A 72,089-nucleotide genomic window follows, 5' to 3' on the forward strand; every position below is an offset into this window, starting at 1 on the left:
ACTGATTTCATGATGCAGGCTAGGCTTGTTCGAGCAGGAGATACACATTTCAGGCATGCCTAGCACAAGAAAGAAATTTCAGCAAAGATTTAGCAGGCCATGTCCTTATATCATATTACTATGCCTCTCTAAATCTTTATAGTTCTTACCCCTCTGATCCCCATGAAAACTACAGTCCATAAAAATAAGAACGATTATCAAGAAAGATATCAAGAAAGGCTTTGGACGTTTTGTGATGCACAATGTCACGAATGTCAGTCCACATCCAACCCCAGAGATTCTGTTTTACATGGTCTGGGTCAGTCCTCCCACACGGTAGAGCCTGGCAAGGTACCCGTGGTGTATTCGATATGCCCAAAACAGTAACAAGTCTCACAATGGAGATGTTACTGGTGCCCACTCGAGCAAATCGATGAACAATGGGACAGTGCTACAGTGTGTGAGTCCTGGGATTTGTATTTTTCACCAGTTTTCCTCCAGATGAGTCTGATGTCTCAACTAGTGAGAAAGCCAGTAACTGAGAGCGACAGATTAAAATGTGAAAAAAATGCAACCAGGTACCCAATATGTTGACAGCTGAGCAGGCCATTTTATCTTTATATGAATCTAACCTCTATTACCAACACTTAAAAAATTCAGATTACATAAATTCTTATAGCAGATGGAGAAAAAGATGTCTCTATGTGCCTATGTCCTAAATACTAACCAGACCTTAAAATACAAACTAAGGAAATATCTGTAAGGGCTCCTTTTTAAGATAACAAAAACATGCTTGATGATAGGGAAATGTAGTTCTTTTCATAAAGGTTTCCAGCTATGGGAACAAAGGGTAAGAAAAATCCTTCCCACACAACTTTAATTCTAGGTACCCCGTGCCTTAGACAGAGAATTTAAAAATAGCCCTTGCCCCTAATTCTGTTGATTACTATTCTTTTGAACCTTCCTCTCTGCATAGGTTCCCACAGGAGATCATTAAGGGTAGTAGGGGGTGATGTACTTCTACTAGTAGAAATGAAGATGATGGTGGAATGACCTGGAAAAAAAAAGCTTCCACAAAATTCTAATTGAGACAAACTTGAATCCAAAATTGTATCTGTGCTGTGATTACAAGTGTAAAAATTCTGTCTGCATATGGACAGGGACTGAGAGAGCATGGGAAAAATGTAAACAATTTGGTTTGTAGGATGGCAGAACTTTGGGTGGCTTTGCCTTTCTTTTCTTTTGAATATTGTCAATGTTTTTGCAATGTTTTGCAATAAACAACAATGCCATAAGAGAAGCAGCGGAACCTGCTAACTAATTATTGCTAGAAAGAACTAGTGAAGGGATATAAACAAAATGCAAACATGAAAGTTCATAAGTTTGTAACTGTAACTCATGGTGATTCACTAATAAAAAAAATTAAAAAAAAAAAAGAGCAGGTGAATGTCAACTCCATCAGAACTCAAATCGCTGCTTTTAGCAGATGCTCTTCCACAGTTAGGTTAATGATAACAGATAACCTTAAACCAGAGGTCAATGCCTTCTGGTCCTTAGAAACATTCTCCTCCCCCCAGTCCCGACCCTCTAGCCCCTCTGCCCTGAAGCGATTTGTTAATTTAGCTGGAACAATAAGACGATTGTTTTATTTTAATTTAAAAACAGTTGAAGTGGTTGATTGGTCCCATTTGCCCTAAGAAAGGTCTTGGGACCCTGTGCTTTTTTTGGTAATATAGTAAAAAGTTCAAAGTTCTCAAATTCCAACTCCATTTTGAAAGAAATCCTGGTGTCACCTGCAGGGCCCCCTGTGGCTTATCTTTGTGCAGAAATGGAATGGCAAGAATTCTTGTCAGGTTCTTAAAATTTTGACAACAGAATGTCAACCTCACTTCCTGCACATCTGGCATTTTAAAGTATAAATCAGCAGCATAGACTATCAGCACTTCAGGCACTTGTCAGCAAATTCGATCGTGAAGTGACTGTACACTTGCCAAAGGCTCACCTAAGGCCTGTAATGTTGGAATAGGACAATTTAATGGATGGACTGGCTCGCCACTAATCTCTGTTCCTGCGACTAGTATTATCAGGTACCTGGGTTACCTCTGTTCCTGACACCAAATTAAAAATTTATAGTGTTTAGCTCTGAGCTTTTCTGAGAATCAATATAAGAATTTTTGCATAGTTTTAACTTTTCAAATTTGGGAGGAGAGAAGTATTATTGCTGAGAATGTTGTGCCTTATGTAGTCTAGAAATCTATTATTGAAAAAAATTACATGATATATTTCTTCTAGGTTTAAGACATTAGCTTTTCTTTGCTGGTAATAAAAGTTAGAAACTTTCTCTTTGTGCTTTAGCTACTGGGAAATTCATATTTTATCCCTGCACTCCTGTCACTGAAAGTCTTTTGTGTATCAGAGGACCTGATAAATTCATATTGCAAAGTTGATTCTAACAAGGAATATACATATATATGTATATATACATACATATATTTATATATTGGTATTCATTTAGTTGTTGGGCTTGGAATAGCTTTGGTAGATATAGTGCTTCCAACTTCAATGATCTTATTAGAAAATTTTTCTCTAAGAATTTTGTTGTTCCCAATGAGATATCATCTCATACCACAGAGACTGGCACACATTCAAAAGAACAAAAGCAACCAATGCTGGTGTGGATGTGGGGAAAAAGGGACGCTCCTTCACTGTTGGTGGGAATGCCGACTTGTCCAGCCTTTCTGGAAAACAATATGGACAGTCCTTCAAAAACTAAAAATTGAGCTTCCATATGACTCTGCAATACCACTTCTGGGAATATATCCCGAGGATGCAAAAGAGTACAGTAGAAATGACATCTGTACTTCTATATTCATTGCAGCACTGTTCACAATAACCAGAATCTGGAAACAACCCGAGTGCACTAAAACAGATGACTGGTTAGAGAAACTTTGGTACATCTACACAATGGAATGCTATGCAGTTATTAGGAGAGATGATCTCATGAAATTTGCTTATAAATGGATAAACATGGAGAGTATCATGCTAAGTGAAATGAGTCAGAAAGAGAGGGACAGACATAGAGGGACTGCACTCATTTGTGGAGTGTAGGGTAGCATCACATGAGGCTGACACCTGAGGACGGTAGATACAAGGGCCAGGGGGATTGCCCCATAGCTGGAAGCCTGCTTCATGAGCAGAGGGGAGAAGGCAGATGGAATAGAGAAGGGATCACTAAGAAAATGATGGCTGGAGGAACCAGTTGGGATGGGAGATGCATGCAGAAAGTAGATGATGGACCAAACGTGATGACTTCTCAGTGTCTGTGTTGCAAGCTATAATGCCCAAAAGTTGAGAGAGAGTTTGGGGAATATTGTCTGCCTTAGAGGCAGGGGGAGGGTGGGGAAGGGGGGTGTATACCTGGTATATTGGTGGTGGGGAATGTGCACTGATGGAGGGATGGGTGTTTGATCATTGTGAGATTGTAACTATGAACATGAAAGCTTGTAACTATCTCATGGTGATTCAATAAAATTAAAAAAATTAAAAAAGAAAATAAATGCTAAATATACATTATATTATTTTCCATGCTATTAAATAAATATAAATAAATATATATATAAAGAATTTTGTTGTTCCTGAAGCTCTAGGTTTCATAAAGGAAGAATGTGCTTCATTTCTATAAATACAAAATTAATTGCTCATCATGATAGCTGCATTAAAATTCAAAATTAGATGAGAATGTTTTTCATAGATTTTTTTAAGCTCCGAAGATATCGAATTTATTATAACATCTACAGGTCTACTATTTAAAGAAATTATGAACATATGGTTTATAATTGAATTTGAGCTAGTACCTTTACCAAATCCTAAGAATAAGTTAGTAAAGGATAGTGTATAAAGTGATGGTGATTTATTAGGGCAACAGTAGGCAGTTGAATAGAACTGTTTTTGTAGATCTTACCCAAAGCGAAATCTAGTTTGGAACATATCAATTTACTTGCACTTTCCTTCTTCAGTTATTTACCAAGTAGTATGACATCTTCCAGGGACTATTTTAAATGTTGAGAATAATTATCATCATTATAAATATAAAAAATAGAATCGCCAGAGTTCCCTACCTCACATTCTAGCAAGAGCAAGGATTCAATAATGTACAAGAGAAAAATATGTGTTGTGCTGGTTGGTGTGTTAAGTGCTATGGAGAAAAGTCGCTATGGGGAATGCAGAGTGCACTAACTTTGGGGGTGAACTTTGTATTTTTGTTTTGGGGTAACATCTAGCTTTGCTGAGGGACTGCTCTCTACTTAGTGCTCAGGGGTTGCTCTTAGAAGTGCTCAAAGGTAACCATGCAGTATTGGGGATGGAGCCTCCACCTCCTACATGTAAAACATGTGCTATAGAGCCTGTTGAGCTATTTCTCCAGCCTGAATTTCACTATTTTAAATAGTGTGATCAGGTGGCCTCTGAGTGGCGGTTAGAAGGGAGTGATGTGAGTCTCTCTGCAGAAAGTTTCAACTCGGAAGGAATCTTTGGTGCAAAATATCCAAAGCAGGTCTGTTCTTGGTGTGTCTGAAGAGAGCAAGGAGACACACAGTAAGATTGGAGAAATGCGGGGGAGGATGGGGGAGGAAACTGGGAACCAGATCACATAGGTCATTTTATTTTAAATGGTTTAATCTTTAAAAAAAATAGTATTAATATTTATGCTGTTGGTGTTCAAAGTTACTGCCAACCTGGGATGTGGGCTGTAGGTGAAGGTGGGGAGGAGCAGTTAGATTCTGGCTTGATCTTGACTGCTAGAAATTATGAACTGAGCTAAGACTTGGGCCTGATAACCAGGACCCATGGCTGACATCTCCAAGCCTACTCTGATCAGGACTGGGCCTCCTCCACCAAGCTTCCCATTACTCCAGTAGCTTGGCAGTCACACCCACAAACTGCCCCTGGTTCCATGTAATCTCATCAACCGCCAAGATCCAGAAGACTATAAAATAAAGCTCCCGGAAGAGTATTTCCTGATATACCTAAAGTATCACACATTTGTTTGGTTGTGACATGCTTGCTTGTATTCTCTAATCACTGTCATCCCATTGTTCGTCGATTTACTCGAGTGGGCACCAGTAACGTCTCTATTCCTCCCAACCCTGAGATTTTAGCAGCCTCTCCTGATACTCGCCTTCCCAAATATTGGACGCTCTTTCAAGGTCAGGGGAATGCGACCTATCATTACTATCATTCTTCTCTTACATACGGGCTTAAATGGCTCCAGAATGAAATGCAACAAACTTCACACACTTCCGTCTTATTGTGGTGGGAAGATGCTTGCTGGTGGGGTGGGTGTTTGAATATTATCTGTAATGAACTATTGTGAACTATTATGAAAATAAAATGTACAAAAATAGCACCCCTCCAAAATAAAAAGACTTGGACCTGAGTAAGTGCTTCAAGGAATGTGAGCATGGAGTTGCTGCATACAGGATACAGAAGACCTAGAGTTTGGTTTTGCACAGGTTAAGTATGAGATGTCCATGTGATAACATGCAGTAGTTTGGTAATGGAAGCATTGACTCATGTTTACTATTGATAAGAAAATAAATACATTTATAATATAATTAAATATTAATATATCCATGGCACTATGTTTAAAGAGGGACACTGTTAAGTTAAATGTATTTGAGCAATTGAGGAAAATAAAGTTTAGTATGGAAAAAAGAAATCTGAGGGTTATGTCTGAAGGTAGATGTGTTTCTGTTCATGCTGGAAGGATCTCAGAACAGGGAAAGCAAGTGACTCTTACCTATGCTTATCTGGGATGGAGAGAATTTTTTTTTTGGTTTTTGGGTCACACCCAGCGATGCACAGGGGTTACTCCTGGCTCTTCACTCAGGAATTACCCCTGGCGGTGCTCAGGGGGCCATATGGGATGCTGGGATTAGAACCTGGGTCGGCCGCATGCAAGGCAAACGCCCTACCCGCTGTGCTATCGCTCCAGCCCCTGGAGAGAATTTTTAAGAAGCCATGCTTCAGGTTACTTTAGATTACACACACACACACACACACACACACACACACACACACACACACACACACTTTTTATGGGTAGGGTTTTGTAAATTGTTTTGCTTGAGGCCCATACTTTGCAATGTTCAGGATTTATTCCTTGCTCTGTGCTTAGAGATCACTCCTGGTGGTGCATAGGGAACCGTATGCGGTGTTGGATCAAACCCAGGTTGGCTATCTCTCTGGCCTTGAGAATTTTCATTTTGGTCTGCACAGCAGACTCTCCTCTGAAGAAGGGAGTTCCTTATTAATGGGAGCATTTAATTCTTAGAGAAGATATTGTAGAGAAAACTGTATGGGTGGTTAGACTAGGTGACTTATAGGGTTTGTTGCTTTTTTTTTTTCTTTTTGGGTCACACCTGGCGCTGCACAGGGATTACTCCTGGCTTTGCACTTAGGAGTTACTCCTGGCGGTGCTCAGGGAGGCCATATGGGATGCTGGGAATCGAACCTGGGTTGGCCGCATGCAAGGCAAATGCCCTACCCGCTGTGCTATTGCTCCAGCCCCGGGTTTGTTGTTTTTTACTCTGAGTATTTTTTTCTAGGGACCAAAGCACTTCGTATACCAATACACTATCCTGAGTATTTTTTGTTTTGTTTTGTCTTTTAAGATTTAATGGGTCTCTGATTTTCTAATAAACTTTTGAGGACTGGTACACATTCTAGCCTCTTCATATTCCTTGAAGCACTGGGCACATGATTTTATATGTAGCAAGTACTCAAAAACATACTTATTGGTGGAATAGTTTAGCATCCAAGTATCCTCATCCAAATGTAAACAGTACTGGGAAGAGAAACTCAGAACCAACTTAATACCCTGGTGAGGCTGAATTGACAGTACCAGGTTCATCTTTGAAATTCTGTGGGCTACAAGTGAGAAAAGTTATTAAATGATGAAAAGAAAATGTACCTACATCACACCTTTGCCTAGGACCTATTCTGCTTATGTATTAAAGTCTACCTGAAGTCACAAATATTGAGGCACTGAAGTCTGATGAACACATATTAGAGTACCCAGTGGCTATAAAGAATTAAACAATATCCAAAATGGTTGCTTCTGCTTTCCAGACAGTTCTTCCAAATGAGAGAATCTTATTAGTTCATTAATTCAGGTTTAAATGAATTACTTATTTCAGAAAGTATTGTCAGAGGACTAATAACTAGTTTCTTTCTCTTTCTCTCCTCACAATCACATATCCATGAACTAAACACTGAATTCAATGGAGGAATATACCCTCAAGAAGATGACAGTTCAGTAAGAAACTTTGACAGTATAACAGATTGTACTAAATACAATATGTTGTTAAAACAAAGTTCTAGGAGACCAGGGAGGAAGAAACAGTTAACTTCCAAAGGAAGTAGGGAAGAGTTACTGGTAAGGTGACATTTTAACTCTAAAAGGGTTTTTAAATTTTTTGCTGTGAACTCTATCTTGCATTGCCATCCTCCTCTACTGGGATTTTATTTCTATTTCCCAATGGCACGTATTTCCTGCCTATGAATACAGAGTATTCGTTCATTGTGCTGATCTGTGAACTGTCCTGTCAATGGCAGAGATTATGTCTTACGCATCATTGTCCCTGTCTAGTATTCAGTTCAACTCAAAGGGTGTTTGTTAACAGACTCAAAATGAACAAATATTGAAGAATAAGTTGAGATTTTTGAGGGCAAGGATAAGGGAGAAGAATAAGACAGCCATAAGCTTCTCAGAATTTATGGAAGTTCTGAATTTGTTAAGAAAATGGTGGGTAGGTTTGCATGTCTGACATAGAGGGAATATTTTGGGTTGGACAGGTGTCAACTGAGGAATAAAACAGAACTTTTTTTGTGGGGCTAAGAAGGGGCATCAAGAAATGCTCAAGGACAACTCCTGGTTCTGTGCCTTGGGTTCACTCTTAGTGCTCAAAGGAACTCTATGACGCTGGGGATGACCCCAGACCTCCTACATACCATGCATGAACTCAGTCTACTGAGCCCTCTCTCCAGGCCAAATGAAGTTATTGTCATGATTCCTCTGGAAGTGAAGTGACTCAGTCACAGTGGAAAAGCATTTAAAGAAATTACTGAGTCATTTGTGCTATAGCTATCTCTGACCCTCCTGGTTTCATTATACTCACTTCTTGGAGCCTCATTCACCCTGTTTGGGTCATGTTTATTCTTTTTATATACTTTTATAAAGCAAAACTGGAATTTTTGCTGGTAGGTTTAACTGTCACTGTCACTGTCATCCCATTGCTCATTGATTTGCTCAAGCAGGCACCAGTAGCATCTCCATTGTGAGACTTGTTGTTACTGTTTTTGGCATATCAACTATGTCATGGGTAGCTTGCCAGGCTCTGCCATGTGGGCAAGATACTCTCGGTAGCTTGCCGGGCTCTCCAAGAGGGATGGAGGAATTGAACCTGGGTCGGTCACATGCAAGGTGAATGCCCTACCTGTTGCACTATTGCTCCAGCCCAGGTTTAACTAGGTTCTATTTATATAATTTGAAAAAAGTATGCAACAACAGAGAACTATCCTTTGTTCCCTATTGAGGTGGCCTCTTTTTCATCTACTCCAAATCATTTCATGAGAAATTAAGTACCTTTTAAATTAGTTCCTAATGACTGGCATCATCGTCATCCAAGTGGTTTCCTGAACCAGAGTTACATTTTCACCTCTGATTTTCTCACAGGATTTACTTCCAGTCAACACTTGGTTTTCAAATATTGCTAATCAAACAAATCTTGGTTTTTGTTCTCTTTTCTTTATCCACACAGACTAAGTCCTTTATTTCTCTTTTCTCACTGGACTTTTGCAGTAGCTCCTAATTGATCTCCCTGCTGCTACTTTTCTTCTTCCTCCTCTCCAACTGTCTCTTTGTACATATGTATGTAGTTCTCTCCCCACAGGTATGTAAATATGGACACATAGATGTATGGCTATATATACATAAGAGATACACACTCACATGTACCTATCTACTTGATTCTGTATCTATGTATGTGACAATTACCACTGTGTTGTGCAGTGCTGGATTATGTATATTATATATGAATCTAATTTTTAAGGTCCATATATAATGAGCCTATATTATATATAAGATATGTTTTGTTATATCATGTTTTAATAATACATTATATAAGTTTTTTGCAAATTATTCCACTTGTAAATATTATATATAAGCTATATATTATATAAATCTATATTTTAATTCAGTCATTGATATGACAGTTTTTGTTTGTTTTCATTTGTTTTCGGTACACTTGTGGTGCTCAGGGTGTACTCTGGGCTCTGTGCTCAGGAATTACTTCTGACAATATTCAGGGGACCACTTGTGGTGCTGGTGAAGGAACCCAGGTCGATAGCGTGCAAGGCAAGCTCCCTACCTGCTGTATTATCTCTCTGGTGCTGTAGCTTTTTATACATTCAAATGCATGAGCGACCATTACCATTACCCATTGCCATAATGATTTTCATTATCCTTGTCTGAGACTCTATCATTAAACCAGCACCACCATCTGCTTCCTGTTCTTCTTTTTTTTAAAAGACAATCCCCATTCTTCTCGATGCTCCAGGTAGTCGGGCCCTTCTTTGAGGAAACCATTGATCCTATCATGTCTGACTTCTCTGAGCATACCTTTGAGTTCCTTCTGTGTTGTAGCACAGGTCAGCATTTCCTTTTTCTAAGACTGGACAATATTCCTTTATGTGTCTGTACACCATTTTGTGTGTCCATTGCAGCATCAGTGGAACCTCGGTGATCTTTCTTGAATATCGTCACTTTCAAAACTTCACAATAGATTGTACCCATCACTTTCAGGATGAAATTTGAAGGCCTGGGCCAAGAATATGGCCCTGGTGATAGAATTTTGCTTGTGTGAGGTTCTGGGTTTGATCCACTGCTGAATGTGACCCGCAAACCAATGAAAAATGAGACAGAGAACAAAACTACTACCAGAAAGAATGTTGTTTATAGAGCTCCTGGCTAACCCAGTGGCCTTCTTTCTCTTTTTTTCTCCACTTGAGTCAGTCTCCCTAAATTTATCGAGCAACCTTTTCTGCAGTGGAATCTCTGACCAAGCTATAGGGATACTGCTGAAGATACTGTGCCCTCCTGGATGCTGTCTCTTTCTTGTCCAGGCTGACTTAGGGGCCACTCGTATAGTGATGCTAGAAGCCTCTGGACTTTTCTCTGCCAAACATGACTGCAGCCTCTAGAGCAATGATGATGGTGTGTGCCCTTCCCTTCCTGGCGTCTGGTACAGTGGCATCTGCAATACTTCGTGGTGAACAAGTGAAATATGGAGTGGACAAAGATGTGGGAGTTGTGTAGGAGGTGACATTGGGACAGTCGTAGTGTGGCTTCTAGGAGTGGTGCAGGAGTGAGTCCTGAGCGCCGTCATGTCACTGTAAGGGTGCTGTGGTTTGCTGCCTGCTAAGTGCTGACTCCCTCATGCCTGGGAAATTCTGCAGGAAGCCCCGGGTGCGCACAGCAACTGCTGGGACGGGCAGAGGCCTTGTCTTTGGTGCTTTTGGTCCACGATGCTTACTTACACCCTTCCTGCCTCTGTTCTCAACCCATTCTGCCACCCCACACTCCGCCCCCTTACTCTGAACTTAGAAGTAATTTCCCAATGTTTAGATCACTTGAAAAAATGAGGCTTCATTCTGTGAAGTAAGTGTTCAGTTTGTAAAAGGATCAATGGGCTATTTTGGATCAAATAACTGTGTTTTCTTTAGCCATTTAAAATGGTCTATTTTATTCCTTTTTCTTTTCTTTCTTTCTTTCCTCTTTTTTTTTAAAAAGCCATTGCCTTGTGAAAGGACCTAAGAATATCCCTAACTTAGTGTTAGATCCCGTAATTACATTTTCCCATTTTGAAAGCAGTTATGCAGTCCTTACAATAGAGTCAACAGAGCTAAAAATAAACTCCAGGCAGTTCATATTAACTGGGTAATAATAACAGGCAACAAGGAGGCTCGGTGTCCAAATATGATGAAAACAGGAAGTTCATTACACAAGCTGTTCTTTCCTGATAGATCTGAATTCTTAAAGCCTTAACTCAAAAATAATTCCTTCAGGTTATAAATAAAAGCAGAGGATTGTCTCTTACTTGTGGTTTTGTGGAGATGATAACATTGTAGCTAAATAAATCCCTGGTTATGGATTGAATGCAAGAGCAGAAGGTCTGTTTGGGAGGAGGACGGGGAAGTTTGGTGGTCCCTTTGCCTCCCAGGCAGCCCCTGGCTCCTCTGTCAGGGGTGGCAGGAAAACGGAGTCTTCAGGTATGGACATGCTTCTTATTTTTGAGGAGAAAATGGATGAAGAGCACAGCGCGGACTTCAAGGTCTGCCAAGGACTGTCAGTTTTAGTCCTGGGTTTTCAGGAAGGAGTGGGAAGGAGGCCCAAAGAAAGGTTTAAATCTTTTTCGTATTGAATGTTTTATTTTTTTTTCTAGGAAAGGCGTTACTGATGATAAAGATTCAAATTTGTTTGATTCAAGCAAAGTGAATATGGGGAAATATGTTAACTAACTCAGATGAACCCTTCTTGCTGCCTTTTTAAAACCAAAGGCCAACTCCCCGGGGTGTGGGTGGGTGGGTGCTGGGAGGAAGGGCCCTGCCAGTCAGGGCCTCTTTGGGGATCCCCAGGTACTGTGACCATGGTCACCAGCTGTGTCAGCTTGGCCCAAACAAACAGGCTTCACATCTCTCCTTAATTTCCTGTAGCAGAGCAGACTGAAAGGCCAAATCCAAACGGGACTACCTCACAAAGTAAAAGATAAACACCAGATGATCTTGCCCCTACGCAGAGTGTAAAGAAACAAAGTTGGGATTAGACCATCCCAAATGCAAATAAACCCTGAGACTTGATCCATGGAACCGGGAACTGAGTGGGCGGGGGGCGGGGGCAGGGACAGAGGTGGAGGGATCTGGAAACACGGGTGAAGCGCTGTGTGACTGCAAGACGACGTCAATGCAGGATGGGCTGCAGGAGTGTGATGGGGCAGAGTCCGCGGTGATCAGGAGGCTTCCATCAGACTGAGTGACAGGAGTACACAGCATGTGGCTGGGACTCAGGTTTTGTTCCCCAGCCAGTCTGGGTCTTGTGACAGAGTTTGCCGGAGCCCAGAGATGCACCTGGGGAGTTTGCTCTCTCCAGGTCCCTGCCATCCCAGCTCTGCTCATTCTGCTTCCATGTTGGGTACAGTTCCCCAGTCAGGACTGTGGTCTCTGTTCCCTTCATGACACAGAAAACCGGGAACACATCTGGGGAACATAGTTCTTGCTACTGCATGAGCTTCATATAGTTATGGCCTCAATATTAACAAAAAGCTCAATTGTTGCACCTATGCCTTCTGAGTGGTGCTCGGGAAAGGGTGCTCAGGGCATTTCTTGCAATGCATTTCTCAGCCCAGCAGCGTGGGCCTGATGGTTCAGTGCTTCAGTGCTCAGGCCCAACCCTGCAATGCTGTGACCACCAGGACCCACCTGGTGATGATCAGGAGGCCATATGGTGCCATGATGGAACTTGGGGCCCTGAGCAGGCAAGGCATGTTTGTATTCTACGTCTTTGAACTATTGCCCGGGGCCCTCAAATGTAGACTTTGGTGATTTGAAATGGGGTTAAACATGTGGTCAGAGACAGAAATTGATTTAATCAGAATGAAGAAACTCACACATGACTTTATATTTGTGCTCGAAGACCAGATCATATTCTTAATTTGGTGTCTTACTAACCTGTGAATGCATTATTACATTGCTATATGTGTTTCTTCCGTGAAATTTTTAGACTCTCTCACATATTTTATAACTGTGCTTTTGACATTTCTTCCTTTTCTAGGCTACTGTCATTCTCAGAAATTGGAAATCCAACCTTTCAGCAGCACTCGACCTTTGCCAGACTAACGCTGACCTTAGCGAATGAAGGATACGGAGGAGGCCAGAGGGGTGCCAGAGGTGAATGAATGCAGGGGGTCTCGAACTCATGCTACAAAATGTTCTAGGAAGCTTGATGGAGAGAGGCTTGTGGCCAGACTCAAGACTGTCACTCAGTGGTTCTAAAAGCACCCTCTAAAAGGCCCTGAGACAGAACATAGGGATTTACTGGAGTAGAGGGGATTTACAGACTAGAAGATCACCATTCCTTTATTTTATAGAGACAGAGAGAAGTTCTCATCTCCCTCCACCCCCAGAATTAATAAAGAAACAGAGACAAGGGACATGAGGGCCGAGAACAGAGGGCAATGGGACAGTCTGGGGCCCTGGTTTCACAGGCCACACTGGGGATTGTCTGATGGTACACACTGAGAATAAGCAGAAGACAGGAAAAGGGGCCGTTTCTGGGGTACCTTCTTGGAGGGGAATGCTGAGAGGACCTGAGATTTGAGTGAGCGGGTCCCAGGGGGGCGAGAGAGCTGAGCATAATGCGGAAGATGAGAGCCTGTGTGCGGCTGTATGTAAGGAGAAGTCTGGAGCCAGCCCTTTTAATAACTACAGACAAGTGAGCATATTCCCGGTAAGGCTTAGCTCGTATGTGTCCTGGTAAAGAGTGACTTGTTATTGGTCATTAATTCATGCGTGGTTAACTCGTCTTGTTTAAAAACAAGAGGGGCCAGAGTGATAGTATAGTGGGGAAGGCATTTGCCTTGCACACTGCCAACCTGGGTTGGATCCCCAGTACACCATCTGGTCCCCCAAGCCCTGACAGGAGCAATTTCTGAGTACAGAGCCAGGAGAAAACCCCTGAGCACTGCTGGGTGTGGAGCCAAAATCAAGAAAAAAAAAAGAGATTATTTATGAGTATGTGGGATGAGGAAAGGAGAGGGCTTCAGATATGGGGGGAAAAGCATGTTCCCAGATTTTTGAGCTGTGGTTTGGAGGCAGCAAAGCATGGCATTTCTTCATAGATCAACCTGTGCCCCCATACCGTAAGTGCTTCTCCCAGGCCAATTTTATACACTAAAACAACCTGAAGTTTTATTCTTAAAGTGAAATAAAGTAGTTTTATTTAGAAAAATGCAAGGAGTCAGTCAAAAGAGACCAAAAAAAAAAAGAAAAAGAAAAACACATCACAGATTTTGATGCGGGCAGCAGAGATATGCTAAAAGATAAACTTTTAATACACCAGTTTCATTTCTATGCTCCACTTGCATCTCAAAATGGCACAAATCCAAAATTCTTCTCTGTTCCTTTTTCTCCATTCCACCAACCTACCTACAAGAAGCGTTCCAACAAGTTAATAAGGGAAATATATCGACTCCTTATAGAATTAGTAAATTACTGAAATTTCTTTTGGTTTTAAGCATTCAAGATTTCTGTTAAAAAGTCTTCTTTTATTTGAAATTGTACTCCCTTAACTTTCACTAATGAGCAAATACGCTCCCTACTTTGGAGTGATCAGTCCTAGGAACTTGATTGTGAGCCATTTGAGATAACAGTACTATTCCCAAGTATTTTGGATTACAAAGTTCTATTGTTTCTTGACTTCCATGTATTATCCATTTTTCCTAGTGGGATGCTAGTACACTACAGCAGAAAAAAAAAGCCTTAGCAACTTCTATTTTGCTTCTGTTGTGGCCATCACAGGCAAGAATTGTTCCCAAGCTTCAAAAAAATTCAAGCACCTACTGTTAAAAGGACTTTGAAATCAAAGAGAGTTGTTGGCTATGTGTGAGAGCATAGGAGCATACTTTTTGGATTGAAAATTTAAAAAACAGTCTATGTGAACAATTCAACAAATTTATTTAATGCCTAATATGTGCCAGACATGGTTTGGATGCTACAGAGATAAGAATGTAATACCCTCTTCTCAGGGAATTTACATTTTTTAAATTAAGGGAGTGTGGCAGGAAAGGGGAACATATATGCTGTTTTATAGTAGGATAGTCAGAGAAAGTGATTAGTGGCATTTGAACAGAGACTTGGAAGAAATGAACAAATCTAGTCCTTCCTTGGGGAAGGACTTTCCTGGTGGAGGGAATTCAGGCACAAAGATTTAAGACAGGAAATTGTAAGGTATGTTGAGGAATACCACGGAATATCAAGGAGATCAGTGAAAATTGAATTGAAAAGATGAGAGGGAGAGAAAGAGGAGAAAAGTTGTAAAGTTACCTGGAGAAAGTCACATAGTATTTTTAGGCCATGGCAAACACCCTGGATTCCCGCCCCCCTCCCACCTTGGTGAATTGATAAATAAATGGAAGGTTTTGCTCAAAGAAATGATGCATAGATTCTAACAGGATTCTTTTGCTGCTGTAATGGGGATGTGTTAGGCTGAATTCCCTAGAAGTAGATCTGAGATAAGGATAATCTGAGATAAGCATGGAGTTTATGGTGAAACTGTTGGAGAATAAAGAAGTAGGGCAGGAAAGGAGGGGAATGGCAACACTGTGATTTGGAGTCATGTGTTGCTTCAACCTGAAACATAGTTTCTACTGTAAAGATTTTCCCATGTTAAGATGAGAAAGGGGCGATTATTACCATTAATCTAGTCATTCACTGAATGCTGAAGGCAAAGAGATGGGCATTTAAAATCCCAGGCACCTACATGGAGATGGTGATGTCCATTGCCTGAACACAGTCCTCACTAATGTGCTCACAGAGGCTGGGAGGGAGTCTCTGAATCAAACTGATAAAAGAGTCCCAACCCCCTGAGTGAACCAATAGCATCTTCATGGACTAGAGTGGGACTAGAGAAGCAATTAAGGGTTAAATGCAGTCGTTCAGAAGTTGCTATAGTCTATAGTGAGGCAGTAGAAGTGTTGAGAAGTGGCTGGATTCTAGAAAATACAATTGTAGAAAGAGCCTAGAAGACTAGAACACAGTGTTTGCTAATGGACTGCTTAGAGGATTTAAGAGGAGGAGAATGAAGGGTAAGTCAGTGATAGAGCACCTGTCTTGCATATGTTAAGTCCAGTGTTCCATTAATTTTTACAGAAATTTGGCACTGAACGAGAAAGAAAGAAAGGAAAGGAAGATAGGAAGGAGGATGAAAGGAGAAAGGAATGAAGGAAGAAAGGCAAAAGGAAGGAAGGACGGAAGGAATATGATAAAAGGCTGGAACACATGCCTGGCACTGCATGGTAATCCAAGCCAAACTGGGGCACCCTGGTGGTCCCCAGCACCTTCTAGCTATCCAAATTAAGATGTCAAGAAGTCAATGAGATATTTCCGTCAGAAGCTGACAATCTAGTTCCCAGTTTCAAATGCCCATGTTACCTAAAGCTTGTGCAATTATGTTTGAAGTAACACTGTTGGAATCTTTGAGCATGGTTCTGAGAATGGATGTGGAGTGAGAAACCCATAATTAATTTCCAACAATCTCGAAGAGGTCAAAAGGTAAATGTTGTAATTGTACTGCAGTAAGTTTGATGACAACTTCAGGCACTGTTTCTAAAATGGGTAATTAAATACACGATTTTTTTGAGTAAATTATCAAAAGTTTTAATGGTTTAGAGGCAACACAGATTCTTAGAACAAATTAGACCAGACTCGTTTCATTTTCATCTTGGAAATGTATTTGGGCCTGAAATTCTACAATCTTAGTATATCCTGCTTTTCATACAGTGTGTGTTAAGTTTCTTTATCACGTCGTACTGAAAAATGAACTGTGAGTCAGAAACTAAAATAGCTATGTAGTGTACTTTCTTCTTTTTTAGTGGTGGTGATGGTGGGGGCTCCCAAGCAGTGCTCTGGAGGTTGGGGGGATACTTGTAATTCTTGGACAACAGGCCCGGTGGCTTAGGGCTAAAGATGATGCTTAGGCCCTGCCATGCTGGGGGTCTCAGACCACACCTCCTGGCTGCATTCAGTGATACTCCAGGGACCAGGTGGTTCTGGGAATGAGCCTGTATTGCAGCGTGAGCCCTAACAGCTGTACTATCTCCTAGACCCACTTCTTCTTTACTTTCTTTTATTTCTTTCTTGAGTGGGTGGAGGGGTACTCCTGGCAGTGCTCAAGGGAACATTTGGCTTCCAGGAAACTCCAACCCTTTTTTTTTTCTACTGCGGTGGTCCAAAATAGTTATATAGCTTTGTTTTGTTGTTTTATTTTGGGCGGAACACACCCAGTGGCACTTGGGGGAACCTATGAGGTGCCAGAGCTCGAACCTGGATTGGCTGTGTGTAAGGCAAACACCCTACCCACTGTACTATCTCTCCAACTTCAGTTAATAGGCTGAGCCATAAGACCATAGGATAATGCATAAATTATTTTTTGCTGATAATCACTAGGCTCCTTGCTAGAATTTTTATCAACAACAGATGAAAAGCTAGAAAAATTTAGGAAATTTGAATATGAAATGACATGGAGGAAATAGAAGAGAAATCATATTGTTGAAGGCTTAGAATTATTGAATGAATGAAGTTGCTGAAATAATTAAGGAGAAATCCAAATTGATTATTGGAGACTTAATAGGAATAGATGGTAAATAAAGCAAAACACCTACTTTCAAGAGTTGTGAGATATCTCTCTTTCTGGAATAAAGAGTTGAGGATGTTTTATAAGAAGCTTACTTTGTTATTAAGTCATTTGTGGCATTAAGTTAAGGGTGCAGTCTTTGGAGCCATCTGCTTGGGTTAGGATTCTGGCTTAGTCACAGGCTTGTTGTATGATTTAGGGTATGTTTCTTAAAATCTGTGTGCTATTTTCCATACCTGGAAGATAAGGATGGTTGTGTCATTTCCAACTAATATTGCTGGCAATTCTTTGAAGTATTATAAAATAACTACATTTTAAAGGAGAGAGAACAATGCCTGGAATATAGGAAATGCTGAACAGACAATGGTGTAAATAGATTCTACAGACTGATCTAATTGCTTAAAAATGGTATAGCAATCTTTGGGTAGAATTGTAGAGATAAAGTCTAGATCAGGGGAAACTCATGGCCGATTATAATCTTGACTATTGAGGTTTTGTACTTAGAATAGGATGTCCCTATTTTTTAAATGAAAATACCTACAATATGGGTGATTGCACGCTGAAAGAGGAAAAGGTATGGAATTATACTAGGTGAGAAGAAATGGAAAGGACTGGGGTAAAGAACATAACTTCTTCTTTTGGAAAAAATCAGAAACTGACATAAATCTTTCTTGAAAAATTGAAGAGCTGACATGTGGAAAAGTAATTAGAGTCTGCTTCACTGGAGACAGGACAAGAAATAAACAGTAGACACAGAAGGGGGTAGAGTGAGGGGTAGAAATGTTTCAGCTTTTTGTTATGGACTGAGAGAGGACAGAAATCAAGTCTAGTGCTACCTCTAGATAACTATCTGACTTCCTGTTTTTCCTTCTCCAAGTCTTGGTTTTATGATATGTAAAATCAGGATTTGGATTGTGCTCTTGATTGCAAAGCATTGTTGGCGTATCAACAGACTGGTTTTATAAGTAGTGGATTTCTCATTGCTGGATATGTTTAAGCAGAGGCCATGTGACCTGATAAGGTAGACATTTTTACAGTAGACTGGATTTCAATCTAAATAATGTTGAAGGTCTTTTTTAATTCCAAAATTCTAGAAATATTTTTGGATGGGGCTATATTGAGATAAATTAGTTTTTCCTTTATGCCCACTTCATGGACTGGAGCGATAGCACAGCGGGTAGGGCGTTTGCCTTGCATGGGGCCGACCTGAATTCTATTCCTCCATCCTCTAAGAGAACCTGGCAAGCTACCAAGAGTATCCTGCCCACACATCAGAGCCTGGCAAGCTATGTGTGGTGTATTCGATATGTCAAAGATAGTAACAACAAGTCTCACAACTGAGATGTTACTGGTGCCCACTCGAGCAAAATGATGTACAACGGGACGACAGTGCTATAGTGCTACAGTGCTCACTTCATAGAGATTTCAACTTTTTTTTTTTTTTTTTGCTTTTGGGTCTCACCTGGCAATGCACAGGCATTACTCCTGGCTCATGCACTCAGGAATTACTCCTGGCAGTGCTGGGGGACCATATGGGATACTGGGAATTGAACCGGGGTTGGCTGTGTGCAAGGCAAATGCCCTGCCCACTGTACTATCGCTCCAGCCCCCAATATTTCAACTTTTAACTGAATGATTTAACAGTTGGTGTAGAGTCCCTTCATTTCCTATTCTGTAGAGTGACGTGTGAATTCAACTGAGTTCACTTTTCCTCTTGCAATAAACTCACTGAGAGGGACTGGAGAGATAGTTCAGCAGGTAGAACACTTGTTTTGCATGCAGTTGGCTCAAGTTCAATTTCTGGTACTCCATAAGGCCTCCGGAGAACTGCAAGGAGTTATCCCTGAATGCAGAGCAAAAACTAAGCACCAAGCACTACTGGGTGTGCGACCCCCAAAGAAAAAACAACCTTCCTCCTACCTCCCCACCCCCAAAATTCCACAAAACTAAATAACTCAAAGAGAATAGAATGACTTCATGAAATAAATCTCTGGGGACTGAAGAGATAGTAGTACTGCTTGTAAGGCACTGCCTTGAATATATCAGACCCTGGTTTGATATCTACCCCACACAAGGTCTCCCAAACATTGCCAGGAATTATCCCTGAGCAGAAAGTAAGACAGGTATGTCCCAAAGACAAAGACCACAACACAAAAGAAATCTCTGTATAAATTCCTATGATGCTTATAGTGTCACTGAAAATTTTTTAGTGCTAACCTGTGGTTAGTCCAGCTCTTCCTCCTGAAAGTGGGGAAAAAAAGAGACAAGAATATCCCCAAGTCAGTGATTCCCTATTACACGTCTCTGAGATTCTAGGCATTGAGAATTGAAAATCTGGTGCTGGTGGAGGCTGTGCAGGCTGGGGTGGGGACCGTAAAAGCGGGAGAGCCAGGACCTCACAATGGCAGACTGAATGGCAGTCGAGAAGAACAGAGATGTGTGGCTCTATCATCTGTTGCCTGCAGCTGCCATGTTGACTTTATTCTTTAAATAACAAGTATTTGCTGACCACTTATCACGTGGAGCATACGCTGCTAGGCACGCTGAGGGGCACACCGGGGTGTGACACCCTGCCCCTTTCTGACAAGAAATTCCTAATCTGGTTGGGAGACAAGTAGCAGCTCATACTTGAGAGAGTAATTGGTTATTTGCAAAGTGCCTTTAGGCAGATCCTTTTCCTCCTTAGTAGCCTGTGGAGTTACATCCTTTGAGTACTCTCTCATTAACCATCCTGTAATCTCATTTTTTTTTTCAGACAGGAAACTGCTCTGAAAGTTAAGCCACTTCCTAGAGATTATTTATTAGTGCTATCTGAAGCGTCTAGCTGTGGTTGAAGTAGACCTAGGCAGGTCTGATCCAATTTCAGTGCTTTTCCCACTATACCACACTAATAGAAATATTTAGAAATCAATACATAGGGACTGGAGAAAGAGTAGAGTGAACAGGGTGCTGCCAACCTGGATTTGATCCCCAGAACCACATAGGGTCTCAGTTCAGCCATGACTGTTCCCTGTGCACAGAACTAGGAGTAAGTTTGAGTGCCACTGGGTATGTCACAAAAAAATTACATAGACTCTAAGGTATTTCAAAGGAGTTATTCAGAGAGATTGTCTCCAGGAATTCATGGGTGCAGATTATAGTGGCTGGGTGCTGAAAGGATGTAGTACTACTGAAATAATGAGAATTTAATAGTTGGAGTCCCAGTATGACTTAACAAAAAAACCCAGTAATTTAAGAAAGTGGTCATGATGCTGCCATGTTTGATTGCTTCTATCATTTATGCCCTGTGTAACTCCAAGGGTGTCAATCATGTAGATTGATATAAATGGTTGTTCAATGTAGTGTTCAGTTGCACAATGCACTCTCTCTCTCTCTCTTTCTCTCTCTGTGTGTCTTGGACTTATTTGGAGAGTTTAGAGATGGAGATTAGACCTGGAATGTTGGGGCAGGAACTAATCATAAAGTAATGGTATGGTTAGGATAAAAATTTTCTTTCTAAAATCTAGGAATTGAAAACAATCTTCCCCACCTCCCCACCCCCAAAAGAGAATCTCAATTAAATCAATGCTTTGGAAGATTGTTCTGAGACGCACAGATTAAATTTTAGAGGGGTGGGTTGGAGTGATAGAACAGTGAGAGGGTGTTTGCCTTGAATACAACTGACCTGGGTCTATCCCCAGCATCCCATATGGTACCCTGAGTTGCACCAGGAGTAATTCATGAGTGCAGATCCAAAAGTAACCACTGAGCTCTACTGGGGTGGTCCCCTAACCAAAAGTAAATAAATAAATTTTATAAGGGGGAGAAATGGAGGTGGGGGACTAGATAGTATTTTGATTAGCTAAATATAGTACAAAAATATTCTGAACATGGTAATGTCAATAATAAGACATAGAAAAGGATAAACATGGAAGATCTTCTTTTACTAATTATACACATGGTTTTAAGCTTTCAGTAAGTGAAAGGCATGTGCCATATGCTAGTGACTTAATAGAAATCCAAGTAGGCATTAGTGTTGTCATTCTATAATTTATGGACAGTAAGGGGGACTCAGGTAATTATTAAATAATCATATAACTATTAATTATAAATCAGTATGAAAATGCTGTGAAGAAAAAAACCCAAAATGATATGAGAGTGTGTAATAGTATTAACATTGACAGTTTGAACACACACACACACACACACACAGAGAGAGAGAGAGAGAGAGAGAGAGAGAGAGAGAGAGAGAGAGAGAGAGAGAGAGAGAGCAGAGACTTACTAACTGCAAAACATTTTGAACTGAGGTTGGGTTGGAGTGAATTATACAACAGGAGGTCAGGAGAAGGAGAAAAACATCCTGAACAAAGGAAAATGCATATGCAAAGGCCCAGTGGTGTCAGGGTGTCTGTACTAGTCGGTGCAAAGTGGTAGGATAAGTCTATGGAAACAAGGTTAGAGAGTAGTTGTCCTGACACTGGAAAGAAATGATGACCCAGATAATTGTGGATTGTTGACTGTTGGGAAGGAATCTCCTAAATGGTGCTCAAGAAGGCTCAGGGACAACTTCTGGTGATACTCAGCTGACCAGGTGAGATGATGCCAGAGGATCAAGTACTGGGGGACTCATGCAATGCCAGAAATGACCAGCATCACCCCGGAACTATATGTGTGCTTCTAGGACTATACTTGATATTTGGAGGCCTATGATGCTCAGAGTCCAAGTAGGGTCCCACACATGCACAGCTTACATCCCTAACCTCTGTGCTATCGCCCCAGTCTTTACTTCTGTATTTCAAGAGCATGGTTTTGCTATTATGTGGGGGAAAGAAAAAAGATGAATACTGAGAGAAACTGGTAAGAACCAGCTGTAGTAGTTTAAGAAAAGATGGATCTTAGATATTCATGGAGTAAACAGTGAAGAGAGAATAGCATGATAATATTCATATAGACTTTATGGTGGTAGAACACAGATAAAGGAAGGAGAAAATGCACCCCCACTCAAGGCTTTGGATGTGGAAGTCTTACAGCCTGAAGGTACTATTTAGGTACGTTATTGAAAGAGGGAGGGGGATGTTTCTAATTATGTGTAGAGTTAAGGGACACAGTAGCTTATTCAAGTGAAAACATGTCACATGAGCAGTAGAATCCAATGTTTTTTAAAGACAGGAGGATTGTCATTGTGAGATTGATTATTGTCAATCACTGTCACTGTCATCTTGTTGCTCATCGATTTGTTCGAGTGGGCACCAGTAATGTCTCTCATTGTGAGACTTATTGTTACTGTTTTTGGCATATCCAATAAGCCACGGGTAGCTTGCCAGGCTCTGCTGTGCGGGCGAGATACTCTCGGTAGCTTGCCAGGCTGTCCGAGAGGGGCGGTGGAATCGAACATGGGTCGGCCACATGAAAGGCGAACACCCTACCACTGTGCACTGAACACTCCAGCCCATTATTGTCCATTATTGTCAATAAATTTGAATAAATAAATAAAGTTGAACTGTGTGATTAGCACCACTGGATAAGATGAACTGAAAAGTAGGGTAGGCCTACAAATAAGTGGTTACAGAAATAGAAGGGCATGTTTGTACATAAAAAACAGAAGTCTAAGCATTAAACCTAGCCAGTTTTTCTTGCAACCTTATACATACTTCTCTGAATAAAATACCAATTACGCATCTAATAGGAAGAAATTGTTCTGTGTACCATAGGGCTGTTGTTTTCATAGTGTGGCTGCTTTCAGAATATGTTACAAATTTAGGGATGGATAAAAATCAGACTCAATGCTAGACTAGTCCGGCAGAGAAATAACATTTTGGTGTAGCTTTTGCTAGTGAAGACTGTGGTCCAAAAATTAGATTTAGCAATAATCTGATTCTTCTCCATATGCACTCAAATAAATAGACTAGAGACCTAAGATCAATAAGATGCATTTTTCCCCGAACAATCAGTTAGTAGTCTGTTTCAATATTTGAGAAGTCACAGTGTGTTCCTGGGACCAAAGTACACCAAACTTTCATCTTAATTCCAAATGTCTCTAAAATCCAGTAACACTTGTCTCAGAAATAAATAAGGACATTAAAAATAAAGTTATCAGCTTTCTCTGCTGCACTCTTTTCATACACTTCCAGGTATGCCCAAAGATATAGGATAGTCGCACGCTCAATTTGTGCCAACTATTGTCAGGAATTATGGGCCAAATTGGTTATTTTTGGATGTAAAACCATCTGAGACTTAATGCATTTGCAAGACAAAACATTTCAGTGAAAGTGTTCTCTTCTTTGAAAGTCTTTTATGAGAGCAAAACTCAGGAGATTTCATCCCACCATTATATTCAAAACTGTGGGATTAAAGACAAAAATGGAAGTGATGAAGTTAATGAATTAATTTGATCAGTTGATGTTTAGTTGGAAACAGAACTGCTCCCTGCTGCTCTGCATTTATGTTCAGAGGCACGGGCATGAAGGATCACCCACAGACAATCACCTTAGCAAGTTTTGCACCTGGAGAGTTAGCCCTGGAACAGTGTCCCATAGTAGGTAGTGAAATGCATGCATGCTCATCTTGCAATGTCGCTCATATGTGTCCCTCCCTATTTCTAGAATTTCTCCTAAAAGAAAAGCACCCCTCTCTCATGCATATATACCTTCTCAGTCTACTATGATTTGAGGTCAACATTTCATATTGGGTAGAGGAAGGCCACTTCTGATGGCCACTGACAGATGGAATTTTTTAAAAAAAATTTATTGATTCACTGTGAGATATAGTTACAAGCTTTCACGTCTGAGTTATAATCACACAATGATCAAACACCCATCCCTCCACCAGTGCACATTCCCCATCATCAATATCCTCAGTATACCCCCACCTTTCCCACTCTCCTACTGCCTCCATGGCAGACAATATTCCCCATATTCTTTCTCTACTTTGGAGCATTATGGTTTGTAATGCAGAAACTGAGAGGTTATCATGTTTGGTCCTTTATCTACTTTTGGCACAGATCTCCCATCCCAATGGATTCTTCCAGCATATATTCTTCTGGGAGCTTTATTTCTGAGTCTCTGGATCCAGGCTGTTCATGAGGTGATAAAAAGCCAGGGACAGTTCGTGGGTGTGACTGGCAAGCTATTGATAAACTTGGGAGATGCAGGAAGGAGGCCCATTCCTGCTCCCAGCAGGCTTGGAGCTTTCTATCAGGGGTCCCGCACACCTGGCTTCTCCGCAGATTCACTCATGGGTAAACCTATGGAGAGCTGCCATGAGTATGGCGGCAATTGAGTTCTGGAGGATTTTGGCTGCCAGGGCTCTGTTGAAATGAAGAGGAAAACTCACCGGCCCCCTCCAATTTGCCCTGGTGAAGACAGCCTGCTATGGGGTCTGGACTGAACAAAAGTTTTGATGAACGTTCCTTCCCCTATGGTTAGACAATTGACTTTGTTTTCAATTTGTCTTATAACTTTATGAATAAGCTATTGTGAACATTTTTTATAGGAAACTTTATGTGAATATGCATTTTTTACATCCCTCGGGAAGTTATGAGTAGACTTTTTAGGTCATAGGGTAGATTATTTTGTGGTTATTTCTGGAAATGCTTGGAGGATACTCCTGCTTCTGAATTGGGGAATTACTCCTGGAGATGCTTTGGGACCCATGCTGTCCAAGGATTAAAACTGGGCTGCCACCATGCAGGGTAAGCGCTTTAGCCCCTGCACTATCTGGCATTGCTGTATGTTTAACTTTTAAAGAAACTGCCAGTAAGTTTGCCAGTTGTTGTAATATTTTACATTCCCACCAGAATAAATGAAAATTTGGGCTGCTCTACATGCTTAACAATATTTGGTGCTGTTAATTTTTATTTTATTTCATTTTTTTTCAATATCAGGGTTGAACTCAGGACCTTAAATTTTAGAAACATGTGCTCTATGACTGAGCCAAGGGGCAGGCAATACTTTAAAAAAGTTTTAGCTATGTGTGTTGTGTATAGTGTTATATCACTATATTCTACTCTGCATTAACCTGGTGGTAAATTATGCTGTTGGATACTTTAATATGTGCTTATTGCCATTTTTATATCTTCTTTTGTAAGTTTTCTGTTCAAGTCTTATGTCTACTTAAGAAATTGAACTCTTTGTCTTTTAATTATTGATAAAAATTTCTGTATATGCTATTGATTATTATATGTATTATGCACACGTTTCCCAGACTGAAATTTGTCCACTTGTTTTCTTGATGGTATATTTTGGTGAAGCAGATGTTTTATGATTTGTATAACTTTTCAGTGTTTTTCATTTACAGTTCATATTTCCTCTCCTTTTAAAAAAGTTTTTGCTTCTAGTAAGAATGTAAAGATTTTATTATATATGTGTATATTTAAATGTATTTATAATTGGTTCTAACTTCATTTGTTTTACCTTTTTTAAATTTAATTTTTATAGAGTTGTTCACAATAATTTATTACACTCAATATTCCATCACCAATCCCACCACCATTTCCCACCACATTTACACCTTTGCACCACTATTATTTCAAATTTTCCTAAACACCACCCAATAGCAGGCTCTAAATATTTTATTTTGTATTTCTTGTTATGAGTAATTCACGAAAAATAATCAAATAAACTTTCTTAGGTGGAGGAGTGTGAAGATTCTTGTATCTCAACCTGGAACCATATGGGATGTCTTGCAGTCATGAGTATAACCATATCTCCAGGAATTCTAAACTTTTAAATTGGGTGATACAGCTGGAGTTAAATTTTTAATTGGATGACAACTACGAGGTTGGGAGGCATTTCTGCAACTTTTGATCTCTCCTGAGATTTCTTTGTGAGTCTCTGGATCATGGCCTGTTAATGAGCTTATACGGTGCCAGTTATTGGCATGACTGCCAGGTTCTCGGAAGAACAGGGAGATTGGGGGAGGTCACCCAACCTGACTCCGTGAGAGTCTGGAGGTTTTGGTTACAAAACCTACGTTCTTGAGTTTTTCAATAGATTCACTCATACCTGAGGCTTGTCCCAAACCTGTGGAGATAGGCCTTGAGCACGGTGGGGATTGGGTTCTGGATGATTTTGGCTGCTGGGGCTCTGGGTAGGTGGTAGGCATACCCGCCCCTCCCAGGTACTCCAATATGAGATTCAAACTGGCATGAGGTCTGGAGGTATCTCTGCTGCTTGTTGATCTCTTCTAAAATTATTTTTTTACCTTTATATTTAAGTCTATAACCAGCCTCAAATTATAATTTTTGAATAGTGGGGGGGCATGGGTCAAGATTTTTCTATTTTTTTCATATCAAATTATTATTGTACATTTGTTAAATTTATTTCTCCTTTTGAGAGACAGACATAGAAAGATTGCACTCATCTGTGGTATATAGAATAACAGAGTGGGAGACTAACACCCAAGAATTGTAGAAATAAGTACCAGGAGGTTGACTCCATGGTTTGGAGGCTGGCCTCACATTCTGGGTAAAGGGCAACTCAGAGAAGGGATCACCAACTATAATGTAGTCGAAGGCCATGCGGGGGGAAGGGTGTTGCGGGCTGAATGAGGGCTAGAGACTGAGCACAGTGGCCACTCAACACCTTAATTGCAAACCACAACAGCTAATTAGAGAGAGAGAACAGAAGGGAATGCCCTGCCACAGTGGCAGGGTAGGGTGGAGGGAGATGGGATTGGGGAGGGTGGGAGGGATGCTGGGTTTACTGGTGGTGGAGAATGGGCACTGGTGAAGGGATGGGTTCCCAAACTTTGTATGAGGGAAGCATGAGCACAAAAGTGTATAAATCTGTAACTGTACCCTCACAGTGTTTCACTAATTAAAAATAAATAAATTTTAAAAATAAATAAAAAATAAAAAATAAAAAAAATTATTTCTCCTTTTCACTATTTTGGTTTTATGCCTTTGTAATTAAATAATTTTGAAGGAATCTAGTTCTGGGACTTGTTCTGCTTCTTGCCTTGTTTTTCAACTGTTGGTAATAATTTGAAGAATAGATTTAGATTCTAAAGTATCCAGATATTTCTCAATTAATGGAGTCCCACAGTGAACATCTTTTATCTTAAAGGTGTGTGTTCATTGTTGTGTGTGTGTTCTTGTATGTGTGTATGTATGTGTGTGTTTAGAAAGAACAAGAGCACTTATTTGATTCTCATGTGAGTATTCTAGTGGAAGTGGCTACAAAGAGCCAGAGTATTTATATTTTTGTTTTTGCTTGCTGATTATATCAATATATTTCAACAATGAGATTAACTCAGGTAGTAATTAACTGGTTTCAGAGCAGAAACAGGGAAGAGAGAAAGACTAGAAATGTCAGTAGGATCTGATAGGTTTGGCAAAATAGATTATTTTTTCCGGTCTAAATTTTTTTATTATACTTTAGGTAGCACGGTTATAGTGGTATTAATGTTTATGGTATTGATGTACAAATTTACTGCATTTCCCAGCACCAAACTGCCCATAACCCACCACCACTTTCCCTCTGTCACCTTTAGTCTGATCTTCATTCCATTTCTTCCTGATCTTTACATGCTCCCCAAGAGCCAATTCCTTGGCATGTGGCCACAGCACAGCCTGATGGTCAGAATGACAGAAAATACCAAGGAAGCAAGACAAAAAAGATGCTACTTGTTCCTCATTACCTCAGCATCACTTGAAAAGATCATACCAACATGCCTGTTTACAAAAAACATGGATGCTATGGCCAAAAGTGCCATGTAATGGGCAGGTACCATACTCAATAATCAGATCAAAACCAGGAATAATGAACTCAATACTGGCCCAGCAATAATGAACTCGATACTAGGGAATGGATGAAGAGTGAAGGCAGCCACTGATTCCAGTCTAATCTGAATACTAGGTTCTTCCCAAGTTCAAAAGAACTTGCTATTAGGGGTGGGGGAGGGGGCAAGGAATCCACCCACCTGATTGGTGGTAGCTTGTGAAGGGACCAGGCAAGAAACTGCTGAATAAACTGGCAAATGGACATGGTGGAGAGGTTATAGAGGGAAATGGAAGCGCCATTCCAGAAGTTTCTGGTGGAAGAGGCTGATGGATGTAGGAGAGAAGGGTGAAAGGGAGCTTGGTCACCACCCTGCCGTCAAATATGAAATTGAACATTACCCTTAAAAGTCAGAAAAACAAAGTCAGTAAAACAAAATCCAATTGTTAACATGGATTTCATGGGAGCCTTCAAGAGATCCTTGAAGAGATTCTTCAGCTTCTCTTCTTGTCTCTCGACTTGCTTCTTCTGTTGCCGACCAGTTGATTCTGTAATGGGTTTCTTCCTCCACAGCTTTTTACTCTGCTTCTCCACTTCTGCCTTCAGCCTCTTGCATTGTCTGTCCTGAAGACCCAAGCTATGGCCTCAGTGAGCAGCGCAGTGCACACCGAGATGAACACCATGAGCAGCGTGTCCTCAAACAGGGTGCTCGTTTCACACTGCCATCTGCCAGGAGTTTCGCGTTTGAAAGCAGAGGAAAAAATAATCCCCCTCTAAAGAAGCCCCCCCCCCCACTCCACACACACACACCCAAACCTCTCTTTTTTTATTTTTCAATCTTCCAAAACTAGATAAAATGTGTGACATGCATAATTATGGTTCAGTTTATTGAATAGGTGTGTAAAAATACATAAGATACATATAAACATCTATTGTCTTGTAAACCAACATCACCTCAACGAAACAGAAAATAAAAACAACGCAATCATGATACTTAAAAATGGGTTTCTGAATGAACTGTTGAATGTCTTTGTTGACATACAAAGTGGGTTTACATTTTCACCATTTTTAGTTACATGATTAGTAGCTTAAAGGCATGCACTTGTGATTATATGTGTGTATGCCGGATCTCTGAATGATTATATATGCTGGATCTCTGAATGACGTAGGTGTAGAAAGGTTGAAAACCACTGAACTGCCGGCCTTGGCTGTAACTGCTCCCAGTCTGGTCTGCGGGGCAGGTGCAGTCTGCGGGATTAGAAGATTGAAAAACACCGATGTAAATAATTGCAGAATTTGCTTAGGGCAAAGATGGTAACCATGTAGCACTTCTGCCACCATTTTTTTCCCTTGTGTGTTCAAGGCAGAAATACAAAAGAATTCTTTTTCCTACTGACCCTCACAGAAGCTTACCTCAAAACCTCAAGTGACAATTCTCCCAAATTGTTCAGACTTGGCACCTGGAAAAGAGATGATTTTCTCTTCCGAATTTAAGGGATACTTGGAAAGACCCTTGTTCCCCTGGCTGGATGGTACTGAGAGGAAAGATTCTAATAAGCTGCAGACAATTCCACAGATTCCTGTCTCTCAGAACTTAATCGCATTTGCATTTGGCTATGATCAGATGGTGGAAACACAAACTCCAAACTGTCAATCAAATTGGTCTTCTTTTCCAACTTTTTCTAAATCGATTTCTTTAAAAAAAAAAACACAACCCTTGGAACATCAGAATTATTCGACTAGTTTTGAAACAATTGTGGTGTTTTATACCTATATGTTACCTTGTACTTAGTAATCTAAAATTCTTTATTGCTGAAAAGTTAGTTTAGGAAGCATGCATATGAATATGTGTGTGAGTGCATGTATATATATGTGTGAACTGAGGTGTTCATAAGATTTGGAGGAGAAAAGATATTTGCTGAAATATATTCTTGATGTTGTCCAGTTTTTGCCTTTAAATATCTGTAGAAAAATTTCCGAAGCAGATAGATTTCTGGCATGTAATTTATCTTCAAAACAGAAATTAAACCTAACCAGTTATAAATCTGAGTTTCTTTCTGAATTAACCATATTGGCATTACCCCAGCTACCTCCTTATGTTCACATGGTTGCTTCCAGACTCTATGTGGAATTTTATGCCTCTGTAGTATCAAATTTGTTAAATGGCATATTTTTATATCAGTAATTTTTATAGCATATTGTTATTCCAGACTTTTACATGCCTCTAATTTATTCTTAACTTCAATATAGCAGTATTGATTTTTTTCTTCTAAGTTTGATGGTATGAACACTTCAGTTGTGATTTAAAGTCATTTCAACACTATCTCTAATTTGTTCTTCGTTTACTTTATGTTCTTTCACAAACTAGATACACGGGTGAGTACAATATTAAGCATTAATGATCTTCTGATCCTCAACTTGTTTTAAATGTCTTTTTGAGAAACATTTAGATTATTTCTTAAAACGATTTAGATAAAATGTTTCTGATGACCTTGTATTTTCAATGACCCTTAAATACAGAATAGAAACAATTTTTTGGCTGTAAATTGAATAGAATCTATGTAAGTTGTCTTAAATCATATTTTTATCTTTTTGGTCCTTTAGTAACAAGGAGTAACTTGGTCATAAACTTTTTCTTCTGTAGTATGGGTCACAGGGTTGGATTTAGGAAAGATTTTGGGCAGTACTTTGTCTAGGTACACATTTCCATGACTGTCAGGATTATGGTCAAAGGTAACATGGATAATGAAGATTGATGAGGTATGTTTTGGTTACTATGTAAATCAAGGCTCACAAGTACAGAAATCAAGAGACTAGTTATCTAGTCTTTGGTCCAAATAGTTTTCATAGAAGATCTGGGCATAAATATTCTGTTCCTTATCTTTTTATTATTGGCATAAAATTATATTAACATGAAAGGAAATTAAAAGGAAGGAGAAAAGTTAAACTAAAAGTCAAATGCTGTTTTCTTTCTTGCTTATATGTAGTTTGTATCCATTTACAGTTATAACGTGTGGTTGTGGTAGAATCATAGTTTTTGATATTTTTATTCTAATGCTAAAGAGCTCATAAAAGCATATTGGTGTTGACACAAAGTACAAATTGTAATAATGTAAAATGTGCATTTTTGTATACCAGTAGAAATTCTTTTGGACTGCTAAATATTGTGTATAAAAGTTTATAAATTATATATAAGCTATAAATAATCAACATATAATCAACTCCTATTCGCCTATCATTCAGTTTTAGATAGGCAGTATTGCCATTAATGTTGAAGGTACCTGAGTGTTTTCCTTCACATACTCTTTGTTGGCTCTCAGTAGTCACATGACAACTACCCTAAATATTATTCTTATTGTACTTTTGATTTTATTTAAAATTTTATCACAAATTTGGTGGAATTCTTAAATACTCTGTAGTGGTGATATTTTTTCATTCAATATTAAGAACCAATAAATTTTTCTCTCAAGTCATATTTATGCTCTATTCATTTGCATGACTATAAAATATTCTATTGTATGAATTAAGCACAATCTGTCATCTTTGGTGAATATGTTAGGTAGTTCTAGTTTTTTCCCATTATAAATAGTAAAGAACATTATAACATACATTCCTATTATACTTATTCAACAGTTTTTGTTTTTTGTTTAAGTCTAGAGTTGACTTTGGTTAGTTATAGATCATGTGCCTCTTCAAATGAATAGTTAATTCCAAATTGCCTTCCAAAGTGGTTGTAATTATGCTTCAATCAGCAATGTATCAAAATTCCTGTTGTTTTACATATTTGTCAATGCTTGATATTAGACAGTATTTTTATTGATTTTTTATATTAGATAGTATTTTTTTGCTATGCTTTTAAATATGTGATGCGTTCTCATTTGATTAAAATATGCAATTTCTCAATTAACAGTGAAGTAGAGTATCCCATGGTTTGTCTTCTAGTGAAGTGATTGATCAAACCTGTTGCGCATATTTCTCTCGGATTTTCGTTTTCCTTATTGGCTTGTAGGAGTGCTTTCTTTTCTTCCTTTTTCTCCACCCTCCCTCTTTCCCTTCCTTTCTTCCTCCTTTCCTCTCCTTTTCTTCTTCTTTCCCTCCCTCCCTTCCATCCTTTCTATCCCTTCCCTCTCTCCCTCCCTGTCTTCCTACCTTCTTCTTCAACTCAAACTGAGGAATTCATACATGCAAGGAGGCTAAGGCTGTACTGCTGAGCTTGAGCCATGCCTACCTCCCCCATAGGACTTTGAATATATCCCAAAGATTAGTGCTTGGGCTTTATGTGTTCAGGTATCTTCTTCCATTCTTTTCCCACTATATTGATATGTTTACTAACAAAGTAAACGTTAATTTTAACGTATTCAAATTAAGAATTTCTCTTTAAAATTCCTGTTCTTTGGTTTTTGTTAAGAAAAGTTTCCCTCTCCAGGTTAAGGATATTCTTTTTATTATTTTTCAAAAATGCCGTAAATCAATCTTTAACAGTTAGGTTTTTAACACACTTGGAATTGACTGTGTTTGACAAGAAATAATTGTATGTTTTCTTTCTTTTTTTAAATAAGGATAACCTGTGAATTCACTTCTTTCCCACTAATTTGCAATGTCAGGTTTATCATAAACCAAGTTTCCATGCATGTGAATATCAGCTTCTGGGCTCTGTAACTTGTACCTTTGGATAATTTGTAATTCTGTAAATATCACATTTTCTTAATTATGTCAATATTTGATATTTGGTAAATCTTGTTTTTCTTCAGAAACATATTGCCTAATATTGGTCCTTTGTTATTCCTTATACATTTTGGAAGCATCTTTTTAAAAATTAATTAAATTTAATTACAGTTTAGAAACATCTTGACAAATTTACTGAAAAAATCTAATGTATTTTATTTAGAATGTTTTTTATTTATTTATTTTTTGCTTTTTGGGTCACACCCAGCAATGCACAGGGGTTACTCCTGGCTCACTCAGGAATTACTCCCTGGTGATGCTCAGAGGACCATATGGGATGCTGGGAATCAAACCCGGGTCGGCTGCATGCAAGGCAAATGCCGTACCCACTGTGTTATCGCTCCAGCCCCTAGAATGTTTTTAATTTGTAGGTTAATTTGAAGAAAATGAACTTTTTTGAATATTGAGTCCTCTAGTCCCATGAATTTGACAAATATTCTTGTTTATTTCTCTCTCCTTTAATGATTTTTATAGTTTTTAAAGAAGTTCTTCAATACTAAATTAGTGCAACTTTTATTAAATTTCCTTGCAATGCTACTGAAAACGGCATTTAAAAATGCACACTCTAGTTATTTATTTCTTCTGTAATAAACATGGGATTAATTTTTATAAATTGACCTTTAGTCCAGAAGAAAAACAATGAAAATTTTCTAATTGTTCATAAATTATTTTGGGTTCTGTCATGTTCAAGAAGCCTTATTTTCAGTCATTGCATTACTGTTTCTTTTCTTTATTAGACAAGTTTGGATTCCCATTTTATTTATCAAAGCAGGGAAGGTGGATGTTTTTCCCTACAGCATAGGCAAAGCTTTCAGTGTTTATCTATGAGTTGTGATGGTTCCCCAGGTTTACAGTGATTATTTCTTATAGCCTTTCTCAAGTTACATTACTGTCACTGTCATCCCGTTGCTCATCGGTTTGCTGGAGCGGGCACCAATAATGTCTCCATTGTGAGACTTGTTGTTACTGTTTTTGGCATATCGAATACGCCATGGGTAGCTTGCCAGGCTCTGCTGTATGGGCGAGATACTCTTGGTAGCTTGCTGGGCTCTCCAAGAGGGGCAGAGGAATCGAAGCCACATGCAAGGTGAACGACCTTCCCACTTCGCTATCGCTCCAGCCCTCAAGTTAACAAGCTTATTTATATTTTTAGATTACTGAAAGATTTTTTCTTTTTTTCTTTTTTTGGGGGGGGGAAAGTTCAGGGGGTATTTAGGGCCTCAGCAGTGCTCAGTACCCCAACTATACTCAGAGCTTACTCCTGGCTCTGTGCTCAGAAATCACACCTGGTGGGGTTAGGGTAAACATATGGGGTGCCAGAGATTGAACCTGGGTAGGCCTCGTGTAAGGCAAGAACCTTAGCCACTATACTATATCTTCGACCTCTATGTTACTGGTTATAAGAAAATTTATTAATGGATGTTAAATTTTTCAATTGTTTTCTTTATAAGATAACCATGTTATTTTCTTCTTTATTAACAAAGAACGATAGGTCTCATTCCCCTGACCCTGGAAGAGCCTCCAATAGTTGGAAAGAAGAGTAAGAAGAGGCTGCTAAAATCTCAGAGTTGAGTGTAATAGAGATGGTACTGGTGCCCACTCGAGTAAATCGATGAACAACAGGATGATAGTGATACAGTGATTAACAAAGAAAATAATATCAATTTTCTAGTATTTAATAACTAACATTTCCCTGGAATAAATGATCTTTTTCACATACTGATAATTATTGCATATTGTTTATTTGTTAGTATGTTTAGGATTATTGCACCCATGTTCTTGATTGAGATTGCTTTGTATTTTTTGACCTCCTGTGTTTTTTGATTTATTGAATCAATGTGAAATATGCAGTTACAAAGTTGCTCATGATTGAGTTTCAGTCATACAGTATTCCAACACCCATCCCATCACCAATGCATGTTTCTCGCCACCAATGTCCCCAGTTTTCCACTTCCTTCCCCTGCCCCATCCCTATAACCTACCTCTATAGCTTGCCTCCATGGCAGATACTTTTTTTCTTTCCCTCTCCCCCTCCCTCTCCCCCCTTTCTTATTTTCCTTTCAGCCACCTGTGGTTTACAATATTGTAACTGAAAGGGTATTGTGCATATTACTCTACTTCCTTTTAGCACCCAGTTTTTGTTCAGAGTGTCATAACTATGTGTTTTTAATTTGTCATTTGTCTTTGTCAGGTTTTAGGATGAAAGTTAAAAGTGAGAAAATATATTGCACACATATTTACTTATTTTTATTCTCTGGAAGTGTATTCATAAGCTTGGAATTTTATTTTTCTTCAATATGTGATGAACTCTCTAGTGAAACTCTCTTGACTGGAGTTTTTTAATGTGTAAACTATATATGATTCAATTTCTTTAATGATCATAAGATTATGCATCTTAAAAAAGGTTAAAAACAATTTTGGAACTCAAAAAAGACTTTTTTACACCAGTCTATATATTTTTTTAAAAAGCTAATGACAATATTCTACTTTTTAAAAAATTTGAGCACAGTTATTTACAAAATTATTCATAGTTGAGTTTTAGGCACTGGTCTAAACTCAACTATTGAGGTTAGTTCCACCACCAGTGTTAACTTCTCTCCACTGGTGATCCCAAGTTCCCTCAAATATCCCTCCACTAACCCCCAACCCCCACCCGCACCTGCCCTCTTGACAGGTACCTTTCTAAGTTCAGTTGTTTAAATTTTGGGTCTCTTGATTTCAATATTGTTGAATCTGTAGTTTGGATATTTGGTTCTATCATTCTTTAATACGACCTTTGTATCTGAATCCCCTGACCTGGCCCTTGTTGTTTTGCATCTGTTTTTTTTTCTCCCCATCTCTCCTACACTATTTCTTTCCTTTTCTTCCCTATATTCTGGGGTCAAGGTTGATCTGGGTATCCCCCTTTAATCATTACATTCCCTCATCCAGTTATCTAAATACCACATATAAGTGATACCATCCTGTGTTTATCCTTCCGTGGCTTCATGTAACATGATGTATTCCAGTTCAACCCATGCTGCTGAGAATTGCATGATTTCATCAGTCCTTACAATTGTGTAGTAGTATTTCCCGCACATATTTCCTTTTCCCTCTGCACTGAATTTTGAATAATTTCTTCAGATTTACATGGAAGTTTATCGATTCTCTTTTCCACTGTGTTTAAACAGTTGTTAAACCCTTCCAATGAGGTTTTTAACTTAAAATAATTTGGGTTGTGGCCCACCCATTAGTGCTCAGGAGCTAGTTCCACCTTAGTATTCTAGAGTTGTTCCTGGTGGTACTTAAGGAACCATATGGTACTGAGAATAAATGGTGCATGCAGCCCATTGGATTAGATCTTCAGCCCTAAAAGACTATAGTTTTGATTCCAGATGTTCTTTTTTGGTCTTTATACCCAAATATAATTTTTGATGACTTATATTTTCAAATCTATTTGTTATAGATCCCAACAGTACTAAATGTTCTTAGCTTTTGTATTTGTTAATTCCAATATTTAAAATCTGATGTTTCAATTCTACTGCAAATTACTTTCCTATGCATTTTGTGAATTTTAACTGTGAATTTTGCCTTGGAGTTTGTCTGTGTAAACTGTCTAAGACTGTGATGAAGATTATTTCTTTTATAAAGAATTTTCAATTGTTTCTGTTGAGAACCTGAGCCATTAACATGTACACAATGCATTTTCTATTTTCAGTTTGAGGTTTAAAAAAATTTATTCCTTTGAAACATATCAAATGATATAATTTGGTGGCTCAAACTCATACAAATGCTGGTTGTCATGATCAGCTTCTTAGGGAGTATTTAAATTTTTTTAAACCTTCTCATAGTAAAGGTTTCACACAAGAAAATATCTTTTTGCTTTTTGTTTGGTTTTTCATTTTTTTTTTGCCTCTCAACCCTCATATGACAAAGAACATTTTATAAAGAAATGGCTAGCCTGTATCTAAGAGAATAAAAATTGATATATCTGTCCATAGACTATTGTGAGTCTTGTGAGTCTTGTTATTGTTTTTGGGATATTGAATGTGCCACGGGTAGCTTGCTAGGCTCTGCCATGAGGACGAGATCCTCTCAAAAGCTTGCCGGGATCTCCGAGAGGGATGGAGGAATCGAACCCATGTTGACCGAGTGCAAGGCAAACGTCCTACCCGCTGTACTATCGCTCCAGCCCCACAATGGAGACGTTACCGGTGCCCACTCGAGCAAATCAATGAGCAACGGGATAACAGTGATACAGTGATACAGTCCACAGACTATCTAAGCTAAGAGTCCCAAGCCTTGTCACTCCAATGTCTATTTTCCTTGAAAAAAATCGCATTCTTCAAATTAAAAATTATTTATTAATTCTAATGAAATCACAGTTAAATACACAGTTTCAAAGCTGTTCATGATTGGGTTTCAGTCATATAATGTTCTTTGAAAGTCTGAGTCCATTTATTTCTGGTTCATACTCATTGTGGGAGATAGACTTTTAAGATGCCAATTTTGAGTTACCCTCTAGATTTCCCACTTCAAACGCTTCTCATGGAAGCTTAAGCTCAGACTGATTTGGCCAAGATTCTCATGGTGAAATCCAGCCTTGAGTTTACTTTTCTTCTATTTCTGTGTGTGTGTTAATTGGAAGCACCATGATTTATAATGATGTTTGTTTCATGCATACAACATTCCAACATTGTGATGTTTATTTTGTGATATTCGTGATATATATATAAACACATATATATCATGATATTTGTGATATTTCTTTCATGCATCCAACATTCCAATATCACACCCTCCACCAGAATATCTCCCTCCCCTCCATCCTCCTCAGGTGGATAACACAGTTCTCAGGTTCTGTTGCCTTTGGTCGTTGTTATTCTTTTACCATACTTTGTGATAACCTACTCTGAGACTCTGATGTGATACAACGGAAAATTACTATAAGAAAAAAATATATAAGAAAAATAAAATCATGCAATTTTCTAGTATATGGATGAAACTAGACGGTGTCATACTGAGTGAATTTAGTCAAAAGCAGAGGGACATATTCAGAATTACATCTGTGAGATTTTACCATCACTTTTTCTGGTTGTTATTTGTTTGTTGGGGGCCATACCTGGTGATGTTCAAAGAATACTCCATCTCAGCACTCAGGGATGACTCCTGATGGTGTGTTGGGGGACCATATGGAACGCCAGGGATGGAGCCTGGGTCAGCCTTGTGCAAGGCAAACACACTATCTGCTGTACTATCTGTCCAATCCTTACTTACACTTAATTTTAAATTTTATCATTATATAACAAATTAATTTCATATGAAATTAATTATAAAATTTATATAGACAATTTTACTTTTAAGTTTTAGTATTTTTGTTTCTTTTAAACTGCTGATCAATTTTGATAACATCAATTCCCATTACAGAAAATAGAGGTTTCAGTAAGTGATTTTAAAATTTTATTTATTTATTTATTTATTTTGCTTTTTGGGTCACACCCAGCGGTGCTCAGGGGTTACTCCTGGCTTTGCACTCAGGAATTGCTCCTGGCGGTGCTTGGAGGACCATATGGGATGCCGAGGATCGAACTCAGGTCGGCCGCGTGCAAGGCAAATGCCCTACCCGCTGTGCTATTGCTCCGGCCCCGAGTAATTTTAAAATTTTAAAATGTCTATTAAGTTGTTTTGGTTTGGGGCCATATTCAGCTGTGCTCAGTGCTCACTCCAGGTTCTGTGCTCAGGAATTACTCCTGGCAGTGCTCAGAAAAATTATATGTGGTGCTAGAAATCAGACCTGGGTACAGGCCTTAACCCCTGTACTGTCTCCCCAGAAACCTCCTAAATCTTTATTCAATTTTTGGGGGTGCATAACTGGCTAGTGAGTTTCTTTCTTTTGTCTGATTTTAGAATACGGACATGTGGCTCAGTGATAGAATGTTTGTTCCTGGCACTACCCCATACTACACAATATAGTCACCAACAAGTGTGATCTTTGGCACAGCACAACAAGGTGGGTGCCCAAATTGTGGGTGCCCTGCAACTAAGTAAATAAACCCTACCAAGACCCCCATCAACTGTGTGACCATGGGCTTTGTAACAGTAGCAACAACAAAAAGAAGGAAAGAAAATCTGATTTAATATGACTGCATAGTATAATAAAGCACCGTGCGTATATGTCCCTATTTATTTTGAAGTTAATATTTTCACATTTATTTGTTTATCTATTTATGTATGTTTAGTTTTAGGGCTACACACAGAAGTCCTGAGGACATGCTTCTGATACTATATTCAGGGATCACTCCTGGCATATTTGGGTGACCATATTCACCCAAATATGTGATGCTGGGATTCAAACCTGGGTCAGCCACATGAGGGAAGGCCCCTTACCCACTGTACTGTATCTCCAACCAAATATTTTCAGTGTTTCAAGTGTTTCTCTACTATAAAAATAGGATAAAAGGTAACAAGTACTAAAGTAAATAATAAAAGAATTTTAAAAAGAAAAGAGAAAAATGAAAAAATAATGGAAATAAAGAAAGAAGAAAAATATAAAAAATACTAAGGTAAGATAAAAGGTACTAAGGCTGGAAAGATAGTTCAATGGGTAGGATGCTTTTCTTGCAAATAACTGACCCATGTTCAATTTCCAGGACCATATATGGCCCCCTGACTCCTCCAGTAATGATCCCTGAGCACAGACCCAGGAGCAATGAGCACTACTGGGTGTGGTATCCCTAATAATATTACCAGAAAAAAATTACTTGTATATCCATGCGTTTTATAGACCTAAGTGGATGTTCATTTAATTCTGTACATTTGGATGACACATTTACCTATTGTGAGAAAGGGAGTGACATAGGCAGGTTTGCATTATAGAAAATATAAAAGAACTGCAGGTAATTGATGCCAAGAACAGTTAATGAGGAAGTCCAGTGAATAATCTACATAAGCTTCCTAAGTATATGAACCAGCTGGAAGCAGAGGAGATTAGAAGACCCGTGCTGAAAGACACTGAAGACTGAGATTTTATAGAAGTTAGTGATGATGGAATGAAAGGGATGGAGAGAACTAGCAAGGGGACTCCAGTATTTCTGAGTTCAGCACATTCATGTTAGGTAACGTCTTTTTCCAAAATAGGAAACGCAGTGTAGCAGTGGATTATGAGTTGATGTGGATTTATGAATTTTGAATTTTTGTCTAGAAATTTCACTGAACTTTCGATATTTGTATCTGGGTGATCTGGGTTAGAGTTAAAGATTTGGGAGCCATGCAGGACCATATGGCAGATGAAATTTGGATCTGGAGTGAGTGTGTCCCAGGAGAGTGTCATGAAAAGACGTAGGGAATCACTACTATTGAAGAAGGCAGATGAATATATAGGATTCAGTTCAAGAGGCAGGAAAATGGTTCCATTCAATTCATCTTTAGACCTTTTATCTTTCTTCTGTGGTCTCTCTCTTGATATTATTGTGGCACTGATAATTTTTTTGTCATTCCAATAGAGAAAAATTGAAACTTTAAGTTATTTGCATGAGTTTTATAATTTATCTTTATATTATAGCATGCCGGGTTTTTAAACATTGTTGAAAAATAATTTGTATATTATAAAATGAGGCCCCCATATAGCCATGCCACCGGACTCCGCACCAGGCTGTTTTACACTTAGGGCACCCCAGAGGGGAGGTGGGTGAGAACCCTCCTTGCCCCAAGGGACCCAGTTCTGGTAACCCACCTCCACTACCCAACCACCACCATGCTCCAGGCCGCTTTCTGGCTTATGACACATTATAAGACACTTCCTACCCATTTTCGATAATTACCACACCATATTTGATGGAGTTCAGACAGTAGGCAACAAATCATAGAGAGTAATATATATATATATATGTGCATATATATATATTTACATACATACCTCTCGGAGAGCTTGGCAAGCTACCGAGAGTATCCTACCCACATGAATAGAGCCTGGCAAGCTACCTGTGTCATATTAGATATGTCAAAAACAACAACAATAGCAGTCCATCGCCTTGTTGGAGAGGATGTGGGGAGAAAGGGACCCTTCTACACTGCTGGTGGGAATGCTGACTGGTTCAGCCCTTTTGGAAAACAATATGGACGATTTTCAAAAAATTAGACATTGAGCTCCCATCTGTCCCAGCAATACCACTGCTGGGAATATATCCCAGAGCAGTTAAAAAGTATAGTCGAAATGACATCTGCACTTATATGTTCATTGCAGCACTGTTTACAATAGCCAGAATCTGGAAAAAACCCGAGTGCCCTAGAACAGATGACTGGTTGAAGAAACTTTGGTACATCTATACAATGGAATACTATGCAGCTGTTAGAAAAAAGGAGGTCATGAAATTTGCGTATAAGTGGATCGGCATGGAAAGTATCATGCTAAGTGAAATGAGTCAGAAAGAGAGAGACAGACATAGAAAGATTGCACTCATCTGTGGAATATAGAATAACAGAGTAGGAGACTAACACCCAAGAATAGAAGAATAGTAGAAATAAGTACCAGGAGGTTGACTCCATGGCTTGGAAGCTGGCCTCATATTCTGGGGAGAGGGCAACTCAGAGAAGGGATCACCAAGTATAATGCGGTTGGAGGCCATGCGGGGGAAGGGTGATGCGGGCTGAATGTGGTCTAGACTGAACACAATGGCCACTCAACACCTCTATTGCGAACCACAACACCTAATGAGAGAGAGAACAAAAGGAAATGCCCTGCCACAGTGGCAGGGTGGGGTGCGGGGAGATGGGATTGGGGAGGGTAAGAGGGATGTTGGGTGTACCGGTGGTGGAGAATGGGCACTGGTGAAGGGATGGGTTCTCAAACTTTGTATGGGGGAAACATGAGCACAAAAATGTATAAATCTGTAACTGTACCCTCATGGTGATTCACTAATTAATTAAAAAGAAATAAATTTAAAAAAAAACCAGTAACAATAGGTCTCATTCCCCTGACCGTGAAAGAGCCTCCAATCATTGGGAAAAACGAGTAAGGAGAGGCTGCTAAAATCTCAGGACTGGGAGGAATAGAGACGTTACTGGTGCCTGCTCAAGTAAATTGTTGAGCAATGGGATGACAGTGATGACAGTGACAGTGATACAGTGAAATTCACCTATTTAAAGTATTTGGTTCTGCATATTTTAGTACATTCACAGAATTATGCAACAATCACCATAATCTAACTTTACAATATTTTCATCATATAGAAGAGAAATCCCCTGCACCCATTAGCAGTTTCAATTACTCCCTTTCTAGCCCTAAATTACCAATAATCTATGTTCTACCTTGTTTTGCCTATTCTAGACATTTTATATAAATGAATCCAGACATAATCTATTGTGACTGACTTATTTAAAAAATCATGATTTTAAACGCATATATCAGAGCATTTAACTTTTAAGTTGGGATTACCAAAATATAGTTTTTGAAAAATTCATGACCCACTTCTTGAGGGTGTCTTTAACAGTCATAGTATACTTACTCAAGACAAACTCAGAAATATTGAAAGAAAGAGGAGGTAGAATCCCCCTTATCCCACTCTCTTATAGGTTGTCTAAAGGATTCTTCTGGCAGTGGGAGGCTTTGAGGACAAAGTCCTTAGTGAAAGGAGATGGGTCACACTGGTGATCAATGTGTGTTAGAATTATGTGTATGAGAACCCATTATTAATAGTATTATAGACCATGGAATCTCAAAAATGAAAAATAAATAAAGGCAGGAGAGATAGTATAGTGCTAAGGCACTTACCTTGTATTCAGCCAACCTGGTTTGATCCCCATGACTGAATATGACCCCCAAGCACTGGCAGAAGCCACCCCGAGGTTCAGATCCAGGAGTAACCCTTAGTATTTGTGGGGTATGATTCAAAAATCATAAATAAAATACATGGTCATCTCTAGTTCCATTTAAGCTGTAGAAAAGGACAGTGTTTCATCTTTTCTTGTAACTGAGCAGTATTTCATTTTGTCTCTATGTGTGTGTGCTCTCCAGTAATAGAATTTTCATGGTGATCATAAGTAATATATTATCACTGTCACTGTCATCCCGTTGCTCATCGATTTGTTCGAGCGGGCACCAGTAACATCTCTCCTTGAGAGACTTATTACTGTTTTTGGCATATCCAATAAGCGACGGGTAGCTTGCCAGGCTCTGCTGTGCGGGCTCGATACTCTCAGTAGCTTCTGGGCTCTCCAAGAGGGACAGAAGAATCGAACACGGGTCAGCCGCATGAAAGGCAAACGCCCTTCCGCTGTGCTATCGCTCCAGCCCAAGTAATATATATATAGATAACAAAATATAAAGATATATAGCAAAATGATGCAATGTTATAAATCAACACTACTTCCAATGTTTAGCAATCATTATGTATAAAAAGAACGATACGCAAAATAGCTTATCAGATGGAAAGCTCAACAGCTGTATGCTGTGCTTTTCTACTCGCATGCTTAAAAATGAACAACTTTGTGATGCAACTAGAATGAGGCACTCTCTATGCTGCAGGAACCCCAAACTCTTGACCACCTACCTATAAGTGACAGTGATTTTTGAGTTGTACTCCAAAGGGGGAATTGACCAGGCCTAGCTTCACGCCTTCACTTCTTCGTGGTTGACAATGTACTTTATTGTGTTCCAATTGGCTTTGGAATGGTCAGCTCGCTGATCATCGCTATGATAAACTGTAGAAATGAAATATATTTAAAGTGTTTGCCTCTTTTTTATTTATTTATTTATTTATTTATTTATTTATTTATTTATTTATTTTTGCTTTTTGGGTCACACCCAGCGATGCTCAGGGGTTACTCCTGGCTTTGCACTCAGGAATTACTCCTGGCGGTGATTGGGGGACCATATGGGATGCCGGGGATCGAACCCGGGTCGGCCGCGTGCAAGGCGAACGCCCTACCCGCTGTGCTATCGCTCCGGCCCCCATAAAATTTTTTTTTCTTTTTGGGTCACACCCAGCGATGCTCAGGGGTTACTCCTGGCTTTGCACTCAGTAATTACTCCTGGCGGTGCTTGGGGGACCATATGGGATGCCGGGGATTGAACCCAGGTCGGCCGCGTGCAAGGCGAACGCCCTACCCGCTGTGCTATCGCTCCGGCCCCTGCCTCTTTTTAAAAAAAAATACAATGCAGCTTTCTGATAGACATTTGCCCTAGAGAAGTGAACAAAAAATGGCAGCTTAGGAAGCTTGCAAAGTATGTGATCTTACCATTGGATAATTGTCCAGGCAGACGTTTCCTTATAGCAGCTGATATTTGAGTTTCCCATTTCCCATCTTACCTGGAGTTCAGTCTGGCTTGAGGAACATGGCCTCAGGGTGATTATGGTTCCTCCAGAATTGAAAGTAGGCCCTCATGAAGGCTGCCACATAACTTGCATTCCAAGTAGATGAATATTTGGTAGGTGGCTTTCTCGAAGGAGGAAGAAGCCAGACATGGCATTCCTCTTCACTATCTGAGGGTGAGAAATTGCCATTGTACTTAGTCTGCAGGGGTGTAATTTCTCTCATAACCAGGCCTCTGAAAACACATTGAAAAAAGTTTAGGGTGTTTTTTGCTGTTGTTATTATTCTGAAATATCACTTGAAGCTTTGTGAAATTATTTCTAATAAAAAGTGGGAAAATACAATTCTGTCATGACTAATATTGCCTAAATATGGTGGTCATTAAAGACTAGAATTCACTTCCACATATCTCTGATTTTCTGAACGAGGTGTGATGACTGTGTCAAGGGTCTGGGCCTGGGACCCCTTCTGTGGATTGAGGTAATTCCAGATCTATTCATAGACAGGAGAATGGATGGAAAATTACCTTCAAATAACATCAACTTAGCTTGAGACCTATCTTAGGTTACTTGGCTTTGGCAAATACCAGTTGTCATATTTTAGCATCTCTTAAATGACAGACTGCATTCTGTATTCAATACAGCCTCCTGTATTAAGGGCATTTATTCAAAAGAAATTGCTTATGAAATCAAAAGAAAAGTGTGATGTTGATTTTGAGAGACATATATTTAAATTGCAGTTATTTTGACAAGTGGATTTATGGGTGATGATCTTTTCTATGTCTCTAATTTTCCCCCAGTTAGTGAGCATTGCTTGGATATTTAAAGTTAAAAACATTTGATAATTCACAGGCATTTAGTTCTCTATTTAATTTGTGTTTTTAATTAATAGCAAGTTGAAAGGATTTTTCATGTTTATTAGTTACTTAATAAACTGTAGATAAATTAAGGTCCCGCATTTTCAGAGGATATGTTACAGTTGGAAGGAAACTCAGCTCCTTTGATTTCAAGGTCCGTCTTCTGAATAGGATCACTAACTTCAGGGACACCATATGACTTTACCAAATTTGAGGCTTATTTATGACTTAGTCTCATAAGAAATATCTCACTTCTTTTTTTTAAAAATCGAGATAAACCTTTGTTTATACGGTGAGATAGACCCTTTAAAGCTAGGTTTCCAACACCCATCCCTCCACCAGTGCACATTTCTCAGCACCAGTGTACCTAGGTTTCCTCCTATTACCCTCCACTGCCCCCCACCCAGCCTGCTTCTATTTTATCTCACCTCTTAAACAAATGAATTTTCTATTCTAGTTTTTTCTCTTTGGTTAAGGTCTTGGTACCTCTTATATGCTTTCTGGCAATATCAAATGTTATATTGTCTCCTCTCAAAGGTTTGTAAATTAAACTTTTAATTAATTTTGAAGGTGGTTTACAAGAGTTGTGTGTGTGAGAGAGAGAGAGAAAGAGAGAGAGAGAATGAGTTTAATCATTGCATAATTAAGCCTATAGAATGAAAGAAGAATTTGGGGTTTGGATCAGACGATCTGGGAGTAATCATACCCTAACTGTGGGTCACTGGGCAAGTTACTTAAAAATTTTAGAACTTTGCACATAAATGGTCAAGAATAGCTACTTCTTAATATCATAAACAAAATTAAATGAGTTGTAAAGAAAACTAACGTATGAGAAATACAAGACTGCCAAATTGAATTTTATATATCTTTTTAGACTCATTTTCTTCTCTAGATCTCAGTATATTTTTAAGTATGTTTATACTAAATTTTTAAAAATCCAGACACCATTTTTTACAGTGCAATTAATAGTGGAATTTCCGACAATGTTTCAACTCTAAACCCACCTTCAGTATCAGTGTCCCTCCATTAATACCTCAGCTTCCCTCTGTCTCCCTTCCCTGCCTCTTTAGCAAACATTGTTTTGATCTAATTATTATAGCTCAGGTCACATGTTTATAATAGTACTGACTCTTATGATTTTGTTATAGACAGTTACCTCACTGCTAGATGGCCAAATGTGTCCACCTCTTCTCCACCTCCACACCCCCGTTTTTCTCCTTTCTTGGCGTTTTCATTTCTGTAATCTAGGGTCAAGGGTTTACCCATCTCCTGTTCCTTTGTCTTGTATACTACAGATAAGTGAGAATATCCAATATTTGTCCTCCTCCTTCTGAATGACTTTGTTTAATATGCTAGCCTCCAGTTCCATCCAACTTACAGTGAACTGCATGCTTTTATCATTCCTTGTGGCTGTGTAGTATCCTATTGTGTTGGATATCACAACTTCATTATCTGCTCACCTGTTGTTTGAAATTTGAGTTGTTCCCATGTCCTAGCTGTGGTACCAAGTTCTGCAATTCATATGCCTTTTAGAAGTAGCATTTTTGTGTTTGGGAACTAGATGTCAGGAAGTGAAATTATTGGGTCATAAGAGTAGAACTCAATATCTTTAAAGGGGCTTAAAAAGGCAGATGTATATCATTGTTGTCTTCATGTTTTCTGTAAAATGCCAACGACATGGGATGGTCACTGATTAGGAAGAACTGGCAGAGCAGGGGAGTATAAATGCAGCCTTCTTTAGAGAACCAGATTAACTTCAATGGATAGGAATGTTCAACCAGTCTCTTGGGATTAGGGAATAGGTCTGTCATGATGTGCCAGGATGGCATATCTTGGACGAGTTTATGATTTACAAACAGTCAAACATATTTTGTCTGGAAGAGAAAAGTATCATTTAATGGAGAGTTTTTGGAGGATGTGTAATGAGAGCTAATTAATTATTGACCTATAAGTTTCCGAAGTCAGAAATTATGTCTATTCTGATTTTGCCTAGACCAGCCCAATAAATATGTTATTTTAAATGTTTTTTTAACATTTGGGTGGTAATTTGTGAATTGTATTGAGCCTTGTATCTATTTTCCTTAATGCTAAGAAATCTTATTTCTCTTGATGCTAAGAAATTTTATTTCCCTTAGTGCTAAGAAATTTCCTGTCTTATTTATTAGATAATTATCTTTTCTGCTATCTCCTTTTTTTCTCTTTAGAATTCCAGCTAGTTAAATGTTAGATCTTCTTTGTTTATATTCTACTTATACCTTCACCCCAATAATTGTTCCTTCTTTCTCATGACTTCTATAACTTTATCTTCTACTTTTTCATATTTATTTTTTTCTTACTTGCAGATTGCATGAATTTTCTCATTTTAATGGCATCCTATTCTTTAGTGAATCTAACAGATATTAAATATTGCTCTGTAGATAATAATTATAGTTTTTGGTGGTATCTTTTAACATTCCTTATATTATTTCTTATTCTTTGAGCTTTTAAAATGTTTATCATCAGATGTCTGAATAAAGAAACTGCGGTATTTATATATTTTAGAATACTACTTGACTCTAAGAAAAGATGAGATCATGCAATTTGCAGCTATGTGAATGGATCTGGAGAGTATCATGCTAAGTGAAGTCAGTTAGAAGGAGAGGATAGGCACAGAATTATCTCATTCAAATATGGGATATTAAAAATAGTAAGGGATGGGGCTGGAAGGATAGCACAGCAGGTAGGGCATTTGCCTTGCACGCGGCCAACCGGGGTTCAATTCCCAGCATCCAATATGGTTCCCTGAACACCACCAGAAGTAATTCCTGAGTGCAAAACCAGGAGTAACACTCGTGCATCGCCGGGTGTGACCCAAAAAGCAAAAAAAAAAAAAAAAAAAAAAAAAAGTAAAGGAGTTATTCTGTTTATTTATCACGGTCATCCCTTGCTCATTGATTTGTTTGAGCGGGCACTAGTAATGTCTCTCATTGAGAGACTTATTGTTACTGTTTTTGGCATATCCAATATGCATGGCTAGCTTGCCAGGCTCTGCTGCGCGGGCTTGATACTCTGGGTAGCTTGCCGGGCTCTCCAAGAGGGGCGGAGGAGGAATCGAACTCGGGTCCGCGGCGTGAAAGGTGAACGCCCAACTGCTGTGCTTATTTATAAATGGCCCAAAGCAACAGAAACCTGAGAACTGGCCTACAGAACCGAGACTACCAGAGCAGTGGGGTGAGGGCCTATGGGAGAGGTGTGGGACCCTAAGACGGTGGTGGAGAAAAGTAAACATTCTGGTGGAAGATGTGGCGTAGGAATGTTGTGTGCATGAAAACCTTGTCATCCACACTATTGAGAATCATGATGCCTAAAATTAAGAATAAATACTTATCTGATCTCTGACTTAAATATAAATTGAGAACTTTTCTGAAATTTCTGGTGACCATTGACTGTCTGTTCACATTTTAAAATGAAGCACCAAAAACCAATATATTCATTGGCAGAACTTGACAATTACTGGCATGGGTTTTACTGCCCTCTCAGGAAGAATGGATTCTCAAACACCAGTGTCTATTTTTTTCTTTTTCTTTTTTTTTTTTGCCTCAAGGCCCATCATTTCCCTAAAATGCACTGCTTTAATCTCTTGCCCAGTGGGTGCTAGGAAACCAAAGTCCCCCTCATAGAATTTTGAGAGCTGATTAGTGAAAAGGAAGCTGTAAGTTTGCATTGCTTAGAATGCTGACTTTCACTAACTATCCTCATTTTAGTAAGGCAATTTATCCTTACTCTCAGGAATCAGAATTTCTAATTGACCTCAAAAGTAATATAAGCAAATAAAGGCATTCAGTGAACAATGTTAAATGAAAATGTTATTAAAATCACATGGCAGGTGAAAAATGAATTGTAGTCTTACTACTACAGGTGAGCATTTTGAGACACCATAATTGACTTACCACACCCTATTTATATATCTAATAACCTTTCTGTGCTCCATGTTGGTCTTGCCAGCTTTAGAGCGAAATGTTTCCCTTTCAATGACATGCACTAACAAGGACATCAACAAACTAAAAGAGGATGGTAAGGATAGTGAAGCACATAGTCGATGGTTGGCATGTTCTGTCTCTGGGTCAAGTGCACCCTACCATCTGTTTTGATACGTCAAGTTTTATTGGAACACAACCATACCTATTTGTTTACATATTGTCTCTGGCTGCTTTCATGATAAAGATCTCTCAGAGTTGAGCGATTGTGTCAGAGATATATGGGTTATAAAACCTAAAATATCGACTGCTTAGCTCTTTACAGGAAAGATCCACAGGCCACTTTATGTACTTTGTGCCGGAAAGAAGTGAGATTTAGTCTGAACACAAGATGAGAAAGCTATATAATAGTTATTAAGAGCAGTTTCTAATATTTATTGAGTGTTTACATGTGTCTGGCACTCGCAGGCATGCATTATCATATTTAATAGTGATTAAGGATCATCTCCTTGACTAGATTATGTATTTCTCACAGTCAAATTTAGAGTTCCAAGTTTTAAAACACCAGAATCTAGCAAGTATGGGCTCTGAGTGAGTGAATGTTTATTCAGCTAAATGAGCAGTATGATAATGTAGGAGCAATGATCCTTCCTGGAGAGTAGAGTCCTAGTTTCAGAGAACAAACTTCAGGTCGTCAAGGAGAGCTTCCTTGACTAGTATTAGCCTCCCCCCAGATAGAGAAATGATATCCGACCCTAAGAGGGGGTCATCAGAACCTACTACTTCATGCTCCTGGATGCTATGTGAAGAATTATTTTTGCTTTCATTTGCAAGCAGAATTAAATGAATTCTTGACTTCTAGGATCCTATCATTTGAATCTGGAGACAAAGGACTAGAGATCGGGGACTAGAACTTGGAGTATAGTTTATTTTCCCCTATAATGCTTTTCCTCGCCACATTTCCAGAAGAGGATTCCTGAAGAAATAGGTATTGAAGTGGAAACATCACAAGGGTACCAGGAGGTTTGGGGGGTAAAATTCCACATCTGCAAGTGATTTACTGGGTTAGTCCAGCCAGCTTTTTTTTTTTAATCTCTCAGGAACTATGTATCCTCAAGGGAGGTGAATGAACTAGGTCATCTCTAGATTCTTGTTTAGCACTAAAATAATTTTATCTGAGAATTAGCAGCACCTCTCCTACTGACAAGACAGGATAGACGTGTTCAAATTAGAAGGTTCCCTGGTATGTGTTGCCAGAGCACTGAGGTTCTGCAACAAAGCATGTTGTATACTTCTTCTGTTTCCATCTGCATCTCAGCTATACACCTGCAATCCCTATGCTTGCCTGGTTTTAGGGAACTTCATCTGTGGGGAATTAGATTTAAGCAGACTGGAGGGCTAGACCCCACAGTTATGTGCATTCTGCTCATTTGACTGGTGAAGAACTTGGAGCTGTTCTACTCTTGGAAGATTGGGGGTATTAACATTGAGCTCAGAAAGAGCTCAGAAAGGTGACGAGGCTTCCTTTATTTAGGGCATTAGACATGGAGAGCTCATATTTCTCATGGGGGAACATTTTATTCTGGGTGCAAACAGTTTCAACTCCCAGAATGAACCTTCTGTAGGTTTCCTTAATTAAGCTTTTTAACCAAAGATCTTAAGCTAAATTATTTTCAAAAATGATGATGAAGTCTACCTTCAGTAGACCCTCCACTCCCACTTAGCTATATTTTCTTCACATCCCATTCCACTAGGCATTCAATAATACCTGTGGTTCTTGGTGACCTCTAGGCACACTGGCTTGAATTATCCTATTTTTAAAACGTTCTTTTGACTTAAGTGAGAGTCTCAACTAGTCTCCCAGGTTATATATCGTGTTTGCCAATATATCTCGTATTAATTCTGAATAGCCTTAGAAACTGCTGTGTCATGTTAAGAGCTCATTTTGGTCCAAGGCATGTCCATACATATGTGTTGCCAATTTACTCTCATCCAGAAGATTAACAAGACTCCACATGGTGTTCTTTTTTTTTAATGAGACATTATTGCCTGCATTATAGCTTGGACTTCATGCAGTAACGTTAATCCCAAATCTGCACCCTGGTACTCTTAATTCTGCTTTGGTGAAGAGCAATTGAGTTCTCGGCATAAGCCTTTTATTTTGAGAATAGCATACTTTATCTCCCCTTCTATAAGAAATATGAATTGTTCGGAATTGTACCTCTTATACTCTTCCCCCAAATAATATTTCCTATCTTTTCACATCAAGACACCCAGATTTCACATCGTGAGTGAATAATCTCAGGCATCGATTTAGTGGCTTAGTTGCTGAATATCCTCCCCAGACATGCTTTAATTATTCATTAAGAAGCTATAGGAGTTCCAGCTAAAAATGAAGCCTGGCTAGAAGCCCCTGGTGAGGCCTTTCCCAACTTTCCTATTAAAATGCCTGTAAAGATCAAGAGAAAATATAATGATCTAAACATGAATAAAAACAATGGGTGCATATTTTTAATACTGGAGATGAATCTATACTACCGATAAATTTGGAAAGTAGCACAGATTATTTTACATTATCATCTCCCAATAAGAAACCTTTTTTCTTGTTCGGCAGTGTCTGGACTTGAACTCAGGGCTTCATACTTGCAAGCATGTTCTCTATCCCTACCTCATCCCCTGTTCCTGACATGGAAACACTTTGGACTGAGGAAGAAAGGTACGGTGTCCTCTCCCCTCTCTGCTTTTCCACTGAAACAAAGAAGGTGGGCTTTTGCTATGTGGGTTTATCGGAAAGGTTGAAAGTATTGTCATTCTGTATCTGAGAATTAAAATTTCAGAAGCCAACTTAGATTCTAAAAACCTTTCTTTCTTTTCTTTCTTTCTTTCTTTCTTTCTTTCTTTCTTTCTTTCTTTCTTTCTTTCTTTCTTTCTTTCTTTCTTTCTTTCTTTCTTTCTTTCTTTCTTTCTTTCTTTCTTTCTTTCTTTCTTTCTTTCTCTCTCTCTTTCTCTCTTTCTCTCTCTTTCTTTCTTTCTCTTTCTCTCTCTCTTTCTCTCTCTCTTTCTTTCTTTCTTTCTTTCTTTCTTTCTTTCTTTCTTTCTTTCTTTCTTTCTTTCTTTCTTTCTTTCTTTCTTTCTTTCTTTCTTTCTTTCTTTCTTTCTTTCTTTCTTCTTTCTTTCTTCTTTCCTTCTCCCTCCCTCCCTCCCTCCCTCCCTCCCTCCTTCCTTCCTTCCTTCCTTCCTTCCTTCCTTCCTTCCTTCCTTCCTTCCTTCCTTCCTTCCTTCCTTCCTTCCTTCCTTCCTTCCTTCCTTCCTTCCTTCCTTCCTTCCTTCCTTCCCCCACCCTATATCCTCATTTCTCCTCCCCTCCCCTCCCTTTTTCTTTTCTTTGCTTTTCTTTGTTTTTCTTGATTCCCCACACCAGGGTTACTCCTGGCTCTGTACTAGGGGCTCCCTCTTGGTGGGGCTTTGGGAACCACATGTGCTGCTGGGGGTAGACCCCCTTTTGCTGCACACAAGGCAAGCACCTTACCTGCTGTGCTATCTCTCTGGCCAGGGACTATTAGCAATTTAGGTTGGGTCTGAAGTCAATGAGAAAAATAACATGCTGGGAATTACAGGCTTCTATGCATAGTGCATATTCGCTGTATTAGGAAATCTGACAGTGCTGGTGAAACAAGATAACACACCAATAGAAGAGAAGTTCAATACAGGAAGTTGTACTGGAAAGTAGGTTTTGGGCCCGATGCTGCACAGACTTAATAGGAGGGAGCCCAGGGTACTTCACCTTCCTTATTTTTCATAAACACCAAATATGAATATAGTTTCACTTGTCCAAAGTTAAAATAGGTGAGAAAAATACTGTGTTTGTGAAAAATACGGACTTAGAAATTTACCAATTTCTACTACCTTTTTACTGTATTGTATTGTGTAATATTGTCTAAAACAGAAAATCATCTACACACAAAAATTTTTAACTTTGTTGGATACTAAGATATTTTGTATCACATCTTAATAATAATTTAAAGCTAGATTTTAACCCTATGTTGGGTTAAAATAATTTAAAGCTAGATTTTAACCCTATGTTGGACTACCAGGACAAATAACTCACCCCAGGTGACAATTGAATAAGCAAAGTTTACATGAATGCCTAAAATTATGTATGTTCAAACAATGTATACTATGATAATATTTAAAATATTAAAAATTAAATATAATGAATTATTTTCTCAGAAAAATATATTGTTGACATTACCGCAAATAGAGCTATATAATACTTGAACATTCAATAACTGTTAAGCAAACTTATAAAAATTATCAAAGAATTAACTCCTAGAAATGCTAAAGACTAAATGAATTTACAATTCTTCGACAACTTTCAGTGAATGGTTAATACCTATGTATAAAGTGCTCTATAATAAGCAGATGGCAAACTTTCCAATTAATTTAAAAAATCTAACAGAGCAATTATATAAAAGCCATAGAAATACTATAATGAATATGAGCTATTTTTATTAAAAGACTTAAAGAAAATTAAAAATAAAGGTGTTAGAGGAAAGCACACACCTTTAAAAATGTTCTACTTAGATTAGCAATTTGATTAATTGAACAAATAAAAAATTGAATACATAGTGGACTGGTTGGAGGTAGAACTGGGCTTAGACCTTAAATTTTTTCTTAACTTTTTTTTTTTTTTTGAGGTGGGTTTGGAGTTGAGTTACACCTGTCGGGATTCAGGGCTCACAGTTTCCTTATATTAAAGTAATATATCAAGAAGATCATATAGACTGTATCATCTATCATTTATTGTAGTGGTTAGAAGTAGTTACTAAAAATTAAGGGTTGGACATAGAGCACAGGGATAAAGGCATTTGCCTTCCACAATTTCAGAGTGCCTTTAAAGAAAAACATAAACTTAGGCCCCAGATTAGGGCATTTTCTATTGAGTGGAAACTTGGTCTTTGTTCTGAATTCTTTTGGGAGAGTATGGGGTGGGATGGGTGTCTTATTTATTTATTTATTTATTAAATTGAATCACTGTGAAATGCACATTTGCAAAGTTCATGGTTCAGCTTCAGTCATACAATGTCCCAGTTTCTGCCCCCTGACCAATGTATGTTTACCACCCCCCCCAACTCCATTGTGCCTCTGTGGCAGACACTTTTCTTCTCTCTCTCTCTCTCTCTCTCTCTCTTCTTTTAGGCATTATGGCTTGCAATACAGGTATGAAAGGTTATCATGTATATCAATTCACCTCCTTTAAGCACTCAATTCTTGTCCAGAGTGATCATATCTAACTGTCATTGTCATAGCGATCCCTTCTTTGCCCTAACTATCCTCCCAAGGTGGATGGGTTTTTGGGTCACACCCATCTCCTAGTCCAAACATTTCATGGGTGTACATGTGTGCATTTGCTGTGCCATTAATGAAGATGCAATTCCCCAAAAGAAAAGACAAACCTTAAAGAAAAAATGGCTTTTTCTCAAAGAAAATAATAAAATCCCACAGCACCTACTAACAATATAGGCCCAGAATCTACATATAATGTCTATAAGTAGTAGATGCATCATTTGTGTAAGTGACATATCTGGAAGATTCTGTTTAACCCTACAAACCTTTTATTTTGAGGTGGGGGTGGAGTTGGATCACACCTGGTGGTGTTCAGGGCTTACTACTGACTTGCCTCAGGGATCACTCTGGCTCCAACCAATTCTCTCTTCGAGATGTCTTCACTCTGTCAGATAAAACTGCCCCACATTTACCTTTTCATATGTATGTGGCTTCTATATCTATACTTATAACCCTGAACTACGAACTCTCTCTGTATGTCTTCCTGTAGATCACTTGGAAATACGACAAATTAAATATTTATTTGTTATTTATTCATAACAAACCTTGCTTTTAAAGGCATCTCAGAGGGCTGGAGTGATAGCACAGTGGGTCGGGCGCTTGTCTTGCATGTGGCCGACCTGGGTTCGAGTCCCAGCATCCCATTTGGTCCCCCGAGAACCACCAGGAGTAATTTCTGAGTAGTGCATAAGCCAGGAGTGACCCCTGTGTATCACCGGGTGTGACGCAAAAATAAAATAAAATTAAATTAAATTAAAAATAAAGGCATCTCAGAAGATTCAAACTTTCACTTTCCCTTCCTGTTGATCTCTGATTCTGTCTTCAAGATTTAACAGAGATTTGCTTCTGATAGGCAGCCTCCCCTCATTCCAACAGTCCAACAAACCAATCCACTCCTTGGGAGCTTATGTCATTTGAATTAGATCAGAGTCATCGATTTCTATTACAAACAATTTCTATGATGACTACAAGTCCCTGGATTTGGGGAGTTACTTGGAGTGGGTGAGCAACCTTTTAAATCTTCCTTTACCTGTCCAATTCTGAGCATAAAATCATGCAGCTTGGGGAGTATTCACTAACTGTTCTAATTCTGGCCTCTCTGAATGGAACTCAAACAGGAGGGCAGGGCTTGATGCATTAAATAGGTAGTTTTAAAGCAAATAGAAGGGAATTGTTCTTTTACACAGCAGGGAGTAAACTTGTTACTCATCTAGGTAGAAGAATATAGGGGAAGAAAATACACAGAAATCCTAGGCAAATTTAACCAAACTTAAATTTCGAGAGATGACATAGCTTTACCAGGGGAAGGGAGGGCCAGGCCTTACCTTTCAAGTACAGGCAACAATGACCACGGTTTCTCAGGACTGTCTAGACTCTCACAGGGCAACTTGTCACTCTCAGATATGGCAACAGTTCAATTACTCTGTTCACTTCACATCACCAGGCTGGCTAATACTTACTTTCCACTTCACTGCAAGCTCTGGAGACACAAACGCAGAATGTCCACACCCCAGAATGAACCCCAAGCTGAGGTTCAGCACAATTAGTTATTTGTTTCCTCTAACATCTGAACCTTGTGAGATTCAGCCACCTCCTGGGAACCAGCCGTCTGCCAACGAGGCATGAATAAAACAGAGAAGGTTCCAGCTGGCATCACCTGCTGTGTTTTGCCTTATTTCTCCATACACATTTCTAGACTTCTGAAATCCAGGGGCCTCTCCCAAGAGGCTGCTTACCACAAGGGCTGGGCCTCTAAGTCCTTGATTCTGTTGTTAAATTTTTGATGTTTGTATCTTCGTTTGGCTCAGGTATTAGACAAGGGCTCTGACACCCTGATCTTCAGTTACCTATATGATTCTGCTCCTGGTTACCTTCATATTAAAATTCTTTCTAGGTACCTGTCTGGATATTAGGTTTTTTTTATGAAATAAGATCTCCATTTAGAAGTTAGTTTTTTAAAAAGTACATACATACACTGTCAAGATCTCTGTCTTGACCTTTAATATAGCAGTTTGGGTTCATTTTCACACTATATGGTAAACCATGTTATTGTTGAGGATTTTCTGGTCTTGATTCTGAGTCTCTAAGTACACAGGTGACCCTTTCCCTCATTTTCTTTGTCATTAACTTTGTTCAGCTTCTTATGACATCCTACTTACTCTCCTAATGGTTATCTAAGTTATAGTAGTTAAATACCTAACTTGGGGGTTCAATGACTTGCATTTACATTGGCTGTACCACATTGGCCATATCACTTATTATCTCTGTGGCTTTGGGTAAACATGGTCTCCTTTTCTTTTTCAAATTTTTTAAATTTTCTTGAATCACCGTGAGATAGTTACAGGCTTTCATGTTTGGGTTACAATCTCACAATGATCAAACACCCATCCCTCCACCAGTGCACATTCCCCACCACCAATATCCCTGGTATACCCCCCTTTCCACCCTCCCCCTGTCTCCATGGCACAATAATCTCATACTCTCTCTCTACTTTTGGGCATTATAGCTTGCAACACAGACACTGAGTGATCATCATGCTTGACCCATTATCTACTTTTGGCATGCATCTCCCATCCCAACTGGTTCCTCCAGTCATCACTTTCTTAGTGATCCCTTCTCTATTCTATCTGCCTTCTCCCCTCCGCTCATGAAGCAGTCTTCCAGCTATGGGGCAATACCCCTGGCCCTCGTATCTACCGTTCTTGGGTGTCAGCCTCATATGATGTTACCCTACACTCCAAAAATGAGTGCAGTCCCTCTATGTCTGTCCCTCTCTTTCTGACTCATTTCACTTAGCACGATACTCTCCATATTTATCCATTTATAAGAAAATTTCATGAGATCATCTCTCCTAACAGCTGCATAGTATTCCACTGTGTAGATGTACCAAAGTTTCTTTAACTTTTCTTTAACCAGTCATCTGTTTTAGGGCACTCGGTTTGTTTCCAGATTTTGGCTATTGTGAACAGGGCTGCAATGAATATATAGGTACAGATGTCATTTCTATGGTGCTCTTTTGCATCCTCGGGATATATTCCCAGAAGTGGTATTGTAAGGTTATACAGAAGCTCAATTTCTAGTGTTTGAATGACTGTCTATATTGTTTTCCAGAAAGGCTGGACCAGTCGGCATTCCCACCAACAGTGAAATAGCATCCCTTTTTCCCCACATCCATGCCAGCACTGGTTGCTTTAGTTTTTTTGAATGTGTGCCAGTCTCTGTGGTGTGAGATGATATCTCATTGTTGTTTTGATTTGCATCTCCCTGATGACTAGGGACGTGGAACATTTTTTCATGTGCCTTTGGGCCATTTGTATTTCTTTTTTGAGGAAACTTTCTTCATTTCTTCTCCCCATTTTTTGATGGAGTTGGAGGTTTTTTTCTTATACAATTCTACAAGTGTTTTGTATATCCTGGATATTAATCCCTTATCAGATGAGTATTGGGTAAATATTCTTTCCCATTCTGTGGACTCTTTCTCTATTTTGGTCACTGTTTCTTTTGAAGTGCAGAAGCTTGTTAATTTGATGTAGTCCCATTTGTTTATGTTTGCTTCCACTTGCATGGTCAGTGCTGTTTTGTCCTTAAAGATGCCTTTAGCTTCAATGTCATGGAGAGTTCTGCCTACATTTTCTTCTGTGAACCTTATAGATTCATGTCTGATATTGAGGTCTTTAATCCACTTTGATCTGACTTTTGTGCCTGGCATTAGACAGAGGTCAGAGTTCATTTTTTTGCAGGTAGCTATCCAGTTTTCCCAGCACCACTTGTTGAAGAGGCTTTCCTTGTTACACTTTGCATTTGTTGCTCCTTTGTCAAAGATTAAGTGGCCATATATTTAGGGGTCTGTGACAGGAAATTCAACTCTGTTCCATTGGTCTGCGAGTCTGTTTTTATCCCAATACCAGAGCATGGTCTCCTTGTGTCTCAGTTTTCCTAGCGATAAAACTAGGAATCATGCTTATACCTGTCTCTTCATATTATTGGGATGTTTTTATAGTACTCTTGAGTGCTATAAAGAGTAGTATAGTACACTTGAGTGCTATAAAGAGTATAGTACTCTTGAGTACTATAAAGAGTACTTTATAGTACTCTATATGAGAGAACAACTAATGCTTTGGCCACTTCTTGCTTGCCTAGGAGTGTCCAAAGTGTTAGTTGTTCTCGTGTTTATTATTGTTATTATCTTTTGACTCTAAGACACTGCTTTTCACAGAGCGTCTGTTAAATTTTTGAACAAAAATAGCATTATTGTATAGCAATTCTCTGTTGTTGAAGAAGAAAGCAGGCCTCTTTCAGTGATATACACTTGAGAGGAATTCAGTAAAGGAGGTATTCTAAGTGGAGGTAATCTTCACTTCCAGAGGAGGTTGGAGAGGTAGAAAAAGGAAAAAGCTATAGAGGACATTTAACACATAGCAAAGTTGGTTGATGTTATGATGAAGGTCAAGTAGAAACCTTGAATGTCTAGAGCTGGAAAACGATGACTCTGAGAGATTAATCAGTGGCAGATGCCTGACTCATTTATAGGAGAAAGAGGAAGCATTTGCAAAGCCAGTCTTATGGAGTCTGAGTTCATTCATTATTAACACATTTCAATGGACATTTGTTACCAGATGCCAGGTTCTGGGGAATAGAATGATGAGTACTGTTGACACAGCTTAGGTCTTCATGGTGTTCTAGATTGTTAAATGACACAAATGAAAGGAGTAACTACAACAGAACATGGGAAATGCTGCAGAGGGCATGAATAATGTCAATTCCCCATTCATTTCAGCCATTTCTCTTCATTTTGGATGAGTTAGTGGTGTGATTGGAATCAACTCTACTCCTAAATCCCACACTGGTGTCTGACTAATATAAGTTTGTTGTTTCTAATTCTAATGCACATTCCAAATATCATGGGGAAGAGCACACTCTTACAGACTATTGATCTGGGGTGGGTCCCTGAGACTCTGAAGTGTGTCTACACATTTCAGTCATTGGGGATACCACTATGCAGCCAGGGCTGAACCACTGTTCAAATTATGCTTTTGTTTAGAATTATTCTAGAGTTGAAGAATATAGACCTAAGACCTGGACTCTACTGTGTAACTGGCCCTGGCTATTTGTGACTAGTGTAAGAGAAATTCATAAAGTGAAACACTATCACTGTCACTGTCATCTCATTGCTCATTGATTTGCTCAAGTGGGCACCAGTAACGTTTCCACTGTGAGGCTTGTTGTTACTGTTTTTGGCATATCGAATACGCCACAGAGGTTATCAGTCTCTGCCGTAGGAGCGAAATACTCTCAGTAGCTTGCCGGGCTCTCCGAGAGGGGTGGAGGAATTGAACCCGGGTTGGCCGCGTGCAAGGCAAACGCCCTACCTGTGCTATCGCTCCAGCCATCACTTTCATTATGATGATGATGAAAGTGAAACAGTATTTTTATTGATTTTTTTCTGATGTGTATCCTTTTCCCCCTTTGTATCACTGTCACTGTCACTGTCATTCCGTTGTTCATCGATTTGCTAGAGCAGATGCCAGGAATGTCTGCATTCGTCCTAGCCCTGAGATTTTAGCAGCCTCTCTTTACTCGTCCTTCCCAATGGTGCTGCATTGGAGGCTCTCCCAGGGTCAGGGGAATGAGACTCATCATTGTTACTGTTTTTGGTATATCAATACACTACGGGGAGCTTGCCAGGCTCTGCTATTATAATACTGCTATTATAAAAGTTGTAAATACTTGACAATGGCTAGTAACCATTTTGGTCTGTTTCCTGTTACTCAATGGCCAAGATGGGACTCAGAGGAGAAGAGCAAATTGTTGTTTGTAACATCTTGCAAAAACAACTGGTGGAGTCCAACATAACCAACATGATAGCTGAAACATAAGAATGGAATCCTGAGCAAAACATTCTTCATGCTTCCCTATTTCTGGGCTTTCTTGTTTTAACAGGTAAACGACCTATCTTGAAGGATTACTCAGTTTGGTTTAGGTTTGCTTTTAGAACCTGAGTATAATAGCAAAAGTATCCTAATTGAGTGAAGAGAAAGATTATAGCAAATTGGAGGTGCTTAACTCTGAGAAAAGGTTTAGGAATAGAAAGAGTAAATTCTGTGGAGGGAGAGGATTTGGCCTGAAGTAGAGGGATGTTGTTGATATTGGAAAGTAAATGGATTGAGAGTTGGACATAACAGGTTTCCAATTCTGCCACATACTGGTCTCTGATCTTCTATTTCCCCATCTTTAAATTGAAAGCATTAATAGAAATGGAAGGATTATACTGATGTTAAAATGTGATTAATTATGAATCTGATTAAGCTCAGTGCCTGCTGATACATTGTAGAAACTCAAAACATCAGGAGCATTAATTTTGTATGGAGGCTGATAACAAGGGCTGGGGAGATAGTAGAGGGGTTAGGGTATATATCTTGCATGCCCCTGACAAAGGTTCAGTTTCTGGCCTCACATCTCCCTTCACCCCAGCATTGCTGGATAAAATAGCCATGAGTGGCCTTCTGAGTTTCCTGAGAATAGGCTAAAACCAAAAAATAAAAATGAAAATCATGATCAGAGTTCTCATGCTAGAACCTGGTGTAGGATTAAGGTTTGAATGACAATACAACTATGCTCCATAATGAATGTAGTCATTTAATTGGGACTTTTTAAGTCTCTTCAGGATCAAACTTCTTAGGTTATGCCTTTCTTATGAATATCTGGGATATGGAGAAAGGGATGAAAATGGAAAAGAGACAAAATGTCCTAACGGGCTGTTTCTGTTCAGCAGAATTACTGGATATGGTTCTTTGGAAAGAATCATTGATGCTTCATTTATAATGGAAATGTTCTCATTTTTCTTGTATTCTGCTGAATAAAAACTCATAAATGGTTTTTCTCTGATTAATTTACCTAACAGTTACTAGAAGGCTGTGCAAAGTAAGTAATAACACAAAATGATGTATCACTATCTTTACCGCTATTGTTTGCTTTATAGTCATGTCTCTCTAAAAATGTATTCTAGTCACCTTGAGTGAATTAATTCAGTGATGAAAGAACTAATAAGAAGTGTTACTAAATTCTAAAAGGGATCTAATATGAATAATCTGAAAAATAAGTATAATTTTCTATAACTCCACTGACAAATGTACATTCCTACTAATGGCATACTTGGAGTTAGTCTACACAGTCAACTTTTCAACAAAGCCTGTCTGGACAGATTCACATGATTTTCTTTTCTATTCTAGCTTTCAATATCTAGGTACCTCATTGATTCTGCTCTGGCTTCAGATATGGGCAATTGAGTCTTCTCCTCACTTTCTCACTGATTAAATTGTTCTAAGGTCTGCTCCTGTCTTCTTCTGGCTTTGATACTGCCTACTTTTGGTTATCCAATCCCCAGTTCAGATTTGCTTTTACCTTATCAGTTGTTATCAATCTTACACACCTCAGGGTTTGGCCTCACTTAAGTTTTGCCTCGCCTATGTAAATGCCATATTCCAGGAATGGGGAGAGTTAGTTGGAAACCATCTGTCCTCATGGTTCATCTTCCATGGACCCTTTCCAAATACTTGTCTACTCACTAATACCATCCCAATCATTACCCGAACTCATTGACTTGGGTCAAGAACATGAGAGAGTGGAATCTCAATAATTACCTTGCCTAGACTGAAAATCACCTTGTGAAACATACGCATGCACACCACACACACACACACACACACACACACACAATTGCATCAGATGTACTTAGAAAAGCTTCCACTTGTAAGCAAAATGTCTTACTCCTCCTAAAAGAATAGTGCTTATTGAGATAAATGAAAAGAAAGTGGTTGTTTTAAATCGGTATGACTAATGTTAAAAAACAGCTGGTAAGGAATACAAGGTAATCACATACACACAAGCTACCAACTGGGAACATTACAATGCTATACCTACCATCATTTACTTCTCCCCTCCCCACACAGTCATTCACTGTGACAGCTATGATCTTGGGCTTTGCACATTAGAGACCATTAGGAAAAGCAGCATGATTCATCATCTTCTGCTTGTGTTATTTTAACTTAGTCATTTGAGGGCAGAGTTTCTGAGGCACTAACAATAGTCTGAGACTCAATTGATTTTTTTCCTTAAATAACTTGTGAATTTATTTTTTTTTACTGTTCATTTTCATTTCAGATAAAGATGCAAAAAATTTTAGGGGTAGAAGGTAACTTGGAGGTCACCTAGAACAATTTCTGCCCCTCATCACACTAGCTTTCATAATATTCCCAGCAATTATTCAAATGCTTGTGGAGTTCAACTAGAGATGGGAAGTTCACAGTTCATAAGACCATTTTAACATGAAGAGTATCATGCTGAGTGAAATGAGTCAAAAAGGAGAGAGACATAGAATTATTGAACTCATCTGTGGGGTATTAAAAAAGTACCCCACAGTATTTGATGGGGTATTAATAATGAGATTATTAATAATGAGATTAATACCCATGGACAGTAAAAAACAGGGGACAGGAAGATTGGCCCATGGATGAAAGCTTGCCACAAGTGGAAGGACAGGGAGAGGGCAGTTACGTAGAGAAGGGATCAGTAAGACAATGACAGTTGGAAATGATCACTCTGGACAAGAACTGAGTGCTGAAAGTAGGTAAAGGAATATACATGATAGCGTCTCAGTACCATATTGCAAACCATACTGCCCATACGGAAACCATGAAGAAAGAGAGAGAGAAAAGAAAGAGAAGGAGAAGGAGAAGGAGAAGGAGAAGGAGAAGGAGAAGGAGAAGGAGAAGGAGAAGGAGAAGGAGAAGGAGAAGAAAAGTGCCTGCCATAGAGGCAGGCTGGGGTGGGGCTGAGGGGAAGGTGGGGAAGGTGGAAGGAGGGAAACTGGGGACATTGGTGCTGGGAATTGCACAGTGGTGAAGAGATGGGTATTGGAACATTGTATGACTGAAACGCAATCATGAACAACCTTGTAATTATGTATCTCACAGTGATTCACTTAAAAGTAAAGAGTGCATATGTGTTGATTTTAGCAGATGAATAATTCAGAGGATGTATCATAAATGTATTAAGAAGAAAAAGTTTAGGGGCCAGAGTGATAGTGCAAGAGGTAGGATGTTTGCCTTGCATGCATCCAACTGACTTTCCATAGGGGGAAACTCATTAAGAAAAATAAAATATAATTAATAATCCAAATCATAAAACTAACAATAAGCCAAGTAAAAGAGAAAGACCATTTTGATTTCCCAGATAGCTTTCATTATTAAAATGATTTCTTTAATATGTTCCTTGATAATAATCACTTTCTTATATTTTCTTCTAGATTTATTAAGAAAGAAACATTCTTTTTAAGCAGAATTGTTGGCATTTATAAGTCATCAAAAAAGGAAAAGAAAACATTATTTTATTTACATAATACCTCTTTAAAGCAGAATTTATTTTGCCTATTCTATTTCTGGGATAAAGATCTACAATTTCTCTAAATTTATCTTTAGGTAACTCAGCATACTTAGAAAATAGTGGGAAGATTTAATACAAGGCCCCTAATAGGATCTAATCAGAGAAGAGTATGCCAAACTGTTTCACGTATGCATCTTTAGTTTTCTTGGAAGGCGTGTCACACTTTGATTCATCTGAGTTCAGTCACAAAATCTTGGGGGGCTCATTTCAGCCTCTTTTGTTTACTTTTAGGGTGCTCCTAGTTATTTATATAAATTAAGGGATTTTTAAAATTTAAGTCCACTAAGCTTTAATTTAATATTCCAGTTATTTAAGACCATTAAACTATATCCACTGTCATTCCCAAATTCCTATTCTCCAATAATCTGAGCAATGTCTTCAATGGGCTCATGTTGGCTGATAATTCTGAGTATTCAAGGATAGAAAGGAGTAAAAAGATACCAACAATTTAATTAATTATTTTATTTTTTGATGAAGCTATAGAAACCAGAGAGTCCAATTAATGGTAAATGTATTCCCCCCAATAACAGAGAGTTGCATGTCTTGATGACTTTCTGGAGACCCTCAAATTTCATTGCCCATATTTTTTCATATGTTAGTACTTTGATCAATACAAAGGTACTTATAAGAAGCAGCTCAGAAAATTCATCATTGCCTCTCATGTAAGGATGTACTGAGCAGATGGTTTACTATATGACATATGTCCTCTTTACTAGAACCCACATAAGTTTCTCTCTCCCTCAGTACTGCTATTCTTTCTTTCATGCAGACAATTTTATTTATAAGATTTCCTTTTTGCTTGGACTATGAAGAAGCCTATGAAAAAACCCGTGAACCACCTCTAGGAAGTGTAAAGAGAATGAAAGAACAAAATCTCACAGTATACATTTCATGGGTTAACCTGTATATAAAAGATTTTTTTCTAATTCTTCCTAACCATGTTTTCCCTTTACCCTAATATCCTCACTATTTTTGGTCTTGTCTTATTAAATTTTATGTGATATCTCCAATAAAAGTGGAATAAAGATAATCCAGAGCATAATTCTCTAAGCCTCTTATCCATAGAGAAAATCATGAGAATTTTGTTAGGTACTTTATCAAAATACACTATTTCTTTTACATTACTGTGAGTCACAGGAGTGACAAACAGTTAAAAGAAAAAGAAAACAGAAAAAGTCCTGGTTCTTGCAAGTTTATACTGGTTTTTCTAAATACAAATCAAAGGACAGTTTAATTTTTTGAAATTTTCTACAGATTGATATTAAGGTTGTTACTCTCACTTGGGGGCAAGCATAAATTAAAAAAAAGAAATTTGGAATATTTGCTCATTTTAAGCTTTCTGAGATCTCTACTAGCCTTCACGTCTTATCAGAGATCATTGATAATAGTTATGAATTCTCAACTGCCAGTTTACTCTGTGCTCTGGGCAAATAATAAATGCAGAGAGTTTTATATTTAAGCCCAAGAAAAATTAGGCAGCATCCATTTGGGAATAAGGTTTAAAGTGTGTTACAAGCCGTCAGAGTGGTTAATATATGATAATTAGTATTGTGTGCAAATAATTTTAACCCAATTATAAGCCTTGAAAGAGAGGAGCAAAAGATATTAGGGAATTAAATTTGAATGCTCTGTATTTACAGGTCCCATGCTAGGTAGTTTTCACATTTTCTTATTTCACAGTCAGTCATAATAAGCCCAATGTTTTAGTCGTTGACTATTTTACAGAGGAGAAATAGAGGTTTAGGCGAGGTTGATAGTTGCCCTATGTTATAAAGACAGATCACAATGCTGGCTCTTTAGCCCAAAGATTATCTTTCTCCCCACGTGAGACACATGACATTGGGTGGGAGTTAGATAGATATGGTTCACCACTCTCAAGCTTTAACTAGTGGGAAAGCTGCAGCCATGAGGTGTGTAACTTCCTTTATAATTTTGGTCTTTCTGTACGACAGTTGGTCATGGAACTCAGGAAGCCTATATGAAAGGATTAGTTTTGTGTCCTTTTAAGAAGTTCGCTGTAAAGAAAATCTTATTGTGCCAAGGTACTAAGGGATATAAAGGTAATTCATATTTAATGTGCGTGTGTGGGGGGGATTTTCTTCAAAAGAGTATTTTTTGGGGGGGTAGGTTTGGGCCACACAGGATGATGCTCTTTGCTTACTCATGACTCTGTGCTCGTGGGTCACTTCTGGCAGTGCTCAGGGAACTATCTGTGGTGCAGGGGACCAAATCTGGGCCAGTTGTGTGCATGGCAAGTGACAATCCTTCTCTGGTTCGCTGCTTATTGGTATGATTTCTACTCTCTTACTGGTTCTACCACATGGACCCTGATCTCTAAATTAACACACCTCCTTATTCAGTTCTTGGAATTTATATTCTTTCTACAAATTTACCACTTTGGAAATTTTTTATGACCCTTGATACCATAAATATGGTGATAACTCCTAATTTTTATTTTTTTGGTGGGGATGCACAACCAGTGGTGCTCAAGGCTTGCCCCTGGCTCTGAACTCAGGATTCACTCCTGGTGAAGCACAGAGGACCACATGTGGTGATGATACTGGAACCCGGGTCAGTCATATGCAAAGCAAATACCATACACACTGTACTATCATTCAATTCAAATGACACCTAAGCTTCTAAATTAAACCTTTTTCAGAGTCTCAGGCTAACATATCAACTCTTTATTTAACATTTTTTATTTTTTTAAACATTTTTTAAACCTCAATTTAAATATCTAAAACTGAATTCTTTTTTCTTCCTTTCTTTTTTCTTTTTTCTTTCCTTTTTTTTGGGGGGGGGAATTAAAAATGTGCTTAATTTTTTTTTTATTAGTGAATCACTGTGAGCTACAGTTACAGATTTACATATTTTCCCTGCTTCTGTTTTAATCATACAATGCTCGAGTACCCATCCCTCCACTAGTGCCCATCCTCCACCACCGATGATCCCAGAATCCTTTCTCCCCTCCCCCCCTCCCGCCTCTGTGGCAGGGCATTACCTTTTGTTCTCTCTCTCCTTTTGGATGTTCTGGCTTGATAGTGCTCAGGGGACCTTACAGTGCTGGGATGATAGGGCTCCAACAAGCAAAGCATGCACTCAGCCTACATAGACACATCTGACCCTTAAAGCTGAATTTTTACTTAAATCTTATGCATTTTTGACAGTGCTTCCTCTTTATTTATATTTATCCATTTATTTATACCGGGGGTGGTCCCCTTAATATAAAAAAATTTCCTGAAAGAGGTGGCTGCCTATTTCTTCCTAAAAGGCGTGCTGGACGTGGGGTGCCAAGGATCAAAGGGCCTTGTGCTCTGTGAAGCTTTTATATCAGTCCTTCTGTCCGATAGTGCAGTGGGGAGGGTGTTTGCCTTGCATGCGGCCGCCCGGGGTTCGATTCCTCCATCCCTCTCTGAGAGCCCAGCAAGCTACTGAGAGTATCCCGTCCACACGGCAGAGCCTGGCAAGCTCCCCGTGGCATATTGGATATTCCAAAAACAGTAACAACAAGTCTCACAATGGAGACGTTACTGGTGCCTGCTCGAGTAAATCAATGAACAACGAGACAAGGGATAACAGTGCTATTTATGTTAATTTATTTTTCCATTTTTGGGTCACACTCAGCTGTGCTTGGGGTGTACCCCTGGCTCTGTGCTCAGGGATCACTCCTAGCAGTGCTCAGAGGACCATACAGGATGTCAGGGATTGAACCTGGGTTGACCATGTACAAGGCAAGTGTCCTGTCCACTGTACTATTTCTCCAGTTCCTAGTACTTCTCTTTTTAAAGTCATGATAGCTTTATTCTTTCTTTTCTACAGGCGAAAACTTCGGTGATATCCTTGATGTTCCTCTAGTTTTCACACCCCATGTTAAAACTGTCATCATAGCCCAAGGCTGCCTCTACAAAATCTCTGCAAAATCGGATTGCCTCTTCCCACGCCTCCACAGATGCTGTGGAGTCTCCATGAGATGCTGCCCTCTCATCCGAGCCTCTCTCCTGTTTTTTTTTTTTTTTGCTTCCTGCTTGGTCTTCTAACTTCCACTAGAATTTATTCTCCACAAAATGAGTCTCCTAAAAGCTTCAGTCTCTTGTCACTCTCCCACTCTCTCTCACCAAGGTAATTCAAGCATTTTCCATGATAAAGACTATCAGCTAGTTTGCAGCTCACTTTTCCTGACCTCATCTTCTATTCCTCCATCCCTTTCAGAGAGCCTGGCAAGATACCAAGAGTATCCTGCCTGCAAGGCAGAGCCTAGCAAGCTACCTGTGGCATAACAGTAACAACAAGTCTCACAATGGAGACATTACTGGTGCCGGCTCGAGCAAATCGATGAACAACGGGATGACAGTGCTACAGTGCATCTTCTATTACTCTTCTCTTCCTTTTGTCCCATCCAATTTTGGCTTCCCTTCCAGGAAATAGCCCTAGCATTTTGCCACCTCAACTCCACTACCTGAGAGTGATCCTGTTCCTATCCTAGGGGCTCACTTCCTTCCCTGCTTTAGACTTTGCTCTAAAGTCACCTGCAGTGCCAAGAACTTTCCTCACCACATTAGTTAAAATCAGTTCTTTTTTTCTTTCATATCACGATTTATCCCCCTTCTTTGTCCTCTTTAGCCCCGTGAGCTGGCATCCAGGGTTATTTATTTATTTTAGTTGTCTTTTTCCTTCTAACAAGAATAAAATTCCCTAGAGGACAGAGATTTTTTAATTTTGGGTTCACATGCTTTAACCCAAACATAAGGTGGGGGGGAATGGTGCCTGGTACATAGTACAGACTCAAGAACTAATTTGTTATTGGGAGGATCTAAAGATGCTATATCTAAGGAAATATGAAGGCATTAGCTTTCAGCGACAAATAAAGTTTTGAGTCATTTGGAAATTCCTAAGTGCTTTTGGGATAAATGACTGCTGTAATACCATCCCACGCCCAAAGGTACTGAGGGGAAAGTAGGATAAGAGACCACTGTTGAGGCCCAGCTAGGATGATGGGTGTTCCTTCACTCTCTTCTGATTATGTTCCTGTCACTTGACATGGACTATCGCTGCTTATGATGATGGAAAAAAGGATGCCAAAACAGGGAGGATTAAGAAATATAATAGGAGGTGGCACTTTGAGCTAGATGGAAAACTCTCAGGAGGAAGAAGGCATTATTTACATATTCATTATATTTTTTAAACTTAAACGGTTAAAATATTTTACTATTGTTTTAAAAGAGGACAGGAATTGTGCTCAAAGGGGACAATGGACTGTGATGGAGAGATATTGGTGCTTTGATGGTGGTAATATTGTACCTCTAAAAGATAGCATGTATATTATTGTTACCTTAAAAAAATAAGGTATTTTTCCTTAAAAACCCAGGTCATCTTAAAACATAAAAAGCAAATAGGAATATTCATAGCAGTAGCTAAAACCTGAAGGCAACGAAACTATCCATCAATATGTAAATAGAAAACTGTGTGCCCATAGGGAGGATATTCTCTTATGTAAATCTCCTAAGGCTATGCATATCTTCTCATCTCTATTTTCTTTAGTTAACCATTACTACAAGGCTGTTAAAGGGACTACTAGAGAGGATTTATGATTCTGGCAGAAAAAAAATACATTGACAGAGGAATATATTCACCATATATTAAATTTTAGAAGAAGATTATAAAATATCCAAAGATGGTAATCATGCTTAACTAGGGGAAAAAAAACCCTGTATGCTTTCTATCATGTCTCTAAAGATATATGTGTCAAGAAAATGTAATAAAATGACATATTTTCTAAAGTCCTAACAGTGAGTTATCTGTGACTGGGTTTGTTTCTTCTCTTTTTGCTTGAGATGGTCAGACTTCTTTGTCAAAACCCTGAATGAACAGTTTTAGGCACTTCCTGTCCTTGGAGAGAGCAGGTATCATTGGGCTGCACGAGCACGTGACAAGGGACAAATGGAGATGTTACTGGTGCCCACTCGAGCAAGTCTAACGAAGATCAATGGGAAGACAAGTGATACAAGTGATTCCTTTTTTTTTAATTAGTGAATCGCCATGAGTTACAGTTACAAACTTATGAACTTTCATGTTTGCATTTTGTTTATATCCCTCCACCAGTGCCCAGTCCCCTCCCCCAATGTTCCCAGTATCCCTCCCACCCTCCCACCCCGTCCCCCCACCCCACCCCACCTCTGTGGCAGAGCATTCCCTTTTGTTCTCTCTCTCTCCGTTTGGGTGTTGTGGTTTGCAGCAGAGGCACTGCGTGGCCATCGTGTTTGGTCTATATTCTATTTTCAGCGCGCATCTCCCATCCTGTGCGGGTCTCAAACCACACTTTACCTGGTGTTCCCTTCTCTATTCGAGCTGCCCCTTCTTCCAGCATGTGGGGCCAGCTTCCAGGCCTTGGAGCCAACCTCCTGGTATTTATCTCTACTATTCTTGGGTGTTAGTTTCCTATTGTTATTTTATTTTATATTCCACAGATGAGTGCAAAATTTCTATGTCTGTCTCTCTCTGACTCATTTCACTTAGCATGATACCATGATACTTTCCATGTTGATCCACTTATATGCAAAGCTCATGACTTCATCTTTTCTAACAGCAGCATAGTATTCCATTGTGTAGATGTACCAAAGTTTCTTTAACCAGTCATCTGTTCTGGGTCACTGTTTTTTTTTCCAGATTCTGGCTATTGTAAACAGTGCTGCAATGAACATTCGAGTGCAGATGTCATTTCGACTGTACTTTTTTGCCTCTCCGGGATATATTCCTAGAAGTGGTAATGCTGGGTCAAATGGGAGCTCCATTTCTAATTTTTTGAGAAGCGTCCATACTGTTTTCCAAAAGGGCTGAACCAGTCGGCATTCCTACCAGCCGTGTAGGAGGGTCCCTTTTTCCCCACACCCATGCCAACAGCGGTTGCTTTTGTTCTTTTGGATGTGTGCCATTCTCTGTGGTGTGAGGTGGTATCTCATAGTTGTTTTGATCTGCATCTCTTTGATGATTAGTGACGAAGAGCATTTTTTCATGTGCTTTTTTGCCATTCATATTTCATCCTTGAGAAAATTTCTGTTCATTTCCATCCCCTATTTTTTGATGGGGTTGGGAGTTTTCTTCTTGTAGATTCCAACCAGTGCCTTCTATATACTTGATATCAGCCCCTTATCTGATGGGTATTGGGTGAATATTCTTTCCCATTCTGATTCTTTTTGCTTATCTATATGCCCAATTTCTAACTTCCTATAGGGACTATGTTGTGCTTTTATAATAAAATCTAAATTGTTTATATGTCTGAGAGTATTGGTAGATTTTCGGCAGCGACCATTGGGTTTTCTCGTTATATACTTCAGATAGTGAAGACCTTGCTCACTGCTTTTTAAAGAAATTTTTTTTATTAGTTACTGGTGCCCACTCGAACAAATCGATGAGCAATGGGATGACAGTGACAGTGACAGTGACAGTGAATCACTATGGGGGTACCGTTTCAGACTTACAAACTTTTGTGCTTGTGTTTCAGTCATACAATGGTCGAGTACCCATCCCTCCACCAGTGCCCATTTTCCACCACCAATGGTCCCAGCATCCCTCCCACCACCACCCTGCCTCTGTGTCAGGGCATTCCCTTTTGCTCTTTCTCTCCTTTTGGGTGCTGTGGTTTGCAGTTGAGGTATTAAGTGGCCATTATGTTCGGTCTATAGTCAACTTTCAGCCCGTCACTCCCGTTCTGAGCGGGCCCTCCTAGCACCGTTTACTTGGTGGTCCCTTCTCTATCAGAGCTGCCTTTTCCCCCAGCATTCGAGGCTGGCTTCTAAGCTGTGGAGTAATTCTCCTGGTACTTATCTTTACTGTTCTTGGATGTTAGTTCCCATTCTGTTAAGCTTCCTGTAGTTCATCTTCAAGCTCACTGATTCTGTCTTCAGCTATGGCCATTCTACTATTGAGGGCACCCACTGCATTTTTAATTTCATCTACAAAATCCTTAATTCGTGACACTTTATTTTGTAGCTTTTTTAATTTCTGCTCTCATTTCTTCCTGTATTTTTTCAGCTATCCGCTCCTTTGTTTCTTTCATGTCCTCCTTTAATTTCCTGGATGTCTGTTGAGCCATTTCCTTGAGTTCATTGAACATCTTCAATATTTCATCTCTGAATTCTTAATTGGAGAGATCGTATTTGTGGGCAATGCTTGTTGAGGCGCCTGGACCCTTTTCATCATCTTCTCCTTGTGGTGGGGATTTTTGTTGTTTCTTCATGTTTTTGTAGTAGTGTGGTGGTGAACCTTTCAGTTCAGTATCAGTATTGCCCTCTTCCTCTCAGGTGCTCCTCAGTGGCTTAGGTGAGGTCTCTAATGAAGCT

General features: G+C 39.1%; 1 pseudogene; it reads right to left on the minus strand.

The window, feature by feature from the left end:
- Positions 1-28,291: 28,291 nt before the first annotated feature.
- LOC101552410 (calcium load-activated calcium channel-like) lies at positions 28,292-46,276 on the minus strand (annotated as a pseudogene).
- Between the last annotated feature and the right edge of the window lie 25,813 nt (positions 46,277-72,089).

This window comes from Sorex araneus, chromosome 1 (assembly GCF_027595985.1).
Source record: "Sorex araneus isolate mSorAra2 chromosome 1, mSorAra2.pri, whole genome shotgun sequence".
Taxonomy (NCBI): Eukaryota; Metazoa; Chordata; class Mammalia; order Eulipotyphla; family Soricidae; genus Sorex; species Sorex araneus.